Source organism: Impatiens glandulifera, chromosome 2 (assembly GCF_907164915.1).
Source record: "Impatiens glandulifera chromosome 2, dImpGla2.1, whole genome shotgun sequence".
In the NCBI taxonomy this organism is placed as follows: domain Eukaryota; kingdom Viridiplantae; phylum Streptophyta; class Magnoliopsida; order Ericales; family Balsaminaceae; genus Impatiens; species Impatiens glandulifera.
In genome coordinates this window covers 53,749,535-53,821,623 of record NC_061863.1, presented here as the reverse complement: position 1 = coordinate 53,821,623, position 72,089 = coordinate 53,749,535, and the positions used below count along the sequence as shown (strand labels likewise).

The following is a 72,089-nucleotide window of genomic DNA, read 5'->3' as shown; positions in this document are numbered from 1 at the left end:
ATTATTAATATGGATAGAAAATGAGAATACAATATTTAATTAAGATTAGCCTTAAATAATTCAAAATCAAACAAATATTAGAATCCCATATAATCTTACATCATGACTAGTTAAGCTTTCTTTTAAAAACAATTTGAATTTGACAATATAAAAAAATTAATTCAAATAAATTAATAATTTTGTATTGTTCAAACAGAGATCTTGGTATTTATATTATGTCACTGTTGTATTTGGTTGAAAATATAGTTATGTCTTAGTATGTGTTTGATGTATTATCTTGTTATAAAGAATTGTCATATTGCATTCCTCTAATCATCCTTATTATCATTATTATCATGTTAATATTCATTCTAGAATGTTTATAACATCGGTTGAGAAGCTCTTTAATCTTTTTAAAGATCTTCGTTCACGTTAATCTCTTTGTTTTCTCTTATTTGATGGTGTGTATGATTTTAATTTTTGTGATAGGCATGTTTTGTGTGTACTTAAAGGACTATTATTTTATAATAATTTATGGTTTCAAATATATATATATTTTTGTTACAAAATAAAATTTTATTTGAATGTGTTAAATACACAAATAATATTTGATTTGTTAATAGAAAGTCCAGTTCCTTATATATTTTTGTTTTTTCCACTTGAAAGAGAGAGTATGTGATGAACAGAGACTGTTACAGAGAAAGAGAGAGAAAATTAATGGAGCCTGGTGAACTTATGTACCCTTCTTCCATTGAAACTAAAATTAAAATTTCTGAGAAAAAAACATTACAAGTAATTGAAAATTTCACATATCCCAGGTTTGTTACCCCACTTCAGTGCACAGGAAAAAAGAAAAAAAAAAAAAAGACCTCACTTTGGATCTCCATGACTAAGCAAACCATTTCTTCTTCTTCTAATCATTTTTTCATCCCCATCATGCTTCATGATCCATACCACCTATTAATTGACAAACTTGAAGAGATTCAAAATATGTTCCATCGATTTACATTAATTTTGAATTTGATTATAAGAATCCATTTCAATGCTTAACTGGTTTTGCTGCATTTGAATTTGGTTCCCATTGGGGAGATGATATTGATAGTAACCCAGTTGTTGCTCTGCTTTTGAAGAAGATCTACCCTGCACCTGCAGAGAGAGATAATATTCTAATTTCTCTTAAATCCATGAAAATGGAATATTTATTTCAATCTAGCTAGAACAACTTACCTGGAAATGAGTTGCAGAGTACCCTTGTGAAAAATCATTATTATTATTATTATTATTCTCCACAGCTTGATTATTATGAATCATAGTTGAATTGTTCTGTCAAAATTAATACAATGTCCAATCCATGAGTTCAAGTTGAAGTTAAAATTAGAATAAAAGTGGAAAGATTGGTTAATTACTACCTGGGAAAAATGGAAGAAGACAGGAGAACTAGCAGTGTCATCCAAATGTAGGTCAGGTGTTGGACGGAATTTCTCCTTGTTTTTCTTCTTTTTACCTTTAATGGTCTTGCAATCAACTGGCTCTTGTTGAAAATGTGGTGGTCCTGAGGAGGCATCAGAAACCATGGACATATCTTCATCTTCTTCTTCATATTCACCATGATGATGATGATCATCTAGTTGTAGTTGTTTTCCCCTGGATATGTTTGAAGGGTAAGGAGAGAGACATGATTGTTCTAGGTAAACTGTCCAACCGGATTCACACCCACTGCTACATTCCGAATCCCACATCCCATTATTCATGATATGATCTTCGAGAAAAGAATACAAAAAAACAGAGGAATAGATTTGAAGCAAGAGAAAGAGAGAGACCTAGAGGCTTATGTATATAGAATAAGAAAAGAAATTGTGGTGTGGGTAATAAATAAATAATAATAATAAAAAGTAGGAAGAGATTTGATGTATCCTGACTCGTCACAAAATAGTTTTAAAGAAGATTTGGAATGAATATAAACAGTGGCCGCCAGTTGGGCTGGTGTGTTTTTGGGAGAGATGATAGTAGTAGTAGTAGTAGTACTTGGAGAGTGGAGCCATTGATTCACATGGGATGGGAAGACAGCGAGGCAGAGTGTACCTTCTTCTTTAAACCAAAAATGGATACACCTCCCATCTTCCTTCCAATCACACTAATTCAACTGCATGCATGCCATGCCATCCATTCAAAAAAAATATTTACTTTTTAAACTCGGGTTTAAACTTAGTACAACTCTCGTATAGATCCTTCAATCATCGTTGGATTGAAACGTCCAACTTAAAGCGAAAATGTTTGTGTAAGTGACTTGATATCAATGGATGTATTTGAAGGTAGATGGACAAATGTTTTGAGGGCAATATCAATAACCTTACAAGTTTTTGACAATTTGTATATATTAGTGAATATCCCACAAAAATAGAAAAATGCATTTGACTTGTAGATAAAATAACAAATACACCTACATAAATGATCTATAAATCCAGTTTACTCCTTTTTCATGTAAACAATTGAGATGTCTACAACAACAAAAATTCTAGATGATTTCTTTGAGGCAGAATTGCACTAAAAGGGGATATATATATTTTTAAATAGTCCGATTAAAAATATTCGAGCTAATATAAAAAGAAAGAAGAAAAAAAGAGTAACTTATAAAACTATTTCACCTCTTAGTAAGGTTCACAACCATCTAAATTTAAAACTTTCTATGAAATGTGACCTATGGCTGAAATAATAATAATTGACTTTATTAGTTTGAGTCCTAATCACAAAAGGACTGAGATAGAATAGATTGTTCCACCAACAATGATGTTATTGTCATAATTTAATGGAATAATTTGCAATGTCTCAATCTCCTAATTTCTAAGTTTAAATATCTTGTATAATTTTTAGGAAAAGAAAAACGGGACAACGAATTAAGTGTGTAACCCGCAAACATACTTAACAATTTAACCAGACGCAGAACTTGCCGTTTGGCAGATTCGAACTCAGGACCTTATAGTGAAAATATTCACCTCTTATTGTCGGGATAACTATCTTGTATGATTATAACTACTATAATAGCAAGAGTGAAAGAGTTTATATCTAAAAGACTATCATTAGTTTAATTCTTCACTTAAAATGTTTTATATTGAAATGAATGTTACTTACATTAGATCATACTAATTTCTTACATTGAAAAATCATACTACAAAAACTATTTTAACTTCCAAGCATAAAAAAGAAGACTAAATATTTAGCCTTTTGTTTTTTGTGATCCTTTTTTTTCTGCTTTGTTGGTTAGAGAATTATGAATGCTAATTAAATTTGAAACTTTTAGTCTTTAGATAAGATCTTAATTTAGATAAGACCATTGTCACCACTTGAAATTATTTACAATATATCTAGTTCTTGGGGTGAAATATATACAAGACATTATTAACAATATATTTAATTACTAGAGGCCGCAGGTATTATTGCAAATCATTGACCCTCTTCTATAAAGTTTAACAAAGTTATAATGTATATTTTTCCAAAACTTTTAACTATCTATTTGAATCAATTAATTAAATTTGAATATTAAACCAACAACTTTTTATATATAAAGCATTAAGAAAGATTGAGGAAAATGATTAAGAAGTTCATTTTGTTTTCCGAACTTGCATCAAGCAATATTTATTTTGTTTAGTGTACTTTGATCGGACTGGTTATATTTTTCAATTTTTTTATTGCAAATTAGAAAATGAAATGAGGTTGTTTTAAAAAATATATATATATCATAATAATAATAAATAAATAAAATTAGGAGATGTAACATAACTTAAGGTTTTGCACACACCAAGGGGCGTTGAATTAAGTTGGTGATTGGCTCCATAATTAAAATGTAGGTTATATATATTCTTCTTGGATTCTTGATATGTTGATATCCCATTTATGGGTCTTGAAAAGCAAAATAAGGGCCAGAGCACATGCACAATTTGTGTATTGCCTCACTTCTTTCACCATCAAAAGTACAAATAACCCACTCATTGGACCAGAAAGTTAACTTTTTTAGCCTAGTTGTATTTTTCTAGACATTTCATCCTACTTTTTGTTTTATTTGCCTTGTGCAAAACACATTTTTTTTATCATCATGGAATCAATCTTAAATTTATTATTTATTACTCACAAAAAATACCTATACTATGAGCCATGGAATCAATCTAAAATTTATTATTTATTAGTCACAAAAAAATATGACCCATAATTAAATTTATTGAAAATTAACCTCTTTATCATATTTATTGGGAAGAAAATGAGTTGTCACATTTTTTTTATTTTGTAACATATTAGAGGCAAAAATAATATGTGACATCTATTATATATTATTATTATTATTATTATTATAATGATCAACGGAAAGTTATTTTGAATATCGTGTAAAATAGATAACCCATAAGTCAATATAGAATCGATATAGATAACCCATAAGTCAATATAGAATCGACTAGTGGATTACAAAACAAAATAAAAAATAATAAAAAGTACTAATAATTAATATATATATATATATATATTATAAAGAACTCTCGATAATCATTTTATATCCGATCACAATAATTTTTGTGTCGTTATAGTATTTAAATTGTATTATTAATGTATTTTAACCCTACATAAACGTAAGAATGTGGTATTAGTTATAGTGTATAACTCTAATATAAAAATTACATTAGCTTTGAATGATCAGATCATAGATGCATAAAGTGGTTGCCTATTATTAAGACATTGATCAAATAAATGATGAGCAATACAAACAAAATAAGCATAATTTAATTATTAATAAGAAACGAAAAAATATCTTCAATTATTGATGTTATAATGCATGTAAAAGGGTTGGGGTACAGGTTCAATAAATGTTTTCTTCTAAGACAATTATACATCTTTTATTTAATGTTTTAGATCTTATTATTAACCGGAGAAGTTGTTAGAATTTACATTTAATTAATTGAAAAAAAGGATTTTAGGAGTTAAGAATTTTAGCAAAAAAAAACCTTAGGAGATGGGACATATATTATAATATTTGCTACACTGATGTGGCGTTTTGTTTGTGGTTGTACACTGCTGTTATTTAAAAATATAATATTTAAAACTAAATTGATCTTATTTAAAAATATTTTTGAAACTAAATATAGATTTAAATTTGTACAATTAAACATCAAAAAAGTTATGAGATATTTCACATTTTTTTAATTATTTTAAACATTATTAATTTAATTCTTATTATACATGGATGTCACAAGTATAACATAAATAAATGTTCTAAATTATAATCATTTTTATTTTAACTTTAAAAATATTACATACAAGTAAATTCTAATAAACAATAGTTTAGAAAATGGGATTTATATATATATATATATATATATATATATATATATATATATATATATATATATATATATATATATATATATATATATATATATATATATATATATATATATATATATATATAAAATCAAAATATCATTGATAAAACAAATGGCATATATAAAAATTATAGTATACAGATACAATCTCACTTTAACAAAAATAAAAAATTGCATAATTGAATCCTTCAAAACCAAGCAAAATAAAATCGAAAAAGCTATGAATCGTGTCTATCCTATGGAAGAATATAAGCTAAAGATTTAAAACTACATAAACCCTCAAAAATAAATAGGAGAGCTTTCAGAAATGAATGAGCGAGGAAATTACATGGCGCAATCTGATTTTCTAAAATATAACAAATTTTATATTTATTCTCCCTTCTCACCCTTTATTATTTTTTCAACTAGTGATGTGTTGACACATTATTCCATCCTCGTTCCCTATTTCAAATTCTCTCCCCTATCCCTCCTCTATTGAACTACACAAACAAATGATAGCGTTTGTTTGAGAAATTCTTAAACCATCTATTTTTGGTTTATATATTAGTAAGTGTGATTTTGTTAATTAAAAAAATCAAATATATACAAAAATTACATATAAATCGGATTAGCATAAATATATATTTTATAAAGATTCTACCACTATTATTATTATTCAAACAAAAACAAATATTTAAGTATTAACCCATTTGTTGTAATAAAATTGTGAATATTATTTTAAATTTAACCATGATCGGTTGGTTGTGGATTCGAATGCCATTAAACCGATAAAGCAGATCATTAGGTGCAGTTCAACTATTTCAAAAATAGCCGGTCATTTGATTCGATCAATTTTCGATTCAGTTTAGATAAATTTAATTCGATTTTGACGATATCAGTAAAGAGTAAAGTGACAAAAATAGATAAGTGTGAATGAGAATGTTAATTAGCTAGGCCATGAGGATGTCTTAACTTTTAAAACCCATTCGGTTAAAAGAAATTAACTGCTAAAGTCAAAACATATTTCGTTCTGATATACAAGGAATATCATAAAATAAAAGGCATTTGTGAGAAGAAAAAAAAAATCAAAGCTCTCCATGATCTTCTACAGTTTGGAATCACTGATTCTTTTTTTAATGTTAGAAAATAAGAATAATTAAAAAGGAATTGAGGCTACTAATAAATATAAGAAGTTCTGTTTATCGATGTTTGACCACACGTGATGCAATCTCTCATATTCTAAAAACAAACAAATAAATAAATATAGCCATTAGCTTATCCTCCATCGCTCTTGTTGTAATATAAAATATTAGAGTTTATATATATATTAGGTTAAAATTGACCTTTTTTTAAGCTCCTTTATATGTCCACGTGCTCATTTGATCTCTAATATAACACAAATTTAGGGTTTATATGTTCTTTTTATAACTTGACATAGTTAATTGTTTGATATGGGGTTGTTTAGATTTAATTTAAATAATTCATTTTTATCGTTGAATCATTTATATAAATTATCTATTGTTTTTTTAATTTTAAATAATTTAATTCGAATAATTTATTTGTTTCTATCACTTAATTATAAGTCTCCACTAATTCAAATCTCTATATATATAATGATGCTTAATTTTTAAAGTATCTGAATTATCGGGTCGAAAATTGTGGTTAATTTGGATATATATGTGAAAGTAAAGGGATACTTGGGTCGAATTGTGGGTTGACCCGCACATAAACTTAAAACGGTTAAAAATAAAATTAAAAATGTTATAGGTATGATTCAAAATTGCAACCTAATAAATTAAGTACAACATTTTAATCAACTAAGCTAATAACACTTTATATTTTAAATTCAAAACCAAATTTGATGAACTAGAAATATTTTAACAATATAAGTTCAACTTTTTAACTAACTAATATATATATATATATATATATATATATATATGATATTTCCCGCCCAGATCAAGAGCGATGAGCGAGTTAATTAGGTTACATAGCATAAAAAAATACCCTATACTAATGACGTAAAGGGTATTTTTACCCAGCGAGTTAACTATGGACCCTGATAAGGTGCCATGGAGCTCCCAGCCCTAATAAGAGAAGGGGGGAGCAAAGAGCAGAGCTACAATGCAAGGTGGCCTCAACAATTCCTTAAAAAAGAGAAATGTCATCTCTTTCACATATATATCCAAATTAACCACAACTCTCGACACGACAATCTGGACACTTTAAAAATTAAACATCATTATATATATATATAATATATAATGATGCTTAATTTTGAAAGTGTTTTAATTGTCGGGTCGAAAACCGTGGTTAATTTGGATATATATGTGAGAGTAAATGAATATTTGGGTCGGATTCTGAGTTGACCTGCCCATAAACTTAAAACTGTTAAAAATACAATTAAAAAGGCGATAGATATGTTTTGAACTCGCAACCTAACAAAACAAGTACAACTCTTTAATCAACTAGGTTAATAACACTTTATATTTTAAATTTAACACCAAATTTGATGAACGCGGGACGTTGTAACAATATAAGTTCAATTTTTTAACTAACTAATATATATATATATATATATATATATATATATATATGATGCTTAATTTTGAAAGTATCTGAATTGCTGGGTCGATAGCTATGGTTAATTTGAATATATATGTGAGAATAAATGGATACTTGGGTCGGATTCTGTGTTGACCCGCCCACAAACTTAAAACGTTTAAAAATTAAAAAAAATACTATAGGTATGATTCGAACTTGTAATCTAATAAAATAAGTCAATCATTTAACCAACTAGGCTAGTAACACTTTATATTTTAAATTCAATATCAATTTTGATGAACGCGCTGGTTCATCAATAGTTTTTAATGAGTCATAATTCTTTTTTAACTTCAAGTTATAGATTTCACTATTATTAGTGAGCAATAATGGAAGAATTATGTCATATTTATAGAGATATGGGACATAATTCATATGAATATAGCAAGTCTCATATGAGTTACTTTAATGGTAGTCTTTATATTTTCCATTCCACTCTTAGTAGGGGGAAGAAGTAGACTCTAGAGGTCAAACTAAATGAGTTGAGGAATCAAACTGTATTAATTGTTTTAGAGAACGTTCTGCAATGTGAGAGTAAATGGATACTTGAATCGGATTGTGGGTTGACCCGCCCATAAACTTAAAATTGTTAAAAATAAAATTAAAAATACTATCACATTTTTACCGTAATATTTTTTTCACAGTTTTTTATATTATTATTCGTACAAATACACGGGACACATGCTAGTAATTTATAATAATCCATTTTCTCATAAAACATCAATTTAAAATCCTAACCCAAATTGTGTTATAACCTCAGTTTCAAACAATCTCTAACTTCAAGTATATATAGGGATGTTTATTTTTACTAATTCAAAACTATAAATTATTATATATATTTGATATTTAAATTATATATATATATATATATAAAATGTATCATCATCTTATTAATAATAATAAAATAATTTTTATTATATTTTTGTTACCTTTCATATTTTATTTTATTTCAAATATAATATAAATTTATTTTATATTTTTTAATTTAAGAAGATAACATAATAACGTCAACTTAACGTATTCTAGTAAAAAATCGAACATGCATTCGAGAATATGCACTTGCTCTGGTAGATTCATATTGATTATCTAATTGACATAAAATTTATGTGACTAAACTTAAACAACTCATTTCATAAATAAAAACCCTAACAGAATTAGGGATGATTAAACTGCATTCAAAAATGCTTGACTAAATTAAAAATAGACAATCCTTTTATGCATGAGTTTGGTCTTAATGTTTGACCCGCAAAAGTCAACTATCACAAGATTGAAATTTTATGAATAGTTTTAAAAAAATAAAAATTACGAATTCAATTCTTACTAAGAACAAAGAACAAAGAACGATTTAAGATTTAAATAGAAGGATAAAGGATCATAATTGTGAGATATAAAAAATACATATTAGAAGGGGATTCAATAATAGTTTTAATTTAAAATAAAAAATATCCAAATTTAATTTAAGATTATTAAAATGTAAATTGAATAATTTTAATATTTTAAATAATTATTTTAATTAAGTTATATTAATACATAAAGATGCTATAAACCTTGCACACGTGTGTCCACGTGCGTGTACACACAAATCTAAGAAATGTTCTGTTCAAAAATCCAAATATGTAACCATATATATATTGAGATATTTTTAAATATTATTTTTTAAATTAAAATTAACATATTTACTTATAAACTAATGTAATTTATTCTTATATAAATTTAAAAGTTTTAATTATTATTATTATTTTTATAGACGTGAAGACTGAATTCATGGCCTTTAATTTTATCTAGTTTGGGTTTTCAATTATTTATGTCAACAAAATACATATTTAGTTAAATTAATTGTTTATTACATGAGGAGTAATTAATCCTTTACTATACTTTTTAAAGTAATTAAGCCTACATATTTTCCTTTACTTATATGCTTAAAGTTAATTAACTTATAAAAAGATTCAATATAATTTTTTTTATTAGTATCCAATGAAAGGCATTTTTTATATACTATTATTTGAACTTAATTTTTCTTACTATATAAGTTATCTTTCAAATAGCTAGTATATTATCTAAATAATTTATGATTTGTAATATTAATTATAATAATATAAATTAATAAATTAAAATACTCTAAAACCCATTGGGTCTAAAAATTAATCACCTTCATAAATGAGAAATTTGACGAAATGACCCTAAAAAAGGGAGTAAATGAGCTAGTGACCCTCGCATAATTTTAAATGCGCTGATGACCACTTCATATTTTTTGACGAAATTGCCCCTGTCACGAAACGGGCGGTTGCGAGACGCAACTGGATGTCATGTGAAAAGTCCACAATCAGATTGTCGGTTGCGTCTCGCGATTGGATTGCGTCTCACGATTGGATTGCGTCTCGCGAATTTCGGTTGCGTCTCGCAAATGCATTTTGCGATTGTCGGTTGCGTTTTGTGAATGTCGGTTGTTTCTCGCAACCGGGGGTGCGTCTCGCAGTTGTGGACTTTTCACATGACATCCGGTTACGTCTCGCGACAGAAACAATTTCGTAAAAAAAAAATATGAAGTGGTCACCGGCGCATTTAAAATTATGCGTTGATCACAGCTCATTTACCCCTATTACGAGGGTCATCTCGTCAAATTTCCGCATAAACCCAATCAACATAAATAACGCAATTTATTGAACTTTCTCTAATAAAAAATCGCATATATATATTATCCTCATAACACTTGGCATTTATTTATACATTATGTGGATCGACTTTGATAGACAATTGAATTACAAGCATGATGCATGTTGAGATGTCTATAAATTAAAAATCAAAGGAAAGAAACACGAGTCACATGAAGCACACTTAACAATGTTAATGTTTTATTAATAATTAGAAGCACAGTAAACATGATTAAAATCAAACTCATCTCATGATATTCATATTACTTTCATGCAGATGGTTTCTCTTAATTCGACCGCTGACCAGTCAAACAGTAATTAATTAATTAATTAATTAATGTAAGTATATATATTATATAGTACCACAGTCAGTCCTTCAAATTAACACTGCCCACCATGTGCCATTCTTTTGGATCCCTCATTTAATCAATGGCCCCACGTGTCCTTTTAAATAATTAATTACCAGTAATTGTATTGTTTTAATATATCATAATTAATTCCCTTGTTGTTAATTTACTATGTAACATTTCATTACAGAGTTATATATTGATGAATAATATATTGTCTATAACAGATAAAATAACTCATTTTTTGAAAGCGATCAAACGGGTAATTTAAGAAGAGCAAGAGAATGCAAATACTCATAAAGTTCATCGGTACACCACAAGAATAGGGTTTCCTATCTAGCTAACTATAATTAGACCTGAATTTACAAAGACATTTTCTTTATAAAATTTGGATTTAAAAAAAAGTAGCGAAAGAAGATTTTAAACAAATTCGATTTACCCGTTGATTTGATCTCATTTTTGGGATAACATATATTAATGACTTATAATTTTGCTTTTTGAGATTAAATAAATGCAAAAAGAAAAGAAAAATCAATTGAATTATAGTTGACATAGTGCGTATTAATTCATTGAATTCCAACATGCATGCATATGTATATGATGATTTGTCCTCAGCAATCTCATCCCAGTCTTATCACAATTATATATGATTCTAATGATTATTAATTGATAGCCTCATGTTTTATTTATTTAATATTAAAAGCTAACATAATAATCTATCAATTAACCTAATTCACAAGATAGCTCAGTGAGTTTCATTGTGTTTGTTTATTATAATTAATATGATCAATAATATATATTAGTCAATTTATGTTATTAGAGCTAGCTAGACTGAGGCAGGATGATATCGTGATAATTTGATAGTTGGTGTAATAATATTGAATTCAACCGAGGTCTTGATTGATTTAGGGTTATTTCGATAATCAAGTGGTTATAGTTTTTAAATTAGATTATATAATGCATTATATTAAGGACGAATTAATATGATGAGCATGCAAAAATGAATCTAAGTGAGTGTGTTATATATTTCAAAACATGATAAATTTGGGACAAATTGAAAACTTGAAGGAAGGAATTGAGTTTGTCTAAAAAAACACATTAATCAATCGATCTGTTGTGAATAATTTTCAATGTCCATATTTAATTTTGTGGAAAAATAATTCCGGGACATGCAATTGAATACCAATGAGTTTATAAAAAATTGCTTGTTTTATTTTCTTATGTGGGGGGTTTTATTTTGTGAATGAAAATTATCAATTAATTATGAAAATACCCAATTTTTGTAAGGTATAGAAACGTTAAGGAATGGAAACACGATTTTCATTATTCTCAAACTTCAAAATCAAATAATTTAAATAATTAATTAAAATATTAAAATATGTTTATTTTATTTTTATAAATTTTAAATATAAAAAGACATTATAGAAATTTAATCAATTAAAAAATTAAATAACTTACTTTCATTGACAATTATTTTATTTTATTTTTGATAAAAACTCGTTAAAACCTTTAAATAACCCATATCAAACCAACTCGTGAAATGTTTAATTATAAGGGTAATTAATATTTTCCCTTCAATTTTACATATACTATTGTATTGGGAAATTTGATGAAATGACACGCCATTTTTTGAAATGATTAGGGTCGGATAAAGTTTGCAAAAATGACTCTTTTAGACGAAAATACTCTTTCACGTCACGTGACGCGAGACGCGAAGGGATGACCTGATAATGTTTGCAAACATTATCGCGTCACACGAGGTCATTTTTGCAAACGTTATCAGGTCATTCCTTTGCGTCACGCGATGTGACGCGAAAATGTATTTTTGTCTTTAAAAAGGTCGAAAATGTCATTTTTACCAATTTTATCATGTCTAGGTCATTTTCCAAATTTATATAATTATTATGGTCATTTCGTCAAATTTCTCTTGTATTACTCCATAAATACATAGTATTTGATTTTGTTCTATATACTATTAAATAAAATATGAAATACACATCTCATTAACTTTAAAAATTTACAAATAAATTTTTAAGCCCGTTATAATTCTGTTATTAAGCTAAGTATAAATGAAAAAAAATAGTTGATATGGTATTTGTGTTTTTGTTATACCTTTTAATATTAATAAGAGTAAATAAAAATATTATATTATCAATATAATATTTATTTATCATATTTCATAAAATGTTTAAATTTATTTTATTAACATGACTAAGAATGTTTAGAATATTAAAATATATATACTATATAAAAATATTTTTAAAAAATAGTGTAAATAGTAAGCACACATTGTAAATATATATGCTCATTAAATTGAAAGGTACCATCGGTAACGCCACGTGTGTAGGACACGGTAGTTTTGGATATTAGGCTTTATTCTTGTATGAATAATAACTCACTATATTTTATATATTTTTAATTAATTAAAATATATATTTTTAGATTTAAAATATTTAAATTATTTTTCATCAATAACATAACTTTTCATAATTTTTATTAAACAAATTTATTTAAACATGCCTATGTGTGGGTCCATTCATTGTATACTTCAACAATTTGTCGATTTATTGCTTAAGCTTACCCCTTTTATATTGTACAACCGTACAGATCCGCATTCCAAAACTTTCAACATTTTATTATGGAATGATTTCTAGTTGCATTTTTAAACTATATAAAAAATAATAATAAATTACTCTATAAATAAAATATAAAATTTAACATCTTCTATTACATTAATGCAATCCTGGAATTTTTAACATACTCAAAAGAAATACATGTAATATCTATACATACCTCTATTTATAATTTTTTTATTTATTTAAACTCAGATCTAGAAACTTATTTTCAATAAGAAGACTACATGAAACTTTAAAATAAAAAAGGGTTTGAAGCTTGAACTGTTAGCCATTGTGGAACAGGACACTAAATCTGCCTCAACCGATGGTGTTGATGTCGTTCATAATTATATATCAAGAAGATATTAATAGGTGTGAAAGAACTCGTAAAATAGAACAATATTAAACTAAGTATTTCGCAACCATACATTATTAGAGAAAATGAAAATGCTTATAAAATTATTATAGATAAAATAATTTGAAGCAAAGACCTAGACACTTCTGGTAGGTTTTAATAATATATAATTTTATTGAGAAAGCAGGATTATTATAGAATCATTGAGGTGTTGATATTATTTGATTTAATTATTGTTTTCTCTTGAATTTATGTTTGGGTAATTATGAAATTGGAATTGTAATTTCAATATTTATTTACTTTTTTTTATAAATAAAATATCTTGGAATTTTCTTAATTACTACACAATGAACATGTTCAGCCGATAATTTTATTTTTTGAATTAAGAATGTTAAAACATAGAACCGATATTATATATATTTTTAATTTAGTAAGTTAACATTTTGTTCTGATATACACTAAACTCTTCTATCAAAATATATTTATGTGCATTCATTATCAACAAGAAACATGAAGGGTGACCCCAAATGCCTCCCTACTTATATTTATGTGCGATAGAATCGAAGAAATAACACATCTCAGTCAATTATCAAAAAAAAAACTTTGTAACAATTGAGGAAACCAAGTTGATTGTAAAATGGTATTTTCATTAACATTAGTTTATTTGATTTGAAAAAGGCAATATCAAAACGGTTGAGAAGGTTCTGAGCTTAAAATGGTTTACTGGAGTAAACTGTGCGACTGCAATGATTCTCATTCTCATGGTGATCTTATTTTTTTATTGGGCATAACTAATTAAACGTGACCACGGACAAATTAATGGTTAAATTCAATTTGCTTTACTCAATCTATGATAGAAAAATTAAGTAGATTAATTTTGGAACCGGCCAGACGAACTAAACAAAAGTTAATCTTCATGTGCAGGTACTTCTAAAACCGTATGAACAGGTTGGCGTTTTAAAACCGGCTGATACTACAATTCAAAGAAACCAGTTTCAAGTGATCAAGTTAAAGATCAGAGGAACCGGTTTTCACCTTCTCAAGCAACCGGTTAGCCAAGACAGAAACTTTCATTCCAACCGAATCATACTGCACAAGACACAAAAACCGGATGGTTCAGAACAAAAGTCAGAAGATTCAAACTTCAAGAGTGACGTACCATGACGGAAGAAACGTGTCTTGAAAGAATAAAAGAAGATCGGATCCGATCAGAAGAATGCGAGGAAAGCAATGATGCTTTATTGATCTCAAATTGACAACCGGAGGTGCATGCCCAACACGTGTCCAAACTTGAAAACCGGCTACGTCATCTTTTGCTCAGAGCTGCCTGCATGAATGCCAGGTGTTGAGGAAGGTGAAGCGTGCAAGCAACCCTTTCTGCATCAGGCGTGATGATGATCGACCAATCCGCAGGAGAGAGAAGAAAGTAACCGTTGGCCACTTTCAGCTATAAAAGGAAGATCAAACGTCTTCATTTAATGCAGTTGTGAGCATCATCAGTTCAAAAAGTTGTAGATTACGAATTACGAAGAGCATTAAGTTCTAGAGAGATAAAGTCCTATACTGTAAAACCGGTGTGTATAAAACCGGAAGCTCTTTGTGTGTTGTTGTGTTGAGTTGTTGTATTACATCAAAGTGTGAGTTTGGTGTAACCGGCGAGTAGCGAAGTTGGGCTCGACCGACAGTATTGTTGTAACTCTAAAGAGTTAGTGGAGATCCTTCTCATAACCTGAGAAGAAGGGGTGACGTAGGAGGGTTTGCTCCGAACATCCATAAACAAATTTTTGTCTCGTGTTCTTTCCTTTGCTTTTATTACTTAGCCTAACCTCAAACTAATCATACTCCTAAAACCGGTCACTCATATCCATAAAACCGACTCCTCCTAAAACATCATCTAAAGTCGCATAAGTTGCTTCAACCTGAAACAGACATTTCCGCCCTTGAACCTGGTTCAAGAGTCTGTGACAGTTTGTGCAGTGCTGAGAACGGTTTTAGTCTCTAACCGGACTATCACCAAAGAGTGTTGTGTGTTGTAAAGCGGCCACCCTTCCTAAAACCGGAAACATCCTGGTCCTCGAAGGGCGTCCCCGATCCTAACAAGTGGTATCAGAGCGAGGTTCTTAGCACTCAAGCAACCAAAGAAGATGGGAAGCATGACCCACAGCGACAAGCCGCCAATGCTAAACAGCGAAGCGTTTAGCAGTTGGAAGAAACAGATGTATCTACATCTGATTACGTTAGATGATGAGATGAGCCGAGTCCTGAAAGAGGGACCGATCAAGATCAACAAGGAGGAAAACCTATGGACGAGTGAAGATCGAAGACGGAGTAACCTGGACAACCATTGCATGAGGCATATTTATAAGGCTATAGATAATAACACTTTGAACAAAATATCAGAGTGTGAAAATGCAAAGGAAGCCTGGGAAACGATTATTCAGATCCACGAGGGAAATGAAAGAACCAAGGAGAACAAAATCTTGGTGGCTACACAAAAATATGAAAATATAAGGATGAAACCGGGAGAAAATATGAAGGAATTCAGCAACCGGTTCACCAGTGTAGTCAACGAGCTTCAAACACTCGGAAAGAAGTATGACAACCGAGAAGTGATCATCAAAGCTCTAAGTTCCTTGCCAAGCACGTGGGATATCAAGACCATGGTGATGAGGGAGTCAAGCACCCTTGGGCAGATGAAGTTGCATGATGTGTTCGAGGACTTGAAAGCCTACGAGTTCGAGATCAAGTCTCGGATCGAAGATGAAGCATCCACATCAACCGCAACTAGAGCTTTGGTCACATCGGTGGAACCGGCGGCTCAAGTATCAACCGCACCGGCTCCAGTCAAAAACACCGATCAAATTACCGAAGATGTGATGGCAATGCTAGCTCAAAAATTCGGGAAATTCATGAAGAAGAGCCAGCCACCATCTAATAATGATTTTAATTATAACTATGTAGATAAATCAAACAAGAGATGTTATAACTGTGATGGTTTTGGACATTTCAGGTCAGAGTGTAGAAAACCAAGAAGAGACGATAGAAAACCGGAAGGAAACTATCAAGGAAACAATTATCAAGGGAATAACTATCAAGGCAACCGGTATCAGGGAAACAACTATCAAGGGAACAACTATCGGGGAAACAACAACAACCAACGAAATGACTACCGAAGAAACGATGATCAACATGCTGATGAAAGAAAGGAGATTCAGAAGGCGCTCATTGCATCTGACGGTGGAAGCGAGTGGGCATACTCCGATAATGAAGATGGTGAAGAGAAAGTAACCTGTTTCATGGCAAACGACGAAGAGGTATTTGATTTCTCTTCTGATGAGTTTACTAAAGAAGATCTGGTTTTTGCACTCAACCAAATGGTTGCTGAGTTCAGAAACATATCTGCGTACATACCAACTCCTGTAGAACCTAAAACCGAACAAACAGATTATGTATATGATAAAACATGTGAAATCGAAACGTATGAACCGGATGAACTATTCTCCGATAATGAGAAGACAGTTCAACCGGTAACCGAAACCGATGAACGAGCAATGTATGTCACGGCTGCGTGGGAGAGATCACGTCAAGCAGTGAAACAAATGTGTAACTACAAAAGACATCCGAAGTGTAGGTATGGTATCGGTTATGAACCAAATAATAAAAATGAAATAAAACAATCCAACGTGATGAAACTCACGAAAAACAACCTTCCATTTATAAAATTTGTCAAAAGTTCACAAACCGAAAATGACTTAAAACCGGAAGAAACGCTTAAGTATGTAGGTCCTAACGAATTTGAAAAATGGCTTCATCCTGAAAGAAGGAAAGTCAACCGGAAACCGAGTAAAACTAATAAAAACCGACATCAAAGAAGCCCATCACCACATAAGGCATTCTTGAGCAACAGCCAAGAAGTTAAGCCAAATATTATCAAAACAATAACCGGGAAAGTGATCCGACTCATTCAAGTCTGGATCCCAAAGGGACTAATCAACCATGGACCCAACTAAATGTGGGTACCAAAAAGGTGTAAATAATTGTTTGTTACAGGTTAGGAAGAGCAACCGGCTAAAGAATTCAGAATGGTACTTGGACAGTGGATGCTCAAGGCATATGACCGGAAACAAGGAGCTACTTACAGACATCAAGTACGAAACCGGAGCAGTCATCACATTCGGGGATAACTCAAAAGGTAAAACCGTGGGCAAGGGTAAGATTGTCCATGGTGAATTATCCATAAGTAATGTATTATTGGTAGAAAAACTAAGCTTTAACCTGTTAAGCATAAGCCAAATGTGTGATGTGGGATACAAAGTTGAATTTCATAAAAACTCATGCTTAGTTAAAAACCAAAACAACGATATTCTTCTAACCGGTAACCGGATAGGAAACATTTACAAAGTAAATTGGAAAACTGATTTCGAAAAACCTGTGTGTATGATAGCCGGAAATGATCCAAACTGGCTTTGGCATAAACGGTTAAATCACTTGAATTTCAAAACGATTAACTTTATCTGTTCCAAGGAACTAGTTCACGGTTTTCCAAACGTTAAGTTTTCAAAAGATAAAGTATGTGCTGCATGTCAAATGGGGAAACAAGTAAAATCATCTTTCAAAAGTAAAGGAAATTATCAATCTGAAAGATGTTTGGAACTCTTACATATGGATCTGTTTGGACCGGTTAAAGTAACTAGTTTAGGAGGCATGCATTATACAATGGTAGTTATTGATGATTACTCCAAATTTACTTGGGTTACTTTTCTAGCTTCTAAAAATCAAGCAACTCCAAACTTGATTAAACTGATTTTGAGAATACAAAATGAAAAATCTATTCGAGTGAATAAAATCAAAAGTGATAGAGGAACTGAGTTTATAAATAGCAATTTAACAACTTTTCTTGATGATTCCGGTATTAGACACGAGTTGTCTAGTGCCAGAACTCTTCAATAAAATGGCCTGGCTGAGAGAAGAAACCGAACTCTCAAGGAAGCCGCAAGGTCAATGATAGCCGATTCGGGTATCGCTCAAAAGTTTTGGGCTGAAGCTATCAACACCGCTTGCTATACACAAAATCGATCTTTAGTAACTAAACGGTTTTCTAAAACTCCTTTTGAAATTTACTTTGATCAAGTTCCAAGTGTACGATATTTTCGAATTTTTGGTAGTAAATGTTTTGTTCACAATAACGGCAAGAATTATTTGACCGCCTTTGATGCTAAATCCGATGAGGGAATAATGTTGGGATATTCAGCTGTGAGTAAAGTCTACAGAGTATACAATACTAGGACTTTAACAGTTGAAGAAACTGCACACGTTGTTCTCGATGAATCGGTTGAACGAAACACTACATTACCCTTCGACCTTCACAACAGAATGGAAATTTTAATATCTATTCTGATGATAAAGACGAGGTTCCGGTTTTTAGACGCTTTGTCAAGGACCAAGCGGTTGATGCTGAATTTCAGCCTGATCAAGCTGCTTTACCGCAGAAAGTTGACGCTTCAGCTTCTACTGAAGAAATCGGTCGGTCTGAATCTGTTCAGCCTACCGATCAGTCTAACCTTGATCAGCCAACCGAAAGCTTGGTAGACACGTCTCGGATTAATCTCAGAAGGAACAAAAATCATCCTCTTGAACTAGTAATAGGTAACATATCCTCACCCGTCCGAACTAGGCAACAAAATTTGGATCACTATGGAAACTCTGCTTTCATATCACAAATTGAGCCGAAAAAGGTGGATGAAGCGTTGTCAGATCCAGATTGAATCTTGGCAATGCAAGAGGAATTAAACGAGTTTGAGAGAAATAAAGTCTGGTACCTAGTCCCTAGACCGAAAAACAAACCGGTTATAGGTACACGATGGGTATTCAGAAATAAACTCAATGAAGACAGTTTAGTTACGAGGAACAAAGCCCGGTTAGTGGCTCAAGGCTATAAACAGGAAGAAGGCGTTGATTTTGAAGAATCATTTGCCCCTGTAGCTAGACTTGAGGCCATTAGAATATTTTTAGCATATGCAGCTTTCAAAAACTTCAAAGTTTATCAAATGGATGTTAAGAGTGCTTTTCTAAACGGTAAAGTAAATGAAGAGGTGTATGTTAACCAACCTCCAGGTTTTAAAAATCCAGAACATGAAAATCACGTTTACCGGCTGAATAAAGCCCTTTACGGTTTGAAACAAGCTCCAAGAGCTTGGTATGATACTTTGACACAATTTCTATCTGATCACAAATTTACAATAGGTTCGGTAGACAAAACACTTTTCAAATTTGAAAGAAATGAACAAATTTTACTTGTTCAGATTTATGTTGATGATATCATATTCAGATCAACCGATCCAAAATTATGTGACAAATTTTCGAAAATGATGACTGATAGATTTCAAATGAGTATGATGGGAGAAATGAGCTTCTTTCTAGGACTTCAGGTTAAGCAGATTGAAGCCGGAACTTTTATAAGCCAACCGAAGTACACAGCCGAGCTGTTGAAGAAGTTTGGGATGGATACATGTGCCGAAGCGGCTATGCCAATGAGTCCCTCCGTGAAGCTGGACAAAGATGATGATGGTCAAGCCGTTGACATCACAGCATATCGAGGAATGATCGGATCGCTACTATATCTAACAGCTAGTCGACCTGATATTCTGTTTGCATTTGGAGTGTGCGGGAGGTTCCAAGCAAATCCAAAGCAGTCTCATTATACGGCGGCCAAAAGAATCCTAAAATATCTAAAGGGAACTCAAGAAGTGGGACTTTGGTATCCAAAAGACTCAAGCTTCAATCTCATAAGCTACTCAGATGCCGATTACGCAGGATGCAAAATCGATCGAAAGAGTACAAGTGGAACCTGTCAATTCCTGGGTGACCGGTTAGTCACTTGGAGCAGCAAGAAACAAACATCCGTTGCAACCTCAACCGCAGAGGCGGAGTACCTAGCGGCTGGAAGCTGCTGTGCACAACTTCTCTGGATCCAACAGCAACTGAGGGACTTTGGAATAGAAGCCAAGGAGTCTCCAATCTTTTGTGACAACACCAGCGCCATAGCGATTACATACAATCCGGTGTTGCACTCAAGAACAAAGCATATCGACATCCGACACCATTTCATCCGGGAGCATGTTCAGGAGAAACACATCCGGCTGGAATATGTCTCGACCGAGCAACAAGTAGCGGATATATTTACAAAACCGCTACAGGAAGCTAAGTTCTCTCACTTTCGAAATATCTTGGGACTTACTAATCTTAATCAATTGATATAATAATCATGTATGCATGTAAGAAACCGGGATATGTGTTCAGGGAGAAGCTAAAGCTTCTCAAACCATATTCAAATAGGCCATTAATAAATCAAATATGCTAACCGGGAGAAAGTCTCCGGTTATGCCCGATCACTTCAGAATTTCGAATCAAATGCATGTTTACTATAAGGTCGAAATAACCGGGTTGAAGTGGATAAGACAAATCCAAAGTTGAACAACTGTTGACATTAAGCATATTTGGCTATTGACCGTCATCGCCCGGTCAATCCAAGGAATGGGAGGTAACTTCGACAATCTCACAAAACTGAAACTTAGAATGTTATTGGCTATTGTCCGAGGTGACAAGGTGGACTGGGGATACGTTATTTACGAAGAATTCTGCCAAATGGTGATAAAGAAAGATGGCCGGGTGCAGGCGTTTGCTATGCAAATCGTTAAACTCCTTGAGTTCCTCAATATGGAACTAGGTGAAGGCAAACCGCTTCCGATCTCCACCATTCTTGACTCCGAGTCTATGATCGAAAAACCGGAGAAGACGATAAAACCCAAATCCTCAAGGACAAAGTCGTCCAAAGGAGCCAGTTCCTCGGTTCCGGTTGAAGAAGAAGAAACCAGACAGAAGAAACCGGCAAGAAAAGCTGTCGAAGCCGAAGTTCCACCAGAACCGAAGAGGAGGAAGAAGGTAGCTGCAAAGAAGAGCTCAAAGAAACCGGCGGACTCCGAGAAAACGCTTTCCTCGGACAATCCACCGGAAAGAACCGCAGACGTATTTCAACCCATTCCCATCAACACAGTTATCCCCGTCCCCATCCCATCTCATTCTCCAAGGCAAACTGAATCTTCGGGGAGCCAAGTAAACAAGTCAGTTTCCAAGGAGGGAGCAGAGGTAAGCATTCACTCTGAAACCTCCAAGTCACCAAGTAAACGAGTTGAAGAGGTACTAGTCGATGTGGACTTGAATACATTAGAAGCAATTAATAATGTGGTCCAAGAGATCACAAAGGAAACCGAAGAGGACGATGTGTCAAGTCGTCGCAGGCCAGTTGATCAGGTTGAAATACCTGATCAGACAGAAGTTCAACCGGTCGAAGAGGCGGCCAATACAACAGAGGTTACACCTCCGGCTCAGGAGGGAAATTTTGAAGAACATGAACCTTCCGGTTCCGCAAGAGGGAAGACAGCCTCAGAAATCCAACCAGCCACTACACTTGAAGGTTCCACTCAGGTAAACAAAGGCAAAGGGATCCTTATTGAAGATACAACGGTAACCGGAACGGGCACACTGCAAACCGATCCTCAACATGAAGCCATAATCGGGGACGAGGTTCCATACACCGCAAAGCAAGAAAATGAGATCTTCGAGGAACTCATTCAAGACATGAACAAAGGTGCAAGTGATGTGTTAGCTCCATACATCTTGTGGGTGAAGCTCAGATGCGAAACCAAGTTATCCGACATGGTTCCAGGTTTAAGTGGCAACAAACAGTGGGACAGGCTCATCAAGTTGGAAGAGAAGGCACTTCAACTAGCTAACACAAACCTAATTCAACCGGCTTTTAGCAAAGCACCAGTTATCCTTGAAAACGCACGGCTACAGGCAGTGGAGAATGCCTTTTAAGAAACCCAAGGATCGACGCTAAACCCGATTGAAATGAGGATGGCCGAACGATTTATTGCGGTACGAGAACAGCTTGTGCGAAATCTTGATCGTCTTGACAAGCAGTGGAGGAAAGGTTGCCAACGCCAACTCAACAATGTCGAATCATATCAAAGCAAACCATTCTTTATGAGTGGTGAGACATCCGGAACCTCTGAAAATTTGGAACAAGAAACCTCTCAAACGGTCAAAGCTCCAGAAATTGATCAGATTAAGCAAGCGATGGCTGAAACAGTAGACTCATGCCTTGGAAATTTTAAAACCATAACCGACGAAAGAATTGCAGTGGCTGAAGATAAACTGTCAAACTCTCTAAGGACCATGATGGACACGGCCATGCAGACAACAGTAAAAGCCTTGATCGCCGAATCCGTCCAAACTGCAACCGCTCCACTAGTGGATATGCTGCAAGCAATGGCCATTCAAATCGGGGAAATGTCCAAGGTTCAAGTCAGCACAACTCAAACGCAAATCGAAAAGGATGCTGAAACCGCAAAGAAATTGCAAGAGGAAGAGATAGAAAGGGAACGGTTACAGAAGGAGACTGAAGAAAGAGATTTTGAACTCGCTCAAAAGTTTACCGAGGAAGAGCAGGCCAACATCCAAGAACTTCCACTGGTTCAATCGTCCCACTCAATGGATACAAGGAACAAGAAGAAACGAAGTGCAATTAAGAAAGTGATGAAGCGGGCAGAACAGAAAACAGCTTTACCGGTCGTGATAAATGCACAACCGCTTGACGAAGAAGAAGAAGAAGACCCGGAGGAACTTAACCGGCGAAAGAGAAGGACAACCGGAGAATCCACCGCAACTCCAAGCTTCAAACCTTCGAATGCTCCACCGCCTCCACCACCAAAACCAGTTTGTGCCAACTTCGGGTTCAAGAATAAGGGTACCGGCCACTCAAGTGTATGGGCCGGAGTGCTGATTGATGCCGAAAGACGTGATAGAGAGTGGAGAGCAAGAAAAGAAGAAGAGAGAAGACAGTTGGAGAAGGAGCTGGAAAAGGAGCCACACAAGTGGGGACCATCCAAGCCCTAAATCTCTTTCTTTATTTACCTCAAACAATTATGTTTTACTATGTTTCAGAACTTGGTTACTTTGCTTTTTTCTGATAGGCTCTAACATATTTGCTAAAACAATCAAACTCATGCTTTTGAAACTTTTTCTTCAAACAAATCAAAACACATGATTTCTAAAAACCGGCCATACATTACATGTTTTGAATATTTATTCTAAATAATCAAAAGGGGAGAAATTGATAGAAAAATTAAGTAGATTAATTTTGGAACCGGCCATACATTACAATTTTTGAATATTTATTCTAAATAATCAAAAAGGGAGAAATTGATAGAAAAATTAAGTAGATTAATTTTGGAACCGGCCATACATTACAATTTTTGAATATTTATTCTAAATAATTAAAAAAGGAGAAATTGATAGAAAATTAAGTAGATTAATTTTGGAACCGGCCAGACGAACTAAACAGAAGTTAATCTTCATGTGCAGGTACTTCTAAAACCGTATGAACAGGTTGGCGTTTTAAAACCGGCTGATACTACAATTCAAAGAAACCAGTTTCAAGTGATCAAGTTAAAGATCAGAGGAACCGGTTTTCACCTTCTCAAGTAACCGGTTAGCCAAGACAGAAACTTTCATTCCAACCGAATCATACTGCACAAGACACAAAAACCGGATGGTTCAGAACAAAAGTCAGAAGATTCAAACTTCAAAAGTGACGTACCATGACGGAAGAAACGTGTCTTGAAAGAATAAAAGAAGATCGGATCCGATCAGAAGCATGCGAGGAAAGCAATGATGCTTTATTGATCTCAAATTGACAACCGGAGGTGCATGCCCAACATGTGTCCAAACTTGAAAACCGGCTACGTCATCTTTTGCTCAGAGCTGCCTGCATGAATGTCAGGTGTTGAGGAAGGTGAAGCGTGCAAGCAACCCTTTCTGCATCAGGCGTGATGATGATCGACCAATCCGCAGGAGAGAGAAGAAAGTAACCGTTGGCCACTTTCAGCTATAAAAGGAAGATCAAACGTCTTCATTTAATGCAGTTGTGAGCATCATCAGTTCAAAAAGTTGTAGATTATGAATTACGAAGAGCATTAAGTTCTAGAGAGATAAAGTCCTATACTGTAAAACCGGTGTGTATAAAACCGGAAGCTCTTTGTGTGTTGTTGTGTTGAGTTGTTGTATTACATCAAAGTGTGAGTTTGGTGTAACCGGCGAGTAGCGAAGAGGGGGGCTCGACCGACAGTATTGTTGTAACTCTAAAGAGTTAGTGGAGATCCTTCTCATAGCTTGAGAAGAAGGGGTGACGTAGGAGGGTTTGCTCCGAACATCCATAAACAAATCTTTGTCTCGTGTTCTTTCCTTTGCTTTTATTACTTAGCCTAACCTCAAACTAATCATACTCCTAAAACCGGTCACTCATATCCATAAAACCGACTCCTCCTAAAACATCATCTAAAGTCGCATAAGTTGCTTCAACCTGAAACAGACATTTCCGCCCTTGAACCCGGTTCAAGAGTCTGTGACAGTTTGTGCAGTGCTGAGAACGGTTTTAGTCTCTAACCGGACTATCACCAAAGAGTGTTGTGTGTTGTAAAGCGGTCACCCTTCTTAAAACCGGCCACCCTTCTTAAAACCGGAAACACCCCGGTCCTCGAAAGGCGTCCCCGATCCTAACAATCTATATTAAATTTAAATTATATAAATTAAATTCGTAATATTGATTAATACGAATTGGATTTGGATAGGTATAATTTGGATGATCCATTTTAATTTTTTTAATATAATTGTTTAATAAGTTTATTTAGTTTACTTTATTTTTATTTTGTTAATTAATGTTTAATATATATATTTTATAAATCACTTCCTTATAAAAAAAAATTCCCTAAATTATGCGAAAAAATAAAAGAAATAAAATATTTAAAAAACTGGAAAATGTTAGGTAAAATTAAAAAAAAATAATAATAATATATTGTGATGAAATAAGTAAAAAATATGAAAAATATTTCTTATTTATATAATTATAGTATAATTCGTATTTAATCTAATATGAACTTAGTCCAATAATGCAAAATATCCTATTCGAATTCAAATTCAATAAGATTTATTATGACTCATTGGATGTTCAATTCTTTGAAGGTTTGGACAAATTGTCTCTCTAGTTTGATATTATAATGTGTAAGCGCATAAAAATTTAAGTACTATTTTTTAATAATAATTTATTATTTATTAAACATTTCTTTATTCAATTTTTTTTTTTATAATATATAATATATTAGACCATTTCTAACTAAAAAAATTATTCTTAAACTCAAAAGGCAATAAATACCATGTTAATAATAATTCATCTCCAACCTAAAAACCTATTTTTAAACTCAAAAGAATATTTAAAAAATATTATTTTATATAAACTTTTAATATTTTCAATAACTACCTATATATTTATTAATTTTACAAATAAAATCTTAATATTTTTTTAAACTCACCCCATTACAAATTTTTTGATAAAATTAATTATAAATCAATTATTTATACACATAAAAAACAAATTGAACATCATTAAATAAATGTAATATTAATAATTTAAATATTTTTAAGAAATGTAATTATTGTATTTTTTTTTAGTTTTTAGTTTTTTTTATCAATATTATTTATTATTATAAATTTATGATATGTAAAAAATATTAATAAAAATATATAAGATAAAAGAAAATTAAACATATAAATAAATTATATACAAAATTAAATATAAAATTTTAATTAAATTAAAAGTTGAAGGACCAAAATTAAAATTTTGAAATAAATTATATAAAATGTTACCTATCTAAATCAAAATATTTATAAACTTGAAGGACCTGTGTTATTATTTTGTTAAAGTTTGGGTTTAAGAAACTGCAACAACGCAAATATACATTGTTTGGAGAAAAAAAAAATATTCGCATTTTGAGTTTGAGTATGTAGTAAAGACTGGAGCTGAAAAAAAAGTTAAGTAGCTTTTAGTATTCTAATGGTTTAAGAACAAAATTGTATATTATATTATTTTGATTTTTGATTTTTTTTTTTTTTTTTTTATATTTAGACAAAGCTCCTCAATTTTTTTACAAATTATTATTTAAAGTTTGAACTTGAATCGTTTTTACCAAATGAGATTCCAACTTTATATTGTGCCATATAAGACTTGGACTTTTTAGTCCTTTAAGATTTTTTCACAAATGAATATATGTCTATCTTCTTACCATAACATATTAATCTCATTTTCTTAAGTAATTTTTTTACCACATTTGTATCAACAAAATAATATAAATTTTTTCTTTTCTTTTCAATTTTTTAATATATTTTTACATTTTACACATTTTTTAAGGCATTCAAATCATATTTAATAGTTTTAAACGCATATATCTCGAAAATAATACTTAATTTAAAACACAAATATGCCCAAATTGATAGACTATACACAATGGTATGTCATTATGAAGTTATTTAAAAAATAAATACAAAATTTATCTTTCTTCAAAATTTCTCAAACCTTTCTTTACACTATACATTTTTTAGTCACCCAAACCAATTTTTAACAAATTAGAATACGTAAATCTAAAAAATAATATGAAAATAATATTTAATTTTAAAACATACGTCTTTAAATATCATTTCATTTAAAACCGTGACAAATTAATTGAAAAATATAAAAATAATACTTTAAACTAAGACACGTTTTTGTTTATTTGAAAAAAAAGGCTTCAAATAGCTAAAATTTTGATAATTTAAATCCCGAACAATTTAAAGTTCGATGCCCATATAATAAAAACGACTTCAGCTCAAGTCTCAATGATCCATTTTTATTTTTTCTTATATTATATTTTTAATAATTTTCAATGGTTATTACTAATTTATTACATTAAGCAAATATTTTTATTACAATTAAATTGTCTAAAACAATATTTGTTTTTTTACTGTAAAACCACAAGACCAAATCTCATTGCATTAGAAAGCCTACCTTGATATTCAATTCTATAAAAATGTAAATATGAGTTGCTTTAATCCACATATAAAAGACATTAAATGGCAAATTAGAATTCTTTTAGGACTACAATTTTGACCCCACAATAAGATCAGGCTTAATGGAATACATGCTTCTTATTTTTGTTACAATTAGTTAAAATATTGGTTATTATAAATAAATTATATTAATTTTTTTATAGTTTAAATGATTGCGAAACTATAAGTATGGACACCTAATCATTTTTGTGGTAACCACTTAAAATTTGAAAAAAAATATATAAAAAATTAACATAGAAGATTAGCGGTAATCAAGAAAGGTGTTTATAACATAGTTATCCAAGATTTATAATGAAAATGGTTATTTATAGCATATTTCACGACAATTAATTCTAAACGTTTATTTAATTTGTGATTTTAATGTTAATTCCCAGTTAGTTAAAGTTAAAGCCTCTTTAATTACACTTTTCTTTGCATCATTATTATCGTATTAATATTTTCGGATCATTTTCAGTGATTGACTCCATTTGGTTTCGCATTTTCAACAAAATCGAATAAATATGAATTGTGAAACTAAATATTTTAAGACCTCAACTTTTTTCAAATTTTCTTTTTTTTTTATGTCAAATACTTAAGTTTTGTTGGCTCAAAATATAACTTCACTTTTAAATTTTGTTTTCTTGAATTAATTAATTAAACCTTATTAGAAAAAAATTAAAATCGGAAGAGGCCATTACGTGAATTGTTAGGTTAGACTCCTAAAAAATAAATTTCTACAAAGGAAGTGAGATATTTAACCTATAAAATTCTCCGCAGAATGGAACTTATCGGCCTCAAAATTCGCAGGATCCTGTGAGGTATTCCAAATCCCCTGTTCTCTCTATAATCACAGTGTGTAATTTTGTGATCACCTATCTGTGTTGAGCTTAAATCTACTCTCGCCGTTTTGATTGAGGTGTTTGTCTAGGGTTTCATTATATATATATTAAAGTTCCTGTTTTTTCTTTTCTCGTTTGTATGGGGGCAATGGAGATTTTGTATTGTCTGACAGTAGAATTATGGAAAGCTTGGAGGTTACTTAGGTATTCAGTGTCACCAAAACCCAAGAACAACCACTTCTTGTAAATCATTTCCTTCTGAATCTGCTATTTCAAATAACCTACTGTAATGAATATAATGATTCGTGTTTGTATTCATCTATTTCTTATAAAGTTTGGGTTGAGTTTGAATGCTAAGATCAAATACCCCGAGTTTCATTTGTTGGAACAAACATTTCTGGGGAATATTATAATTAATTAATAAACTGGTTAGGATAATCTGTACCAGCCATTGTTACAAAACAAGAAAGTTAAGTTGTTTTTTCTTGACATATCGACCTTGGTATATATAGCTTTTTTATATGAACTATATATATATATAGTTGTAGTGACTACTGTTACAAAATCTAACTCCAATTTTATCTTTTTCAATAAAATTGCAATATACTGACCCACATTTAGACCATTTGTTTTAGTTTGACGTGTCTTCTGTGGCGAGAAGTGGTTCCTCTAATTTGTTCTATCTATTTCCCTACCCTATGCATCATATGTTTCTGAAACGCGTGCTTGATACTCATTTGTCCTTGTGTGTGTTTATTATCAAATATTGAATCCTTAAATTATGTGCAGCTCAGGTACTCATCAGATTTTGTTTCTTCAATGGGTGTTCCTAAGCAAAAATGGACACATGAAGAAGAATCAGCCCTCAAAGCTGGTGTAGCAAAGCATGGGGCTGGAAAATGGCGCACCATACTCAAAGATCCAGAATTTAGTGGTGTTCTATATTTGCGTTCAAATGTAGATCTCAAGGTAATAATTGAACTTAATCAAATTGTTGTGTGACTCATTTCAATTTTAATGAAGGTGAACATCATGATGTTTGCTTGCCAAAGTGTTTTAAATTGCTTGGTTCACTAAGAACGTAGTAATGCTGGTATATATCAGGACAAATGGAGGAACATGAGTGTTATGGCACATGGCTGGGGTTCAAGAGACAAGGCTAGATTAGCCCTCAAAAGATTGCATTCAGCCTCTAAACAAGATGAGAACTCCTTGGTGCTGACTGTAGTAGGTCAAAATAATGAAGATATTCTTGATACTGAGCCTCTTGCAATTTCTAAGGAATATCCACAGATTAGTGGACCTAAAAGGTCATTTGCGAGGTGAATGTTGTTCTTTGCCTGTATTCTTACAGTACTAGTGTTTCTATTTGGTGTTCATAATATGCTTCCAATTTCTGACTTTTTGCATACCATATAAGAACATATGTTTGCTTTTAGCATATGCTTAGAAGAACAGTTCCTTACTATTAGCTGTTGACAATTCTATTTCCTTGGTTGTTCATCTGTTATGTTTATTTTTTGAGTAAACTAGGATGATGTCAGTAAACTGAGGAGTTCCATTTTATTAACCTATGACAATTCTATTTCCTTGTTTGTTCATCTGTTAACTGTAATGGCTGTTGTACATTTTCTTTTTTGTGTTTTTAATAGCATTCATCTTGAGTCATGGTAAGTATGAAGGCTTGAACGCTTCCCGGTAGAGTTATCAGCTTTTGGAATCTGTGGCAAAACTAAACTTCTGAAGATTTATGGCTGTTTTGCGCTTTATACTTTTACATAGACTACCACCATACCATACATAATGTCACATGTTTTATATCCTAGTCAATTTACCAGTTCCCAGTTTCCAGTTTCAGACATTAGTATTATCTTCTTGCAGGCTTGATAACCGAATAATGAAGGCTATAAGCAGCCTGAAGGAGCAAGGTGGTTCTAATAAGACTACAATAGCAACTTTCATAGAGGTACAGTACATGAAGGTTTTATTACGAAGAATTCCTCTTTATTCTTATAATAGATGGACATGAGAAACGCTTTTCTTTGGGGGGTTGGGTTTTCGAAGTAATGAGTTTGTCACAACACATTATTCATGACTTTATTTGATATGTCACTGTTTCATGTGCAAGTACATGTATGATGCAGCAATATTGTTTGAAAAATTATTTGGATAGGTAGAATAATGTGCAAGTATTCACAAACTAATGTACATATGCAAACAGATACTAAGCATAGAAAGGCAGTAGTCTGAATACTTAAAAAAGTGTGGAATTGATTGGCTGACCTTCAGCTTATTCTCAATGACTTGATTCCCTAAATAGGTAAAATGTTTTTGACTCAATGCATATTCTGTATAGTTGGCGGACAGGCTGCATTTAATATATTGACAGACAGGTCTTGAACCCCCCAGATTACTAGTTTCTTAAGTAAGAAATTCTCCACCATTCTGATGAACTCAGCCACTGAAACTCTATGACATCCTCCTACATCCCTATTTCGTATTTTGTTTTTTGCTTTATTATGTGCAAACGGGTATTGCTTTTTCCTTATTCTTGCTTCCAAAATCTTGAATTCTAGTTCTTTGTTCATTCAAGTTGTTGGATAATATTCAGCAATTGTTTTGCCGGTGATCTTGCAACCACCTTACATCAAGATTAGAGCTTGGTTGATGGAAAAGTGGATTATTTGAGTTAAATGGCTCAAATATCCTTCGTATTTAATTTTTTAAATTATATAATAAATAAAGGGTGTTTTGGTTGATGAAGTGATTACCGATGGGATAATAAAGTGTTATTTAGATTAAATCCGATAACCCTTCATCGAACAAGTCCCAAGTGTTTGATCTTTTTTTCATTTGGTCTTCAAAGTGTCTTTTTGTTGGGAGAATATTTTTCCATTATTTTTTCTGCCTGTTTCATCAGGAGCAATATTGGTCACCTCCAAACTTTAAACGGTTGTTATCAGCAAAATTGAAGTATTTGACTGCAATTGGGAAACTGATAAAGGTAAGCCTCAAATGAAGAAGATAACCTTGTTAGGATAAATGGGAATTGCTAGTTTCTTTGATGATAATTGTCTTGCAGATGAAACGCAAGTACAGAATTGCGCCATCCTTTGACAGCAGCAGAAGAAGCTCATCACCACCACCACCATCACAAACCATGGTGGTCCATGAAGGATGTTCAAAATTGGACAAAGATGAAATGATCCTACTTGAACTCCCTAGGGATCAAGTAGATCTACAGTTAGCGAAGATGAGAAAAATGACACCACAAGAGGCTGCAACAGCCGCAGCCGTAGCAGTTGCGGAGGCAGAATCTGCTGTTGCAGAAGCTGAAGAGGCTGCAAGGGAAGCAGAAGAAGCTGAGGCTGATGCTGAAGCGGCTCAATCTTTTGCCAAAGCAGCCATGAAGACTCTGAAAGGAAGAAACAACTGTCCAACAACAATGGTAATCTTAAATGGCCTCTTATATTTTGCTATATTTCTTGTTTCTTACTTACTAGTCAATGTCTTAAAAAACTCTGCAGATGATCCCTGCTTGATTAACCACTTGTGGATGATGATCAATGTGACTCCTTATCAGACTGTAAATAGTTTTGTCTTCTCAAAATTTAGTGAAAAGGAACTTTCTGCATTTTGGTTTGGATTTTGATTTTGATTTTTGTAAGGTTGTTTGGTTGTACTAAGATATACAGATTTCGTAACTGTAACAATTGTTGTCTTATAAGAGGAGCAGGTCTCGTAACTGTAACAATTGTTGTCTTTGAGATGATGATGATGGGTTCTGTTCGTTTGCAGCCAGCCATAGCTAGCTTGGTTCTCTCATGGAAGCTATATTAATTGCTCAATCTTGTTGCACTCTAGTAACTTAGGCCATCCATAAAAAAATTTTATTTTGTAAAACTAAAGTAAATATTTTAAATATATCTTTGCCTGCATCTCCTAAGAAATTAATATATTTAAGGAACGTTTGGTATTTGTACTCAATAATGGAAAAGAGAATAAAATGAATGGTTTCAGGTTTGGTTATGAGTTTCATTTGAGAACATTTGATTTGATTCTCTAAATTTAGGAATCATTCATCCATCTCTAAATTGGGATGAATTGGGAGAATATTCAGGAATCATTGATTCCTCTCTAAATACATTTTTTTTTCTCATAATTATAATTCTAATAATATATATATTTTTCTTTAATAATTATATTAAACATTCTTTTATAATTAAAATAATAATAAAATTTATAATTTATTTAAATAAATTATTTCATTTATTTAAAAAATATCAAGAAATTATTAAAAATAAAAAATAATTAATAAAACAAAATTTTAATAATAATTATAATAACTAATAATAATAATTTTTTTTAAAATAATTAATTTAAATATTATATATTAACAATAAAATTATAATAAATTAATTAAAATATAAAAATTTACAAATAAAATAACAATTTTATATAAAATAAATATTAGAAAAGTTAAATATGAAATATTTTAATAAAAAATGTTATTAAAAAATATTATATAATATAATAATATATGTTATTAAGTAAAATATTATATTTAATTTGATCGATTATTAATATATAATATTTTAAAGAATTGATTTTATATTTTTTATGTTTAATAAATAACTTTTTATTTATAAATATAATTTTTTTTTAATCATTCAACTATTTATTTTAAGTATTTATATATATAATTAGTATGATAAGATATTAAATATTTATATTTTATTAAATTAGGACACACTCCAATTTTTTATATTTTTATTTAAATAAAATATAATAAAATAAAAATATTAATCTAATTTATTTATAAAATAATATTAATAATTTCTCTTGAATAAAACCAAGCATCATCAATGGAATGAATATATCCAAATGTTATTAATGAGATTGAGAATAATTAATACTCATAACCAAACATTACACTTCTATCAGTCATACCTATTCTCATTCCACACATCTATTAATTCCATTCCTATTCTTATTCTTTTATTTGAACCAAACGTCCCCTTATAACTTAATATCACATTTTAACTTTGTAATGCATCCTTATAACCAAGGGTTCACATCGGATATCCGCCTTTATTTTAAAAAAAAATTGTGATACATATCCGACCCGGTATCTGAACAGGGGATCAGCCAACCGAATATCGGCCGATTTGATTTTTTTTCATATTTTTAATTTTTTGTTTGATAATTAATTATTTAATAATATTTTTATTTAGATAAACATAAAATTATTTTAATTGATGTTGTTGGTTAAAAATTACCAAAATATTATTTCGCACCAATAATAAAAATAAACTAACTATTGTTTAGACTCTTAAGGTTTCTACTTTTTATCGATATGTTATTTTATTTTTAAATTTTAAAACTCACTTGATCGGCTTCGGGTATTCGAATATTTTTTTACCTGATCCGTATCTGATCCGAAAATTCAATAAAAATATCGAATCGATATCCGAATCCGATCCATCATATTCGGATTTTTTCGGATCGGATCGACCAAATCAACGAGTTGGATCTTTCTGATCGTATTTTTTTTTCCAAACCCCACTTATAACATATTAATATTAATATATATATATATATATATATATATAATTATAAACCTATATGGTTTATAATTTATATTATATTTTAAATCAAACATATTATATTTTAAATCAAACATTAATACTTTAGTTATCTCATTTTTTGTTTGTAGGATTTCTTTGCACATTAATTTTATTATCATTTTGTTTTTGGATTTTATCATGCATGTTTAAACGTGCTTAAACAACTTTTTTTTTTATATTGCACTATCATTTAAAAATAAATAAACTTTATGATACTCAAACAATTTAAACCTTTTTTTAACTCAATTTAAATTTATAAAATAATTTAAATAATATTAATTAATTGTATAATTTTTAAGAAAATATATTATAGTTGGATTATTCAATCATAGGTCACCCCTTGAAAAATTACATCTAATGACTAGGGGAGGTTCAAATTATATTATAGTTTTCTTCAAGAATATTAGAGCCGGTTAATGTTCATATTAGTTTATTCGAACTTAATATAGAATATTATCTTGACTGATGTTTGTATATCATGTTCATTAATGTTTGTATATGCGTATGTTTGGATTATCTTTTGTCGTATTTGTGATATATGCCTATATTTGGATAATTTTTTGTCGTAACTATATTATTATATGCATATATTAGGATTTTTTGTGTCGTATTTGTGTTATATGTTTATATTTAGATAATTGTTTTTGTCGTATCGGTGCTATATGCATATATTGGGATCATCTTTTGTCGTGTTGTGTTGCAGTTTTGTGGCATCTGTGATTTTTCCTTTTCATTTCTTTTCCCTTCTCATTCTTCTATGACTATATTTTCTTTTAGATGGATTGACAACTCCAATTACTTAGAATATTGAATTCTATAACTTAAATAAAGTAAAAACCATAACAAAATATATATATATATGCAATTGTTGTACTTTGCATACATGCAATAAACTTTTTAGATAATATCATTTAAATAATAATAAAATTATTAAAGTGATGAGAAGTAATAATTTATATATATATAAATTAAAATTTTCAATTTAATATATATATATATATATATTAAATTGAAATTATTTTTATTACTTTTTTTATAATCAAATAAAAATAATTACATTACATTCACCTTTTAATTGAAATATAATTTTATCAATTTATTTTACTAAATCAAAATCTCCTTAATTATTTTAAATATTTTAATTAAGAATACTATAAATAATAACACAAAGATGTTATATAGTAATGAAAAAAAATTAAAAATGATATAAAAAATTAAATAACAAAATGAGAATAATAAATAAATAAATAGTTTAGAGTTTGTATTATCATTTTAATTAAAATGACAAAATAATATTTATCATTATATTATATTCTTTTTACATAAAAAATTATAATATAAATATAGTTCATTATTTATCTTATATGTTAAACCAAATTGCAAATTAATCTATGTAATTTCAATTGACTATTCTCTCCTCATAATTTAGATCTTTTACACAATATAAGTTAGAAAATTTGAGCACTTAACACATTCTAAATCTTATAATGTAATACACCTATTAAATTAATTGCATAACTCTAAAAAACATCTTGTAGGTATGGTTTTAAAAAATATCTAGTAATTCATAATAATTAACGTGATAATGATAAATATTTATCTCATTTAAATTTTAAATGCGGAGGTAAAATAGATAAAACTATTACATTATTGTCGTTTTACAATTTCTCCAATTTAAAACTGAGTAAAAGTAAAAATATAATACATATTCATCAAATTATACACTAAATGAAAATAATCTTTTTAAGTAACATCTTTAATATTTATTTAATCTTAAACAAGTTATGGAAAGAAAATATTATTAAGATTTTCGTAATAAAAATAGACAACATAGGTAAAAACTTTTGCAATATAAGAAAAAAAATATGCAAAAGAAAGTAAAAAATTTAATACATAGATTTTGTAAAATAAAAAGATTTAAAAAAATAGCTGGTTCATGTGGAGCATTTTACATCCACTAGATTAGAAATTTTTGATTGGCATAGGAGCCCGCCAATCTTTAATTTAATTGTATAAATTGGCCCTCTCTAATCCATGCATACACACATCTCCTCTTTTCATATTTCATCTAAACTCTCGAGATTAATTTGTAATTAACTAACTCTAGCTATGGTGAGGATTAGCAAGGGACGTCAAAGAATCACCATGGCTAAAATGCAGAACGAGAGTAACCTTCAAGTAACCTTCTCTAAGAGAAGGACTGGATTGTTTAAGAAATCCAGCGAACTTACCACACTATGTGGTGCTGAGATGCTGATGATTGTCTTCTCTCCGGGGAAGAAGGTATTCTCGTTTGGTCACCCGAGCGTCGAGGAATTGATTGCTCGATTTATGGGGACTGATGGTCCATCCTCCTCCTCGATGGGACTTTCCCACGAGACTCAACAGCTTGTGGAGGCTCACAGGCATACTAACATCCGGGACCTGAATGCTCGACTAATGGAGGTTCAGGAACAGTTGGAGGCTGAGAAAAGGCGTGGGGAGGCCATCACCCAAGCCTTGCGTGCTGGAAGGGAGCAAAGATGGTGGGAACGTTCTATAGAGGAGATGAGCTATGCTCAACTCGAGCAGCTCAAGGGTTCTCTTGAGAACGTGAAGGCCATGGTTGCCCAACACATGTCTGAGGCTTCCAACCCTCTTCACTTGCTAGCGGCAACTAGCTCCGTTAATAATAATGGTGGCGAAGGTAGCTCCAATGGGGGCTTCAATTTCAACCGCGGTCCTCAGCCACCTACTTTTGGTGGTCCTCATCCTGCTATGGGGAGGAACTCCAGTTACTTCCGTGGTGGCCCTAGTGGGTATTTTTGAAGACTTTGATCATTCTGGGTTGATCGGGTCAAAAATCATATTTCATGTAATTTTTTTGTTTTTTTGTTTTTATTGTTTTTTGTGTGTGTGTGTGTTGTGTTGTGTTGTGTTTTGAATTTAGGGTTGGTTCTAATGGTAGTTTGGTACCATTTATTTTTATGTTTGCTTGTTTTTCTTTTGTTGTTTTTTTATTTGTATGGACTGATGAAAGTTTTTAATATATTTTTAAGGATTTTGAATTGTGTTTTAGTTAGATGTATTGTCATATTAATTTCTATGTTTTGAATTGTTTTGTATTTTTAAACTTGAATCTAAATACAAATTCACAAATAATAAATAAAGAAATCTTAATTAATTTTAGAAAATATGAACAATGCATCAGGATTCAGGACTAAGGAGTTGATAATAATTCTTGGTTTTAATTAATTAAACCGTTCATACAAATAAATTTTGTTTTAAGAAGTCATGATATTTCTCTTATAAGTTTATTAAAATAAAATATTATTTCAATATAGAGAAATGGAAAAAAGATATTAAGGTTGTTTTTATTTTTATTTTTTAAGTTACTTACATATTTTTTTTAAAGATTATTTAAGAAATTGGGTTATATAATAGTTGGTGATATTTGAACATTGTTTTCACGATATTTGAGAAATTTGTGTAATTGAATTTTGGGTTATTTAATAATTAGATTTATTTTTGGTTTGGAATTATTTAAAGAATTTCAAATTATATCAATTGAATCAATCTCAATTATTTTCAACAAATAAAAGAAATAAACTTAACTTTTAATTTCAAGTTATAGAAACAAATTGAAATTCGGGCAATAGCATTAGATTTCTTTGTCTTGAATTTAGTTACTTAATTAAGAGATTTTAAAAATGTTTTGTTCTAAATATTCAAAGATTTTGACAATATAAATGAGAATATATATAAATGTTTAATAATTGTAGTGTCTAGATTAAGTATTTAAATCTAATTCTAAATATGTGTGAATTTTCCAAAGAAAATTAATTAGGATTGGAAAGTAAAAAATCTTCATAATATATTATACTATTCCCAGTAATTTTTATGCTTTCAAATGCTTAATTATTTACATTTTTACCATTTTTATTATTTTTTAAGGAATGACAAAAATAGTAAACAAATTATTGTCATTAATTAAATTAATTTATTTATAAAATTATAATCTAAGTGAAATAATCAAGTATTATTATTAAACCAAGTGTGTAAAGGGTTATTTAATTTCAAGAATGTGTGGCCAATGTTTGATGTGTTTATTTTTATTTTTTTGATGTTGTACAAGATCATTTTTACAAAGGTTGCCGTGACTTGATTGCTTATAAAAATGACAAATAATCTAATTTATGTGTATTTTTAACAAAAATTTATGTAAAGAATAGTTTGAGTAAATTATGATAAGATCATAAGGAAAAAGAATACAAAACAATTAAAAATAAAAAGAAGAGGCAAAATCCTTACCAAGACTCCATATTGATATCTTGATGTGTTTGGAGAGCAATCAATGTGAAAAATAACTTCAATTCAGAGCATGAATTACCTTATAACATGATCTCAAAAAGTGCACGATATCTTCTGCGTGGGAGCTAATCAAACACTTGGCTTCTTGATATCCAATTAAATGACGCTTCCTCGGATTAATATGAGAATCGATCAATAAAAGATGAAGATGATAAAGAAACCACTATGTGGAGGCGGTCTAGGGGTTTAATTTTGGGGTTCTTACTATGACTCAAAACGCGTTTTACATTCCGAAGCCGACCTATTTATACGACTCATTTTACACGTATACATGAATTAATAACATCGCTAACTAATATGACGTGTTTAAATATGCCCTTAACAAATGAACATACTAATGCATCTTCCAACTTAATTTTTAGACAAAATTATGTACAAACTTTACATCACTTATAAAGATGAAAATTTCTCGTTCAACTTGACAAGTAGATTTTGAAACTAAATGTATTCAAGGGCCATTTTGAATATATTTGCTAGTTATTTTTTTATTAGACATGTATGAATTTGTATGGGACACTAACCATCTATATTCAAATATTTTGTTTGCTCATGAAAGGCTATTTTGTAAGTAATTTAAATTACAATTTTATTGTCTCATCATAATTAAATATGAAAAGTTAGTTTAACTCTTAAATCTTGAGTAGATATACAATCCATCTAAACTCCACATAATCAATGTCAAGATCTTATATTTAGTGTAAAGGGTATTGTTTGCATTTTATCTTATAATATATAAAAGGGTTACTCCATTTTGATGCAATAATAAGTAAGCAATCTTCTAGACTTCATCAAATTTTTTTCCACGTTCCCTTCTTAATGTTTAAACGTAATTTTGTATATTCTTAATAAAAGGTTTATGTTTTAAATTTTAACAAAATTAATAATTTTATTTTTTATATATAATTTGTTTATAATTATTAAACTCAATCATAATTTAGAATAAAATATTTTTAAATAAAGCTTTTACTTTTCTATTTTTATTTTAAAACTAAAATTCTAATATATATTTATATATACAGTACATTTTATTTAAAATAACTATTAAATAAGAAACAAAGTAATAATGTTTTAGAATAAAATATTTTAATTTTTTTAATAAGATTAAAATTGTTAATTGTTATATATAATTTTATGTATAAAATATTATTATTTAAAAATACATAAATTTGACTTCAAACTTTTGAGTCTTGTCATATATATATACACTTGTAAGGAAAATAAATTACAAATAGCTTCATTTTGTTTTTTCATCATATTAGGCAGTAAGCTTGTTCTGATATTTGGAATGGAAAACTCACCACAGGTAGAAGAAGGGCTCAGAAAGTTGATTCCAAGAGTGAGAAACATCTGAATTTGGTATCTATGGAGTCAAGTGTCTTAAGTAAGACTCTGTATGAATCCAATATAGAACCATATAGTACTGGAGTTCTGAAGGTCTATGATGTTCATACTATCTATTGGGAACGTATGGGAATCCAGATGGTCATGTGAGTAGCTCTAACCATGTTTGAACCAACACCCACTTCGCCAATGTCTATTGAGAAGTTTATGCATGTGATGTAACAAAGAGAGAAGTTAGGGTTTCTTATTAACAAACCTAAATAAACTAAATATAATAAAGAGTTTATACAGTTAATGATTAACTGTATACTGAAATATCATTAAGTGTTAATAAACTAAAATATCCTTGAATGCTAATAAAGATAATAAAATAATATATCTAACACACCCTCTCAAACTCACGATGCAACAACAATAAGCATAGAGAGTTTGTCAGTTAGAAAATGAAAGCACGAAGCCGAGTGTGCTTTTGTAAATATATCAACAATCTGCAAAGAGGAAGGAACAAATGACAAAGTGATGGTGTGAGTCTGTAGATGATGACGAGTGACATGACAATCAATCTCGATATGTTTGGTTCGCTCATGAAAAACGGAATTCCGTGCAATCTGAATAGCACTTTGATTATCGCAATGTAGCGGAGTAGGTTGAGAAAGTGAAATACCCATATCAGCAAGTAATCAACGTAATCAAACAATTTCACAGGTAGTCGAGGCCATGGCACGTAACTCAGCTTCTGTAGAAGATCGAGAGATGACATCTTGTTTTTTGCTCTTCCACGAAATAAGCAAATCACCGAGGAAAATACAATATCCAGTGGTCGACTTGCGGTCCGTAGGATAACCAGCACAATCCGCATCAGAGTAGACGCGCAACTCTAATGAAGACGTGGAAGGAAACATGAGACTGTGAAATTGAGTGCCCCGAAGATACTTGAGAATACGAAGTACAACAAACCAATGAACTGTAGTAGGGGCAGTGGCAAACTAACTAACTACATGAACTACATGTGCAATGTCTGGGTGAGTTACAGTAAGATATACCAAACTTCCAACAATGGTACGATAAAGACCAGAATCCTCCAAAGGAGTGCCATTAGACGTAGAATATCTAGCATTGGTCTCAAGGGGTGTATCAACAGTTCGATTGTCGGTTAGTTGAGTGCGCTCAAACAAGTCAGCAATGTACTTTGATTAAGATAAGAGATAACCTTTAGGAGAATAGGCTATCTCAATTATAAAAAAATAACGTAGCATGCCCAAATCTTTCATAGCAAAAAAATGTGCCAACTCAGACTTTAATATTTCAATACCATCATGATCATCACCTGTAATAATCATATCATCAACATATAGGGATAAAAGAATACGTCCTGTTGGTGTACGCTTAACAAATAAAGCCGAATCATGGTGACTAGGAAGAAAGCCAAGTGAAGTGATCACAATAGAGAACTTTTCAAACCAGGCACGTGGTGCTTGTTTGAGACCATAAAGAGCTTTGCGAAGCTTACAAACTTCACCAAGCTGATGAGGAACACCTGGGGGAGGCGTCATATAAACCTCTTCATGAAGGTCACCATTCAAGAAAGCATTTTCACATCCATTTGAGAGATTTTCCATTGGAAAACCGAAGCAACAACAATCAAAATATGAACGGTCTTCATTTTCGCAACAGGAGCAAATGTTTCCTCATAATCCATGCCATACTCTTGAGAATAGCCTTTAGCAACAAGTCGAGCTTTGTATCGCTCAACGAAACCATCTGATTTTGTTTTAATCTTGTAGACCCAATGAGAAGCAATAACATGTTTTCCAGATGGTAGTGAAACCAAATCCCATGTATGAGCCTGATATAAAGCAGTAAGTTCCTCAACCATAACAACCTGCTAAAGGGATCACGAACTGCTTCTCTATAGGATGAAGACTTAGAAAAACGATGAACAAAAGTGACAAAGGAATAAAAAGAATTAGAATAAGAGGAGTACTCAAAATCTAGAAGTTTAGTAGACTTACGAATGCGATAGGAGTGATGACGAGGAGGATCTACAGTCTCATCCGACAATTGAGTGGTTGTAGGAGTAAGAATATGGGAGGTGGGTGTATCGTGAACCAAAGTATCAGATAGATCTTCATCGGGTTCAATGTCAAAGGGATCAATGCGAACTAGATCTGTTTGGGTCATATGATGTGAACTAGTAGGAATAGAGAAAAATGGAATGTGCTATGAAAACACAACATGACGCGAGACATATAACTTTTGACTAACTGGATCAAAACAACAATATCCCTTTTGACCAATGCCGTAACCCAAAAAAACACATAAGACAGACCGGGAAGACAACTTATTACGCTCAACATGTGGTCGAAGGACAAAACAATTACAACCAAAAACACATAATGAGTAATAATCAGGTGAATGACCATACAATTTTTCAAAAGGGGACAAACCAGAATTATGAGATATTGGGATTTTATTGATCACATGAGCAACAATAAGAATTACTTCTCCCCAAAACACACTAGGAACTTCGACTAATAGCATGAAAGAACGAGCTGTTTCAACAAGATGACGATATTTTCTTTCAGCTACGTCATTTTGTTGAGGAGTGTCGGTACATGAGGTTTGGTGAATGATACCATCAGAGGCAAATAACTGAGAGAAATCATTAGAGGTGTATTCACCCCCTAAATCACATATAAAATATTTAATGACTCAAGAATGTTGACTAAAAAACACATAAGGCAGACCGGGAAGACAACTTATTACGCTCAACACGTGGTCGAAGGACAAAACAATTACAACCAAAAACACATAATGAGGAATAATCAGGTGAATGAACATATAATTTTTCAAAAGGGGACAAACCAGAATTATGAGATATTGGGATTTTATTGATCACATGAGCAACAGTAAAACTACTTCTCCCCAAATCACACTAGGAACTTCGACTGATAGCATGAAAGAACGAGTTGTTTCAACAAGATGACGATGTTTTCTTTCAGCCACGCCATTTTGTTGAGGAGTGTCGGTACATGAGGTTTGGTGAATGGTACCATCAGAGGCAAGTAATTAAGAGAAATCATTAGAGGTGTATTCACCCCCTAAATCACACATAAAATATTTAATGACTGAAGAATGTTTAGTTCTCACAAGAGCTCGAAAATTGGTGACTATAGTGAGAAATTCAGACATACGTTTCATAAGATAAACCCAAGTATAACGAGTAAAGTCATCAATAAACAAAATATAATATCGAAAATCTCCTTTAGAGGAAATAGGAGAAGGTCCCCACACATCAGAATGCACGAGATCAAATGGAGCAATGGAAAAAGAAATACTTTTATAAAAAGGTAATGCTGAAAATTTAGCCAATTTGCAACCACTACAATCTAAAATGTCATGAATTTCTAAACAACTCAAAGTTCTAGTAGACACTAAAAACATTAAACGAGATCCAGAAACATGACCCAAACGGGAATCCCAAAGGTAAAATTATGAGGATGAATGATTCAACGAAATGATGACAAGTTTATGCTGGAGGAAACAACATCTGATACTTTGAGTTCATCCAAAATATAAAGTCCTCCTTTTCTACGGCCTATCCCAATCACCTTCTGTGACCGTGGGTCCTTAACACAACAATTAGAAGAGGTAAACAAAATTGTGAGACCATAATCACACAATTGACTAACAGATATAAGATTTAAAGAAAGATTGGGAATATAGTAAACATGTGGGAGAGATAAAAATAGGTGTATGCACAAAACCAATTCATGCCAATAGAATTGAAGTACCATCGACAGTCATGACAGAAAATGATGGAACATAATTAACTGAAACAAATGAGTTAATGTTAGGAGACATATGATGAGATGCGCCTGAATCTAATATTCATAAGGCAGACGATATACCTGAATTATCAGACGATGATAAACCTTTATGAGAAGAGGCGGACATAGCATGAGGCTGTGAGGTGAAGAACTGTTGAAACTGCTCAAACATATATGTATCCAAGGTTGAAGCAGCAGTCGTATTACCGATATGTGGTGGGCGATAAGTTGGGAACTTGGTGGCGAACGTTGTTGTTGAGGTGATTGTAATTGCTGTTTATTCTTATCCACTAACTTCGGACATTGAGCATTCCAATGACCATTCTTTTTGCAGAATGCACATTCATTTATAGAGGCTTTAGAAGCAGGCCGATTTTGATTGCTAGCAAAAAAAACATATGGATTTGTAGGCGTAACAAATTCCTTGTCTATTTCAGACCTAAGTCGAATTTCCTCCGCTAGCAATTCATTGACAATAGAGTCAACAGTAGGAAGAGGGGAGCGATGTAAAATTGTTCCATGCAGTCCCTCAAAGTCATTTGGAAGGGCCATTAAAAACTGTACTAAACGTTGCTCTTCTCGACGACCTATGTCGGGTTCAAATTTTTGCAATTATGCAGACTCAATGAGGGCTAATTGATCCTAAAGATCAGACATGACAGAATAAAATTCTTGTATACTCTTATCATTCTGATGAAGTGAGCGAATGTCCGCTCTAGGCTAGCTGATATTGTTTAGCAAAATTCGACGTCGTATATAGCCTGGCCAGATGATCCCAAACTTCCTTAGATGTATCATATTTAGCCAACTGAATGCCAATAAAGTGGATAACAGAATTGTTAATCCACGTAATAACTTTCGAGTTATCTGTCTCCCAAGTTTTAACCAAAGCCTCACAATTACTCAAATTAACATATGTAGGTTTGATCTGCAATCCTGTTACATAACTCCACATAGATTTTCCTCGCTGAAAAATTTTCATAACATAATTCCAATATGAGTAATTTTTCCCGTCTAACTGAACACTAATAGACTGGAGCGAATCATCTCTACGATTACACATGGTGAAAAACAACAACAACAAATACAAATTCCAAAATACAACGACACCACAAATACAGAAGCATGAATATAGCACAAAACGACACAAAACGGCACGATAGTGAAAACAACAGCAACAAATACAATATAACGACACCACAAATACAGAAACATGAATATACCACTAAAAGGCACGAAACGACACGATGCGGCACGATGCGGCACAACGCGACACGAATACAAATCTTCAAACAATCTAACTAATAAAAAGGAAACGAAATCAAAAGAATACCATTGACGATTGCAGACTTCAACACTAAATCCAGATCGGAAGCTATAGATTGAAGTTTTAGGTTGAGCAAAGAGAATCCATAAATGGAGGCTCTGATACCATGATGAAACAAAGAGAGAAGCTAGGATTTCTTATTAAAAAACCTAAATAAACTAAATTTAATAAAGAGTTTATATAGTTAATGATTACAATAGACTGAAATACCCTTAAGTGCTAATAGACTAAAATACCCTTGAATGCTAATAAAGATAATAAAATATTATATCTCACAGTATGCATGCTTGATTTCCACTTTAGTAAATATGATTGATGGAGATTCTCAAAGGTCTAGCTGCACAATTCCTCAATTTCATCCATGTGGATACTATAAAGGTCCATCATTTAGTACTATCAGCTGATTTCTCTTTCGATGGCAGATTAATACGCATTTTTTGATCATTTCTTGCACGATCGCATATTCATTTGAATACCTGATTTCCATTAATTAAGAGTTAATAGAAGTTCTCAGACAACTCTCATGATTTGTTTTATGAGGGTGGAGCTGCTTGCTATATTTCTTGATGGTGTGTTTAGTGTTCTCATCTCTCCTACCTGTTGGCTTGTTATGATAACTACATATTTGATTTCATTTTTCATAGCTAGTCAACTAAGAAGCAAAATCAATTTAAGTCATTGCTAGCTTATTTAAATAGTTTTTTATGTGAACTAAAATTATAATATTCGCACATCAAATTTGAAATTTATATAGTTATCCTCACTAGCCCTGAACAACAGCATCTTCTATGCATAAGCTAGCTGCAACGCCTAAGTAGTATACTTTTTTTGTTTTTTGTATTTCACTTGTATAGTTTGCGTACTAAAAAATACTACTACGTTGATGTTATGAATGGTGCAAAAAATCGTGAATGGAATGAAGAAAAGGAAATCTGAGTAATGAAACAAAACCCATGTTAGAGTTGTGTGAAATATTAGTATCTCAAATGTCCTTGAGAAAATTCTAGTGAATGATCTTTCTCTATCTCGAAGCAGCTTGAGAGCCCTTTAGAGACCACATCCCAGAAAATGAAAGGGGGAGTTCATTAATGCCTACTGGAAAAGATTAAACTCTAAGAACAAGGAAACACAAGTAAGAATTTATGACAGATTAATGAAGGTATGAGCTGGTCTCTAAAAAAGATTCTTAAACAAAGAAGCGATATTGCAGATCTTTATGACATCCGGCTAGGGGACGGGAAAGACACTCTATTCTGGCACGACCCCTGGTTCGAAAACCAACCTATCATCCACAAGGAGGAGTTTCAAAATACCCATATCAGAAGGGACTGCGCAAAAGCGAAAATCAGAGACATTAAAGACAGAATTGGGACTCACTCCTGAGAAGAAATCCAGAAGGACAAAGGATACTTGATCATATAAGTAACATACAACTACACGACAGACCGGATATTCATAAATGGAAAGCTGAGGACAATGGGAAGCTGGTATTGAAGAAAATATGAGAGGCGGGAAAAAACGCAGAAAGTAGAATGGGCTTCTCTTGTATGGTCAACGAAGATTATCCCTCAACACCAGTTCATCCTATGGCTCGCCTTCTAGGAAAGACTCAACACTCGTGATTGTATCAACACGTATATGAGCATCCCGAATGCGAGCTTTCTTATATACAGAGGAAATAAAGAAACCATAGATCACATATTTGGGAGCTGCTGTATTGCTTCGGAGCTTTGTGACAGATTCTATAAAAGTCTAGAGCTGATCAGTTTCCCGAGCGAATGAAATGAAATTAAAGAAGCGACACTACTCAAAATCAAGAGAAATATATTTGCAACAAGCGTGTTCAAGTGCGGCTTTGGAGTAGTGGTGTCTAACATTTGACAAAAACGAAATGCAAGGGTATATGGCAGAACCCGCAAGAGCGTTGAAGAGTTATGGAAAAATATTGTATTGGAATGCAGCGCCCTCGCGGGAACGTGGAGAAGAATTCCAAGCACAAAGCAAAACTGGAATATCTGCAGGAACTGGAATTTACCATTTTTGAACTAACTAGAATTGAAAGCATTGTAATCAGATAATTCATTTACATTTTTAGCTTTTTAACTTTTATTCAGAATGTTACGACTTCAAAATTATTTTAGGCCTGTCTAGAATAATCTCTTAAACTCGTGGTTTTTTTTCCTGTTTTTGGGAATTTTTAATGAAATGACACTAAGTTGTTTTTTCAAAAAAAAAAAAAAGTAAGAATTTCTTAAATTATGTTGTTCTTACTCTGTCAAATGCTGACTGATGGTAATGTTGTGTTGCAAATTCATGTTGTATGAGGTATTTACTGATGTGCACTTGTTCTTAGAATAATAGGAATAAACCAAAGTTGCATGAGATTTTACTTATTTAAAGCAGTTAACAAGCATATCTAGTGAATTCATAATAAAAAATGCAGGTTTTGATACCATATTAATTCACATTTAACTATATTTCCTTTTCAGTTTGGAACTGCCAAAGAATGGACAAAGTGGGAAATGATGAATGCTCATCTCCTTCCCAATGAAGAGAATATTAAGAGAGGAGATGATGATGAATTTTCCCGGGTCAGTTGTATTTGATATGCAGTCACTCAATCACCCCCTTTTACTTTTAATCGACCCGAACTTTTCATGCAATCTTTGCAGGCATTTGCAAGAATTGAAAACCATTACTTTGTGAACAAGGGATTCTTTCCTTGTGATTCACATCTGCTGGATAATATTGATAAGATAAAGACATATTCATACAATAATTGTACATGTATGTATGTATATATGCACTTCTTTCTTTTTTTCAAAATTTGTATAGTTTACCCAAGAAATCTAGCTGACCTGATTAATGAATGATCTCATTTCATTTTCTTTTCTTTTTTTCTAGGGAAGGTACGATGTGTGTTGTCCCATGATGTCAGCATGGGATCTTCACAAGGCTTGGCCAGAGTCTGAACTTAGGGTAAGTTTTTTGATTAACCGCATTACTACTAATTCTTCTACATTTTTATACTGGACAAGTTTGAGCAATCAATTCATATGTAGATGACAAAATAATATTTATTATATATTATATTTTATTACATACAAAATTATAATATAAATATAGTTTCATTATTTATCTTATATGTTAAACCAAATTATAAATTAATCTATATAATTTCAATTGACTATTCTCTCCTCACAATTTAGATCTTTTACACAACATAAGTTAAAAAATTTGAGCACTAAACACAAACTAAATCTTATAATATAATTAATACACCTATTAAATTAATTGCATAACTCTAAAAAAATTTCTTGTAGGTCTGGTTTTAAAAAATATCTAGTAATTCTTAATATTTAACATGATAATGATAAATATTTATTTAATTTAAATATGGAGGTAAAATAGATAAAACTATTACATTATTATAGTTTTACCAATTCTCTAATTTAAAACTGAGTAAAAGTAAAAATATAATACATATTCAACAAATTATTCACTAAATGAAAATGATATTTTTTAAGTAACATCTTTAATATTTATTTAATCTTAAACAAGTGATGGAAAGAAAATATTATTAAGATTTTCGTAATAAAAATAGACAATATAAGTAAAAATTTTTGCAATATAAGAAAAAAATATGCAAAAAGAAAGTAAAAAATTTAATACATAGATTTTGTAAAATAAAAAGATTTAAAAAAATAGCTGGTCCATGTGGAGCATTTTACATCCACTAGATTAGATATTTTTGATTGGCATAGGAGCGCGCCAATCTTTAATTTAATTGTATAAATAGGCCCTCTCTAATCCATGCATACACACATCTACACTTTTCATATTTCATCTAAACTCTCGAGATTAATTTGTAATTAACTAGCTCTAGCTATGGTGAGGACTAGCAAGGGACGCCAAAGAATCACCATGGCTAAAATGCAGAACGAGAGTAACCTTCAAGTGACCTTCTCCAAGAGAAGGACTGGATTGTTTAAGAAATCCAGCGAACTTACCACACTATGTGGTGCTGAGATGTTGGTGATTGTCTTCTCTCCGGGGAAGAAGGTATTCTCTTTTGGTCACCCGAGCGTCGAGGAATTGGTTGCTCGATTTATGGGGACTCATGGTCCATCCTCCTCCTCGATGGGACTTTCCCACGAGACTCAACAGCTTGTGGAGGCTCACAGGCAGACTAACATCCGGGACCTGAATGCTCGACTAATGGAGGTTCAGGAACAGCTGGAGGCAGAGAAAAGGCGTGGGGAGGCCATTACCCAAGCCTTGCGTGCTGGAAGGGAGCAAAGATGGTGGGAGCGTTCCATTGAGGAGATGAGCTATGCTCAACTCGAGCAGCTCAAGGGTTCTCTTGAGAATGTGAAGGCCATGATTGCCCAACACATGTCCGAGGCTTCCAACCCGCTACACTTGCTAGCGGCAACTAGCTCCATTAATAATAATGGTGGCGAAGGTAGCTCCAATGGGGGCTTCAATTTCAACCGTGGTCCTCAGCCACCTACTTTTGGTGGTCCGAATCCTGCTATGGGGAGGAACTCCGGTTATTTCCGTGGTGGCCCTAGTGGGTATTTTTGAAGACAGTTTCGGGTCATTTTTTTATGTTTTTTTTTTTTTTTTGTATTGATTGATGAATGTTTTTTAATATAATTTTAAAGATTTTGAATTGTGTTTTAGTTACATGTATTGTCTTACTAATTTCTATGTTTTGAATTGTTTTGTATTTTGAACTTGAATCTAAATACAAATTCACAAATGATAAACAAGTTTTTTTTAATTAATTTTAGAAAATATGAACAATGGATAAAGACTAAGGAGTTGATAATAATTCTTGGTTTTAATTAAACATGTTCATGATAAATTTTGTTTTAAGAAGTGATATTTCTCTTATAAGTTTATTCAAATATAATATTATTTCAATATAGAGAAATGGAAAGAAGATATTAAGGTTTTTATTTTTATTTTCTAAATTACTTACATATTTTTTAAAGATTATTTAGGAAATTGGGTTATATAATAGTTGGTGGTATTTGAACGTTGGTTTCATGATATTTGAGAAATTTGTGTAGAATTGAATTTTGGGTTATTTAATAATTAGATTTATTTTTGGTTTGTAATTAGTTAAAGAATTTTAAATTGTATCAATTGAATCAATCTCAATTATTTTCAATAAATAAAAGAATTAAACTTAATTTTTAAATCAAGTTATAGAAACAAATTAAAATTCAGGCAATAGCAGTAGGTTTCTTTGTCTTGAATTTAGTTACTTAATTAAGAGACTTTAAAAATGTTTTGTTCTAAATATTCAAAGATTTTGACAATATAAATGTGAATATATATAAATGTTTAATAATTATAGTGTATAGATTAAGTATTTAAATCTAATTCTAAATATGTGTTGAATTTTCAAAAGAAAATTAATTAGGACTGGAAAGTAAAATATCTTTATAATATATTATACCATTCCCAGTAAATTTTCTGCTTTCAAATTCTTAATTATTTACATTTTTACCATTTTTATTATTTTTTAAGAAATGACAAAAATAGTAAACAAATTATTGTTATTAATTAAAATAATTTCTTTATAAAATTATAATCTAAGTGAAATAATAAAGTATTATAAAACCAAGTGTGTAAATGATAATTTAATTTGAAGAATGTTTGGCCAATGTTTGATGTGTTTATTTTAATTTATTTGATGTTGTACAAGATCATTTTTATAAAGGTTGCCGTGACTTGATTGCTTATAAAAAATTATAAATAATCTAAAATGAATGTATTTTTTTTTTTTAAAAAAAAGTTTATGTAAAGGATAGTTTGTGTAAATTATGATAAAATCATAGGAAAAAAGAATACAAAACAATTAAAAATAAAAAGAAGAGGCAAAATCCTTATCAAGACTCCATATTGATAATTTGAAGTGTTTGGAGAACAATCAATGTGAAAAATAACTTCAATTCTGAGCATGAATTACCTTATAGCATGACCTCACTGATCACTTCCCAAATGTGCACATATCTTCTGAATGTGAGTTAATCATACACTTGGTTTCTTGATATCCATTCAAACGTTGTTTTAAAATCATTTTGATTCCTCGGGTTAATATGAGAATCGATCAACAAAAGATGAAGATGATGAAGAACCCGATATGTGGAGGTGGTCTAGGGTTTAATTTTGGGGTTCTCACTATGACTCGGAACGCGTTTTACATTTCGAAGGTGACTTATTTATACGACTCATTTTACGCGTATACACGAATTAATAACATCGCTAACTAATATGACGTGTTTAAATATGCCCTCAACAAATGGACATACAAATGCATCTTCCAACTTAATTTCTAGACAAAATTATGTACAAACTCTACATTACAAGATGAAAATTTCTCAAGTTCACTTTGACAAGTAGATTTTGAAACTAAATGTATTCAAGTGCCATTTTGAATATATTTGCTAGTTAATTTTTTTAATAGACATGTATGAATTTGTATTGGACACTATAACAATCTATATTCAAATATTTTGTTTGCTAAGTAATTTAAATTGCAATTTTATTGTCTTATCATAATGAAATCTGAAAACTTAGTTTTAACTCTTAAATCTTGAGTAGATATACAATCCATCTAAACTCCACACAATCAATGCCAAGATTTTATATTTTTTAGTGTTAAAAGATGTTGTTTGTTTGAACGTATCTTGTATTTTTTTAATAAAATGTTTATGTTTTAAATTTTAACAAAATTAATAATTTTAATTTTTATATATAATTTATTTATAATTTAAAATAAAATATTTTTAAATAAAGATTTTACTTTTTTATTTTTATTTTAAAATTAAAATTCTAATATATATACACTGCAATATAACACTGTACAGTCAAATTCATTAATTGTTTGGTTGGATAACTTCGTATCTACAGTAACTTATGAGGTATAATTTATCCTGTAAATAAAGTATAAAATTGTAATTGGTTTAACCAGTTACAAACCTTTATTAAAATTACATTCCATTATTATCCTTGTATATTTTTTTTATATTTATGTTTTTATAAAACTCATTTCTTCTTTATCCTTTTTCTTCATTTCTTTCGTCTTCTATTCATCTTCTCCCACCTCTTCTAAAAAAAAAATATTACCTATTATTTTACTTGTTTATATACCGTAGATAATATTATTCATTTATAAATATTTATATTATTATAAAGGTTAAATTACAAGAAATTATATATAAAATAATGTAAATCATATAATAATATCTATTATTTAAAAAATACATTTATTTAATAATTATATATTTTTTGTATTAATTTCAATATAATTAATAATATAAACTACCTATAAAATAAATATATTAATTTTAATATGATTAATAATACAAACTACCTATAAGATAAATAATAATTAAAAATAATTTATATAAATATAAAAATAAAATATTCTTTTACACTTCTTATTACATTTTTATACCATTAACCAAACACAAAATAATAAAAAAATTATATAATTTATACTTATTTTATACTCTCAACCAAACACTAACAACCTATATAATTTATAGGTTATAATACCTTCTTACAATTTATACCCTTTACAATTTAATATCTACTTAAATAGTACCGCATACCAAACACTACCATATAGTACATTTGATTTAAAATAACTATTAAATAAGAAACAAAGTAATAATGTTTTAAAATAAAATATTTTAATTTTTAAATAAGATTAAAAATTTTAATAGTTATATATAATTTTATTTATAAAATACATAAAATTCTACTTTTCTTCTTTATTAAAATAATTTTATTATATTGTGAAGAGTTGTAATTACTTAATTAAAGTCAGTGTCCAAATCCTCTATGCATTTCTTTAACCATATTAGTCGGTAAGCTTGTTCATACTTGTATGAAGTCTCACGAACTGATATTTGAAATGGAAAATTCACCACAGGTAGAAGAAGTTTACAGCTTGACATTGCGGGCTCAGAAAGTTGATTCCAAGAATGAGAAACATCTGGATTTGGTATCTATGGAGTCAAGTGTCTTAAGTAAGAGTCTGTATCCAGATATAGAACCATATAGTACTGGAGTTTTGAAGGTCTCTGATGTACATTCATACTATCTATTGGGAACAGTCTGGGAATCCAGATCTGGTCATGTGAGTAGCTCTAACAATGTTTGAACCAACACCCACTTCGCCAATGTCTATTGAGAAGTTTATGTATGCATGCTTGATTTCCACTTTAGTAAATACATATGATTGATGGAGATTCTCAAAGGTCTAGCTGCACAATTCCTCAATTTCATCCATGTGGATACTATAAATAGGTCCATCATTTAGTACTATCAGCTGATTTCTCTTTCGATGGCAGATTAATACGCATTTTTTGATCGCATAATCTTTTGAAATTGTACCTGATTTCCATTAATTAAGAGTTAGTAGAAGTTATCAGACAGCTCTCATGATTGGTTTTATGAGGGTGGAGCTGCTTGCTATATTTCCTGATGGTGTGTTCAGTGTTCTCATCTCTCCTACCTGTAGCTACATATTTGATTTCATTTTTCATAGCTAGTCAGTCAACTAAGAAGCAAAATCAATTTGAGTCATTGCTAGCTTATTTAAATAGTTTTCTATGTTAACTGAAATAGTAATATTTGCCCATCAAATTTGAAATTTATTTAGTTATCCTCATTAGCCCTGAACAACAGCATCTTCTATGCATAAGCTAGCTGCAGCGCCTGAGTAGTATATTTTTTGTTTTTTGTATTTCATTTGTATAGTTTGCGTAATCAAAAATATTGTTAAGTTCATGTTATGGATGGTGCAAAAAATTGTAAATGGAATGAAGAAAAGGAAATCTGAGTCAATGAAACAAAACCCATATTTGAGTTGTGTGAAATATTAGTACTGTATCTCAAATTTTCCTGAGAAAATTCTAGTGAATGATCTTTCTCTATATCAATGCAGCTTGGGAGCCCTTTAGAGACCACATCCCAGAAAATGAAAGGGGGAGTTTCATTAATGCCTACTGGAAAAGATTAAACTCTGAGAACAAGGAAACACAAGTAAGAATTTCTTATTAAGTTCATTAGTGACGAAAGAGCTTTTATTTATCTATGAAGATATGTGCACTAATTGAGATTCCCAAGAATCCATGGCATGAATATATTTGGGTTTGTCACCAACTAATACATTATATTAGTTTTGGGTTTAAACTCTAAAGATGGATGTTAGGGTATTGGGAGAGATGGAATATTATATATGTAATTATCTGGCTATATGGAATCTGATATTATATTAGTAATTAATCAGTTACATGGATTTTAGTTAATAAGGAAGTTCTTCAATTCTGTTGTTTTTGCTCTGTCCAATCTTTACTTATTTTAAGCAGTTAACAAGTATACCTAGTGAATTCATAATAAAAAAAAAAATGCAGGTTCACATTTAACTATATTGCCTTTTCAGTATGGAGCTGCCAGAGAATGGACAAAGTGGGAGATGTTGACTGCTCATCTCCTTCCCAATGAAGAGACTATTAAGAGAGGAGATGATGATGAATTTTCCCTGGTCAGTTGTATTTGATATGCAGTCTCTCAGTCACCCCCTTTACTTTTAATCGACTCAAACTTTTCATGCAATCTTTGCAGGCATTTGCAAGAATTGAAAACCATTACTTTGTGAACAAGGGATTCTTTCACCAATATAAATGTTAGTTAGTTATTAATAAATGTATGTTTGAGAGGATTTTGAGTTGTTTATAGACATTGCAAATTTATGGGTTTGGGCCCAGTAGGTACTGCCATGCATAGTTGTTGATTCTAAGATATTGAATGACGAACTAAAGAACAAAAAGTGATGAGAGTAGTAAACAAACAAGTTGATATTATATATATATATGGAAATGGAAATACTAATAAGAATATTCAACTGTTACATTAGTTTATGATTACTAAGAATATTTTCCAAGTGTTACATTAAGTGGAATTAGTTTTATGATTCTTCTCTCTTTTGGCGACGGCGATTCTTCTTCTTCTCGATCGGCCATGCAGGAAGAGCGTGTGGAGGTGCTCTGTGGAGGACACCAAAGCAGAGTCTGCGATTGTTTTGGTCAAAATAGAGCCCAATCTCATCACGATGAAGCAATCCCCTGCGCTTGACAAAATCCTTCCGCCAGTTGCTGGTGAAAACGAAGCTTCCCGTCTTCCACTTCTTCAAAGTGAGGGTAAAGCCTTGCTGTTTTTGCACATCGAGTATTCCGATCCTTATCCCCTCAGGAGACCCGAACATTAAAGACTTTACCTCTTCTTCTTTCAAGTAGGGGATAACGTGACTTTCGATCTCCTTCTTCTTAAGAAGCAGGCGAGACGAACTGTCCACATCGCTCTTGTAAAGCTTCTTGGTAATTGTCCATGGATGATGATGATTACCATCTACATTCTCTTCTTCTTTGGTAATTGTGTCGCTACTGAAGCTAGTTGATAACTTGAGCAATGTCGAGACTTCCTCCTCCTCCAGATGAGGGTCTTGTTGTTGTTGTTCATGAAGAATCCCCATGGCCATGGTTTGTGACATCTTGTCTAACAGGGGAAGTAACTGAATTGATGATTTGATAGTAGATGTTTGCTCCTCCCAACAGACAAGACTGAGTATTTTCGCCTTTTTCATTGGCCTTTGATCATTAGTACTGTCGTCTCTGGGCATGTTCAAGTCGTCGTCTTCTCCTCCGATCAAACGTTTCTTCTTCTTCATGACATCTCCGGCTTCTTCGGGAAAGAGAGACAGCGTGGAAAGTTGGAAGAGATGAGAAGACATCATCATTCACCTGAGTAAGTAATTTTTGATTGATCGAGGGAACTTGGAATTCAAGAATACTGTGTTTAATTGTTAATTATTAGAAATTACCATATATATATATATATAGCGACGAATAGGAATATCTATTGTTTTATATATTCCTAAAATATAATCATATATATATAATATTCTACTTGAGCGTTCATTCAAAAAAAATAAATGTTATTAAAAAATTATATTATATTTATTTTAAAAAACACAATTATATAAAGTTTTTTTTTAATAAATATAAAATATTAACAAAGTGATTTTAATAAAAAGAAAATCAAAATTTATATTTAATACATATAAATTATAAACTGATTTTGAACATTGTTAATTAAATAATTTTTAATTTATTTTTTTTTTGTGTTAATATGAATAAATTATATTTTATTATATAATGAAAAAAATATATTTTTTAAATATATTTTATATAATTAATTTTATATTTAATTATAAAATAAATATTTTTTGTATGATGTATTTTAATATATATATAATAAATAAGTTTATATTTATTTATAGTTTAATTTTTGTATACTTTTTTCACTTTTTTTTACTTCACGGGATAAATAAATTTAATTTATAGATTTTAATATTATGAATTTATTTAAATAAATAAGAAAAAATTAATTGAAATTATTAATATGAGAGATTTTTTTATAAAAAATTATATGAATAAGATTGTTGATTTGACTGAAGTGAAAGTGAAAGTGAGGTGAAGAAATAAGAAATCGATTGAATTGGTGAAAAAATATGATAAAATTATTGGTTGACCAAACTTGGGCCATAAAATCTCTATATATATATAATGATGCTTAATTTTTAAAGTGTCCGGATTGCCGGGTCGAGAGCTGTGGTTAATTTGGATACTTGGGTCGGATTGTGGGTTGACCCGTTTTTAAATTTAAAACGGTTAAAAATAAAATTAAAAATGCTAGAGGTATGTTTCGAACTTGCAACCTAACAAAACAAGTACAACTCTTTAACCAACTAGGCTACAAAGACTTTATATTTTAAATTCAACACCAAATTTGATAAACGCGGGACGTTTTAATATTAATATAAGTTCAACTTTTTAACTAACTAATATATAATGATGTTGAGTAAATGAATACTTGTGTCGGATTGTGGATTGACTCACCCATAAACTTAAAACGGTTAAAAATAAAATAAAAAATGTTATCCGTAATTTTTTTTCACGGTTTTTATATTATTACTCGTGCAAATGCACGGGCTAAATGCTAGTTAATAATAAAATTTCTATGGGAGAACCAAAGATATTAGTAGTTAAGAATATATGAATTAAATGGTTCATCGACCGAAGTGAGGATAAACTTCGTTCAATGAGACGAGATTGTTGATTTTCAGTGAAAATAAAAAATGTTAGTAGTGTTGATAGATGGTTGGTTGAAAAATGTTTCGAAATGAGGTTAACATATTAATAAAAATGAGAGGCTAAATTGAGAAAAAATGTTATTGGTGGTTAAATTTCTGTTAATGAGATGTTTTTATTTTGCTGAAATGAAAATAATTTCCGCCAAGAGGAAAGGTTCATCGGTTCGGTTTTCGGGTTATTCGAGTTTTCGGTTCGGGTTCTTCGAATTTTTATTTTTTTAAGCAAAATCGAAAACCAAACCGATTTGAATAAATTCGAATTCGGTTTATTCGAATTCGGTGAATTCAAATTCGGTTCGAATTGAGTCGGATATTCGTTTTAGATCAAATATACATCACCTACCCCATAAGATAATTTTTTTTAAAAGAGTTAACAAAATAAATAAGTTGTTAAAGAGATCTTATCTACTTAAATTATAAAAAATTAGAAAATGCAAACTTAGCTTAGTGACTAACACCAATATATATTCGACAATTGAACGACAAAAAAAACAGTATCGACGACGACAATATATGGCGGTTGAGAGGTGTGAACAACTAGAGAAAGGGGAAAATGAACGAGGGATTATGGATTTAATGTAGGGATTTAATAGAAGGCTCATAATAATTTATTATATAATATATATGTAATAAGTTATATAATATATAATAAAAATAAATAATAAAAATGAATTCGGTTTTCGGTTTGGTTTTCTAGTTGAAACATAAATTCGAAAAGCAAACCGAAAACCGTATTTGAATTCGAATCGGTTTAAAATTTGATTCGAAAACCGAAAATATAATTCGAATTCGGTTTATTCGATTTTGGTGAATTCGAATTCGGTCGGATATTCGGTTCAGACCAAATATTGAACACCCCTATCTAGTAGAAGTGATAAGAATGTTAGGTAAAAGAATGTTCTAAACTATTTTCTTTTTTTTTTTGAAAAAAAAGGTTCAATATTAATATTTAAAAGAATTAATATTAATATTTAATTTTTTTATATTTTTTTTAATATTATTAATATTATTATTTTATAAATAGATATTTTTTAATAAAAATTATTAAGTAAAATCATATTTTTAAATTAATTATTTAATAAATATTTAAAATAAAATACTAATATATTAAACTTTTTTTTTCATTTGGTACTAATATTTTAAAACTATTACTATTATATATATTAAATTTATAAAATATAATAAATATATAAAATAATAAAAATATGTATTTAAATTTTTTAAAATTTTCAATGAGAAAATTTTAGTGGTGGATTCTGTGAAGTTTGGATTGGAGAGTCGGAGTTGTGAATGATCCTTGCCTTCATTTTGCCCGAGGAGAATTATTTATAGCAAACCAAGGTCGACAGGATGATGAGTGGATCGAACTTCAAACAAAATGTCATTAATGACTTTTGTCTATATTCGATCGTTCTCATCCAATTAGGGCATCATCTCCCCTATGATTGTAGGCAAAATTATCATTATATTAGGGTGTTAGGGTGATCATTTCAGCCTTTGAATCATCGGATTTTGTTGAGTATCGGTCGTGTTCTACTTTTGAAAAATCAAAAGTTTCGGTCGATGTTCATCATGTTCTTTGTGAGGAAGATGACAATCCGACGCTGAAACGTCGTCATTTTGAGCCAAAGTGTGAACACGCGTCTGGGCGCATCGTTCCATCAACGGTCCGTTGTGTTTGGGAGTTTTGTCCGCGTTCGAGCTAACAACATTGATGCACGTGTTAGTTGATCATGTGTTGCGTGTAAGCGTCTTCCTTTTGTTGTAGTGGGCGACGCAACTTGTTGTCGTGCGTTGAATGAAATTTAGGCGCTCATACTATGTGGTTTGCTGTAGCTGTTTCTCTTATTATCGATTGTACTAGATCAAGACCCTTTTCCAACCTTGGAGCTTGTTTAAAATTAAATTTTCTTTACTCCATCCATTTCACTTTATTTTTAACGTACAAAATATACACAATATTTAAATGGACACAAATATTTATTTTTTCTATTTATTTTAATTTTTTAAGTATATTTTTAGGGCTTTATAAATAATTAATTTGATATTTAAATTGATATAGCATTTATTTAATTTATTTGAGTCCTTAAAATTAATTTTGGATAAAATGAATACAAAATCTATCTCAAATTATTTTATGTTATTTTTCTTAGATTTTGTTTTAATTAATTAAAATTTAATTAATCCAATTAATTGTTAAAATTTGGGTTGGCCTTAATTTTGATTATTTTGAATTTATTTATTTAAAATAATTATTTTAATATTCATAAATTTGTGAAATTTTAATTTGTACATCTCTAACCGAATTTGATTATAATAAACTGTTTTAAAAATGTGGGTTCGAGTATGACATATGAACACTATATTTTACTATCCAACAAACTTTTAATGAAAACAAAGGTACAAATCTTACACGACCTGTCACATGTGTATGAGAGAAAAAATAAGAAAATAATAATAATAATAATAATAATATATGTCTAAATTCAATTTATGCGCTCATTGTCCTGAAATCATTTATCTTTTAACTGGTGAAAATCTTCTCAAAAGTAAAAACCCAAGATTTATTCATTTTATTTATACAAAACAAAATAAATCGCCGAAATGGTATTTTTTAAACTTTAGTTATATAAAACATTTATTTTATATTGTATAGTGAACCAAGTTCATATTTATTATTGCCACAGTTAAGGATGATAATTTGAAACCGTCCTGCAGTAACCGAACGGAATTACATCGTTTAGGACGGATTTCCCCCGAAATAGAACGGGAATGGGGCGAAAATGATATTTGTGTCCCCGCCCTAATTTTACCCCGATTTTATCTCGAACATTATAAACACTATTAAATATATAAAAGTATTAATATATATATATATTTATTATATTTTATAAAAATTGTAAGTTTATTTTTTTATAATAATATAAAATTTTAATATATTATAATATATATTATATTAAAAATTGATTTATATAATTTTTTTATTTTTTAAAAATATTTTATAGACGTTGTCCGTGATGATTCCCCTAAATTGAACGAGGACGAGAATTGTATTAAAACAATTCTTTAAAATAAAAACGGACCGAAAATAATAAATAAATTCTCCTTATACTTGGCAAACATGACTATATATATATATATATATATATGTATATATATATATATATATATATATATATATATATATGGAGAACACTAACCACTATATTAGTTTTTCTAAAAATTATTATTTATATATATATATTTATATTTTCACTTAATAATTTTATTTAAAATAATAAATAATAAAATATTTTGATGATTTTATTTTAAATTTAAATAAAATTAATATATATAATTTATTTATAATGATTAAACTCAATCATAATTTAGAATAATTTTTTTAAATAAAGATTTTACTTTTTTATTTTATTTTTAAATTAAAAATTATATATATATAATACATTTTATTTAATTTACTATTACATAAATAAGAAACAAATTACTAATATTTTAGAATAAAATATATATTTTTTTAAATAAGATTAATAATTTTAATTGTTATATATAATTTTATTTATAATATATTATTATTTAAAAATATATATAATTCTATTTTTTTTTATTAAAATAATTTCATAATATTACTAAGACTAGTAGTTTAGTGATAGAGCACGTAAACTAATGTGTTTTAGAGTTAAGTTAATTATGTCGTGTTAATAATTAATACATTATTACTTAAAATATATATAATTTTTTAAAGTAAAATAAGTTCATAATATATACTTCCCCATAATTTACATATCCAACTCCAAAATATTTTTAAATATCTATTTCAACACACTCCACATAATTTATAAACTTTATGTTACTTCAATTAGGGCTCTAGTAGCTCATGAGCTACTATGGTGAGCCGCTCGATCAAAACTCGACTTGAGCTTGACTTTAATCGAGTTTGAACCGAGTTCGAGCCGACTAGTTTAATATTCGAGCCGAACTCGAGCTCATATAATGTTTGCTCGATGGTTTGTCGAACTTTTTCGAACCTAATAATATAATATATTTTATTTATTTATTTAATATTAATATTTAAAATAATTAATTTTCTTTTCTCTCACTTTTCTAAGCCCATATAATAATAGCATATAATAGGCCCAATCCATATTCTTATATTATATTATCTAAAGCAAAAACCCTAATTTCTAGTGTATTAATCAATCTACATGACTCTTACTTCTTAGTCTCTTTTTCTTCTTTCTCACAATTTTTTCTTCTCTTTTTCTTCTTTCTCTTCTGTCTTCACAATTTCTTATTCTTCATCGCACTTTCATCTTCTTGTTTATCACTTCATCTTCTTCTTATTTTTCTTCACCATTTCATTTTATTCTTCTTTTTCGTCTTCACTATTTCTTTAACTCATTGATAATATGTTATTCAATTTTTTATATTATCTTCCATCTAAAATATTTCTCTCATTCATTTACAAGGCATACAGGTAAATTAAAATCTATCCATTTTCATTTTTATTTAACTTTGATTTCCATAAATATAAAGAAACACTATTATATATATATTTAAGCGTGAAATTATATTAGAGAAACATTATTATTATATATATATATTAATTTTTAATTTATATTAGGGTTAATATATAATGATTTTTAATTTATATTAGGGTTGGATTAATGATAGAAAAAAAATGAGTAGATAAGAATATAATAATTAATATATTATATAATATTGAAGGAGATAAAAAAGGTTAATATATTATATATAATATTGAAATAGATAAAAAAATTGTTAATATATTATATATAATAAAAAGTAAAAAAAAATATTAGTATATATTTTATATATAATATGAAGGAATAAAAATGATACTATATATATTATATATAATATATTGAGAAGAAAAATAATTTTATAAAATTAATAATATATTATAATAAAAAAAATTAATAAATTCTCGCTATAAATAAGTTAATAAATTATTGTTATACTTTCACCCAAATAATTTAAATATATATAATAATAATATCTAATATAAAACATGTCTAATATTTTTTTTTGGAGTATCTAGCTACTTCTTAATGCATAAGTTAAATTTAAGATATTCTTTTAACATATATTTTTATATTAATTATTTTTAAATTTAAATATTTCATACAAATAAGTACATAAGTTATGTTTGAAAAACAAACTTAAAAAAATTAATATATTTAATGTTCAAACAATTTATATTATTTTGTACCTTAATTTTGAAATTTTATATTTTAGAATTTTGATTAATATTTTTGGAGTTTGGACTATATTTTTGAAATTTTGAATATTTATAATCGTTTCATATTTTTATTTGGAAATATCATTTTTAAATAATCATAAAAGCAAGATCTTCATAATTATTATTTAATAATTGCACTATAGAAGCTTTTCAGCACCAACATAAAGCAGATCTGACTGAACAAATTAATTTGTCGGCCTCTTGTAAAGAGATGGGAATCATTGTTCAAAAATCCTCTTGTATAGCTGAGGATTGCTTGTTGAGCTCCTGTCTCTATCCTATTCTATTGTCTCTTTGTGTTTGTCTAAATCAATAATTTGGAATAACAAGGCCCTTAATAATTTAGTACTTCTATGATGACAAAAAAAAAAGTCATCTTTTTATGCAGCCAATTGCAATTCTTTCAATCAAACAATGGAAAACCATGATCAACATGAGGAGCTCATGAGAACTCCACTCATTCCAACTGATCAAACTACTGGTTCCTCAAGCTTCCTCAAAGCCTGCTTCAATGCTACTAATGCCCTTTTGGGTATTTAATTTCCATCTTTTATTTCTCTCTAGCTAGTACTTATCATCATTTTACTAAAGTATATATAATTGATCAGGAATTGGTCTCCTGACAGTTCCATATGCTCTGTCAAGTGGAGGATGGCTAAGCCTATTCCTGTTTCTGGCTGTGGGTGGAATGACCCTTTACACTGCCCTTCTTCTCAATGAGTGTTTGAACTCGGATCCCTCTGTCCGGACCTATCTTGACATTGCAGAGCGGGCTTTGGGTATTGTTAATTTGGTTTGATAAATACTAGCTATTACTATTAGGATACTAGAGTTAAACCTTGTTCAATTTGTCAGGTACAAAAGGTAGAACCTTTGTTTCCATTGTCATGAATTCGGAGCTCTACATGGTGGCTATAGGGCTCTTGATATTGGAAGGGGACAATTTGCACAAGCTATTCCCCAACTTCACTATCAAGATTGGGACACTTATACTTATGGAAGGAGGAGGAATGCAATCATTTGTAGTGATGACTGGTTTAATCATTCTCCCATCCATGCTTTTGACTGATCACTTGAGTATTCTTTCTTATGTATCTGCCACGGGGGTATTTTCTTGCCTCATTATTCTCTTCTCCGTAGTTTGCGTTGGTTTGGTTGATGGTATTGGCTTCAACGCTGAAGGGTCATCAATAATGTTGAAGGCGGATGGAATCCCAACTGCTTTGAGTCTTTACATTGTTTGTTTTGCTGGTCATCCTGTCATCCCATCCATATACTCATCAATGGCTAATCCTCGACAGTTGAGGAAGGTGTTGGTGATTGGTTTTACGGTTACAGCTGTTGTGTACATGTTAATGGCAACAGCAGGGTATCTAATGTATGGAAATGAGGTGGAATCTCAGATTACCTTAAATCTTCCGACAAAGTCAGTGAGCGGAGAGATTGCAATTTACACGACATTGATGATTCCAGTAAGCCGATATGCATTGATGATGAGCCCAGTTGCAGAGGGTATAGAGAAGAGGGTGTTATCGGAGGAGGATTACTATTACAAGAAGAAGAAAGGAGTGAGGTGGCTGATAAGACTGGCTTTGTTGATGAGCACTGTGATTGTGGCGTGCCTATTTCCGCATTTTGAGTCGTTGATGGCCATTGTTGGATCAATCTTTGTGGTTTTAGCTTCATTTCTACTGCCTTGCCTATTTTACTTGAGGATGTTTTCTTATTTTTCTTACTTGGACAAGTTGGCCATTTGGGGGATAATTGTGTTTGGTTTGTTAGCCGGGGTGGTGGGAACTTATGCATCCATTGCTAATCTAATTGTATGATTAATTAGATTATGTTCATTGAATATCAGCAACTTAATTAAGCAGCATGCCTTTCTCTTCATATCATTCTGTTCTTTTTATCTATAGTTATCTATAGTTTGTATGATTATGATATAATTGAAATGATTATAATATAAAGTTGGAATTAGAATATTCTAATTCCATAATTTTAATGTTTACTCATAATACCAAATGATCAATAACGTCTATAATCAATGTATAGCACTTTTGTCTAAAAAAAACATTATCCGGTTTATAGTTAGAATCATAATCGATCCTATTTTATTTTATAATTTTGTTTTCATTATCATCTCTTACCTGTTAGGAATTTCAAGTTGAATAATACTTTCCTATTGAAATCAATTGATCTGATTAATTTCACAAGTCAACAAAATCATACTAGCAAATCAGCAAAGTAATAAAGAACACCAGATTTACGTGGAAAACCCTTTCAACACGGAGGGTAAAAACCACGGGGCAAAACCAACAGATTTCACTAATCAGTAACAAACTGATACAATTGTTCTTCTCAACTTTAAACCTAAAGTTGATGTATACATACAGAGAAACTAATTTCATTCAAACCCAAACAAATCTAGCTTTGAGAAATCATGAAATTCCCTTTACAAATAAGAGAGAAATGAACATGAGGGTAATCAAGACAAAAAATGTGATACTCTGTTCTCCTTCTCTTCTTCTTCCTCTATATCTTCTTCTTCCTCTGTATCTTCTTCTTTTCTTCTTCTTCTGTATTTTCTTCACTCTGTTTCTCTTGATCTCTTCACAGAACTCTCACTGAAAATTGTGGTAGAGAGAGAAACAAAATTAGGGTTTATTTGGTTTTTATATTGACTAATTGGGCTGGACCCATAAGGCCCAACATTACCATCTCCGTCTTAATTTTTTTTTATGTATTATTTATAGTATAATATATTAAAAATTTAAATAGTATATTAGTGAGGTTAAATATTTATTTGTGTTTATTAATATTTGATACGAAATTGGGACTATATACCAATATTGTTCTCAACACAACTCAATCCCGGTCAAACAGGAAAGAAAAGCCTAAAATTGAATAATTTAGATAGAAAATGAAGAGAATTATAATTTAATTTTTATGTGTTTTTATAAATTATGACTTTAACAGTGATTAATAGAATTGGTTTTCATGAATATTTTTTAAAATTCTCATTAACATAAATTCCTAATTTGAGAAATATAGACTATTTATTAATAAATAAATTTTAATTCTTATTATGATTAGTAGTGGATTTGTAAATGGGTTTGTTCGATATCAAATAAAAATGTTATTTTACAAAAGAACAATCATATAGAAAAGAGAATCTATTATATTATTATTAGGAGGATAGGGAAAGGAATTTAAAAGATGAAATGTTTAAGGAATGACGTAGCATTTTTTTTTTCAGCGCAAATTATTATTTTTTCAAAACTATCTCAGTAATCATTTCTGTTATATTATATAATCTCACAAGATGTGACCTTTTTTTATTTTTTTATTTATTTTGATCCCTTAACTTTCATTTCTCTTTTAATTTTACCGGAACTTAATAGACCAATTTCTTCTATTAAAGATTTTTCCATATAAAGGTACGACCACCAATATGAAAAACCCAACAAATTTCTAACTCAAATTCAAACATTTTCTTGCAATTGCATTTTTTTCTTTCAACTATTTGAAAACTTCTTTTAAAAAAAATCGATTTAGGTAACTTAACGAATGCAATTTTTTGGGGAAAACAGTTTATTGTCATTTCATTGAAAAAAAAAATGTATGTATTTATGTGTCTTATTTAATATTTTAAATTAGTGTTTAAGAATATTAAATAAAGTTTGGGAAGGATGTCTAAATTTCGAAATAACTCAAGGGCTTAATTATGGGTTTCTTTAGCATCTACGTATGAGAGAAAATTTATATAATATATGGATTAATCATCAAGTTAATTATATTAAGAATAATTAGTTGTTTTATATGAATTTTATGTAAATTATGAAAAAATACATTATATATGTTTGTAAAAAGTACAATAATCTTGAAAATAATATAGATAATTAATGGTTGCTTTAGAGACATACTAACAAAATAAAAACATTTTTAACATATAGATTATACTAAATTTTCTTGAATTATTTTTCAAGAAAATTAAGATTTGGATTTTTATAGTTAAAAATCAATTTGTCTAATATTAAAATAATGAAAAAAGATAATAACACTTGAATTTGTAAAAAAAAGTTTTTAATCTCATTCACATTGATGTATGAAGCCTTATGAAAAACGATTATTCACTAATACATTTTTTTATGTTAACTATGATTACTTAATAGAATAGATGATTACTTAAAAGATATATATGAACTTTCTCCTAAAAACAAAACAAATGTCTTTTATAAAATTAAAAACAATTCTTATAATAGTTAAAATTCTAAAACATAATTTGTTAATTTTAAGTATACACATATTTTTAATGAATTGAGAATTAAGAACATGTGTTTACGTTCCCACGACAACACGTGGCTGTGGAGAGAAAACAGTTAACCAAGCAAGTAAATGTTTTTTAAACCATTCAAATTTACCAATAAAATTTCGATCATTATCATTATTACTTCCTGCTACAACATTTTTAATCAACTAATTAAGTTTTAAACTAGAAAATTCCATATTTTATATTGAAAAAGTGGGAAGCTAATTATAAAATCCGTTTTTTAATATTTATGTTACATGGCTAAAAATAATTCTCAAAAAGAGAAATTTGAACATAGAAGAATAGAATGAATATTTGTAGGATATTTTTAAATAAAAAATATACACATATTTTTTTTATATCAAATTGATTCAAATAAAATAGTAAAATCAAACTGTTTTCTAAAAACAAATAGTCAAATCGAGATATGTGACATTTCATAAAAATATTTTGCCTGAAAAAAAAAAATAAAAACTGAAATTCCTCAAAAGAGTGATAATATAAAAACAAATAGTATACTAAAGAGTCGCTTACTGATATAGTGATTGAGTTACACATTAATGAAAATTAGAACACAATCATTGTCATTGTCTATATTAGACATAATAATTAGATATATGATATATGATGGCTGAAATGTACATTATCATTTATTCTAAACAAAATTTTCCATTGATTCTAAATCAAAAACTAAGGAATTGCAAAATTAATTCTTGGTCTCAAAATTGAACATGATGCCGATTCTAATTGTCCACTTCTGGCGGTCTTTCCCTAATTTGATCGGTAGTTGATCAGGAATGGGGCGGGTGGTATTTGTCTCCCCGCCCCGATCTCACCCTGATTCTGCCCCGAATACTATAAACATAATTAAATATATAAAATAATTAATATATTTATTTATTAATTATATTTTATAAGAGTGTTAAGTTTATTTCTTTATAATAATATAAATTTTCAATATATTACAATATATATTATATTAAAAAAAATTATTTATATAATTTTTTTTAATGAATATGGTATAAATGGTACTCCGCGGGGATTCTCTAAAACCAAATAGGTTGGAGATGGTAGTAAAAAAATCTCCAAAATAAAAACGAGATGGGGATGGTAAATATATTCCCCGTCCCGAACCGCCTCATTGTCGTCCCTACTTATAAGAGACGTTGATTTTTAGGGGTGAGTAAACGAGTAAATTCAATCCGTATTATCCAACCCATATTCAACCAAAATTAAATTTAGTCAACTCATTAACCAACCCATATTCTTTTTTGGAAAACAATTAAAACCATTTCGTTAAAATTTCAAAAGTGGGAAGGTCAAGAATCAGAGCTAGACAAACCTTAACTATGATTAAAAAATGAAAATCAAACAATCCTAAAGAACCTAATTAGTAGCAATCAAATATACAAACAGAAATTACAAAAAAAGATTATAAACTATATCAAATCCTAACTATTCCAATTATGATTTTTATTTCTATACCAACTTGTTGTATCAACATGTTGTCTTCTTCTTCCCTTTCCTCTTTTAATGAAAGGGGATGAACTAAAGACATTGATGAATACTTTATATTCTCATATTGATTTCTTTCTTTATATGACATGTTCTCATTTTGAAATAATTATTCTTCAGGATTTCCGGTCTTTTCACCTTGTTGTTCTCAAATTAAATTTTTAGATCATTGTCTTCATTTCCTTCAACTTTAGCTTTAGAATCCTCTGTAAATTTGGATTTCTCTATATCAACCTTGGAATTCTCTTATTTCTCTTAATTAACATGAGTATCTTCCTTTTTGTTTTCATCAACAACCACTACAACTTGATTTGATTGCGATTCCTCAACTAATCCCAACCCATATGATTTATCAATATGGGTTGGGGTATAGTTTGGATAACCAAAGTTAAATTTTGGTTTTTAACACATTTATTACATTTTTGACTCGTTTAAGATATTTTTGGCTTATTTAATACATTTTTTTTACCGTTCAACAATTGTTTGATTTATTTTCCCCGTTTAATACGTTTTTGACTTGATCAACACATTTTTAACTCGTTTAACCATCGTTTTGACCCGTTTAACAATTATTTAATTTGTTTTGATCCGTTTAATACGTTGTTGACCCGTTTAATAAGTTTTTGGCTCGTTTAACACACTTTTGACATATTGATCATGTTTTGGTTCATTTAACACATTTATGAAATGTTTAATATATTTTTATTTGTTTGCTATTTTAATTAATAAATTAGTCGATGAAATATTAGGTGAAATGACTAAATAAGGCCTTGATTATGGTATATTTTATTTATTTTTAAAACTAAACTAGATATTAAAGATATGTGTTATTATTGTTTATGTGCTCTAGCAATTGTGATATATTTTTTCTATTGTTTCTGTTTCTAAGTAATGAGGAAGTCAAATAAGAATATAGTAAGTAAGAAAATCGTGAATTTAGTAGACTAATTAAATAAAAATAATTAAATTGATTTAATTTGGGAACCCTAACACAATCTAAATTAAACCCAACTTAAACTCAACCCAACCCAACCAAATTAATTCACCCAAATTAATATTATTGGTTAGGGTTAGGGTTAGGGTTTGGGTCAACCAAAGATATGGTCACCCCTATTGATTTTAAATCAAAATCAAGGAACTTGAAGTTATAAAATTCTTTCTTGGTTTTGAAATTTTATATAATACCGATTGTATTGTATTGTAAATATGCCAAAACACTTATGGTTATGAATATTAAACTGTATTAAAAATTGCATAAATCTATTTAAAAACCCATGGTTAAACTGAATGAAAAATTACAAAAATGTACCAATAAATCGAGCAGACTTATTAAAAGACGGTTATATCTAAATTAGAGTAAGTATAATATTACATATATGGTATAACAATAATCTCAATTCACAAATAAACCATATATAACTAATTGGAAAGTTACACTCTATATTGTCAACCACTCTATAGATGATCAATCTCAAGATTTACCAATTATTTATAGAAGTTGTTGTGGAACAAATAATTAGTAGAAATCTTAACTTAATTCGAATGAAATGTAACACGTTTTGTTTAGCGATCAAGGACATATGGTAGAAAAAAAACGTGATCGGACTGTCCTCTGTATTTATATGGAGAGTCAATTGTTCTCACATCAACGATTTTTACTCGACTAAACAACTTTGAATGCAGTACTAGAATTCAAGTGGAAAAACTTCAAGAAAAAAAGAATTCAGATGATGACACAAATCAATAAGAATGTAGTATGTGGACATTGCAAATTGAAATGACACAACAGAGATCAATGTTTTAAAAGAATCCTAATAAAAGTAATGCATTATTTTACACGATGAAGATGCACTAACAGAGATAACTAAATAAGAGTATAAAATAATTCAAATGTTGCTCAAATGAATGGTAGAAGAATCATAATAAAAGGAATGCATCAATTTATACAACTAATACTTTATTTTACACGATGAAGATGCACTAACAGAGATAACTAAAGGAAAATATAAATTATAAAATAATTCAAATGTTGCAAAAAGAATGATGGATTAGAGAGACAAAATTTATGAAAATTCATTTGAAACAAGGAACTTCAAAGGAATGAACATCAACTTATATTTTGTAAAGCTCTTGAATATCTCTGATCTAAACTTGTTCTTTAAGATATCTATGAGAGAGGATATTGAGACATTTAGAAAATATTTTATTTTAAGTTTTATCACCTAATTGAACAATTATATAAAATATTATGATGATTTTATATTTTTACTAATTAGGGTTTCTCCTAAATTCATGTATATAATGGATTGGTCATTAGTTTCTAAATCCACCAAATCAAGAATAACATAAACTATTATTTTGTATCTTACTTTTTCTCCTAAGTCTCTTTGTTTGTAATTGATCTTGACTAAGGTACGTTTCATCCTCCTTAAAAAAATCTTAACATATATACATTAAAATTTCAAAAATTATTATTGGCATAACGATCTCAACTCTTTGTGATCCAACAGCTCATGGAGGCTCACCGACGGTCTAACATCAGGGATATGAATACTCGACTCAGGGAGGTTCAGGAACAGTTGGAGGCCGAGATAAGGCGTGGGGAGGCAGTTACTCAAGCCTTGCGTGCTAGAAGGGAGCGTTCTATCGAGGAGATGAACTATGATCAACTCGGGAAGCTCAAAGGGTCTCTCGAGATTGTGAAGGCCACAATTGCCCAAAACATGTCGGAGACTTCCAACCCGCTTGATTTGTTTGCGGCTACTAACTCCTTTAATAATAATGGCGGTGAAGTTAACTTGATTGGGAGCTTCACTGTCAACCGTGCTCCTTCGCCACCTACTTTTAGTGGTCCAAAATTCAATGGCCCCTAATCATGCTATGGAGAGGAACCCCGGTTACTTTTGTGGTGGCCCTGGTAGGTATTCTTGAAGACAAATTTATTGATCATTCTGGGTTGACTGGATTAAAATCATATTTCATGTCACTTCTCTGTTTTTTTGTTTTGAATTTTAGGGGTTCTAATTGGTACCATTTTTTTTTTTATGTTTGCTTGTTCTTTTGTTGTTTTTTATTTGTATTGAATCATGAAGGTTTTTAATATTATTTAATGAATTTTGAATTATGTTTTTAATAAATATATAATCTTACTAATTTTTATGTTTTGAATTGTTTTATATTTTGAACTTGGATCTAAATACAAATTCATAAATTAAATTTTTTTAATTTATTTTAGAAAATTTGAACAATGCATAAGTATTAAGGAATCAACAATCATTATTGGTTTTAATTAAACTCGTTCATACAAATAAATTTTGTTTTAAAAAATTGATATTCCTTTATAAGTTTATTGAAATATAATATTATCTCAATATAGAAAAATAGAAAGAAAATATTAAGTTTTTTATTTTTATTTTTTAAGTTACTTAGATATTTTTTAAAGATGATTTAGGAAATTGGATTACATATTAGCTGGTGATATATATTTGTCAATGTTTTCATGATATTTGAAAATTTTGTAGAATTGAAATTTTGGTCTATTTAATAATTAGATTTATTTTTGGCCTGAAATTAATTAAGGATT

The 72,089-nt window shown here is 30.1% G+C and overlaps 6 protein-coding genes across 8 annotated transcripts; 5 read left to right on the top strand and 1 right to left on the bottom strand.

Moving 5' to 3' along the window:
• Positions 1–725: 725 nt before the first annotated feature.
• LOC124923677 (protein SOB FIVE-LIKE 5-like) lies at positions 726–1,754 on the bottom strand. Its single transcript, XM_047463643.1, has 4 exons — positions 1,389–1,754; positions 1,207–1,302; positions 1,031–1,125; positions 726–936 (listed from the first exon to the last, which is right to left on the bottom strand). Exons 1-4 carry the CDS (start codon positions 1,728–1,730, stop codon positions 921–923), a joined length of 549 nt encoding a protein of 182 aa, XP_047319599.1. The 5' UTR covers positions 1,731–1,754; the 3' UTR covers positions 726–920.
• Positions 1,755–28,586: 26,832 nt separating this feature from the next.
• On the top strand, positions 28,587–32,506 carry LOC124927737 (telomere repeat-binding factor 1-like). Of its 2 annotated transcripts, none has more exons than XM_047468199.1 (7): positions 28,587–28,688; positions 29,504–29,678; positions 29,814–30,031; positions 30,591–30,675; positions 31,630–31,713; positions 31,792–32,157; positions 32,237–32,506. In XM_047468199.1, the coding sequence occupies exons 2-7, from the start codon at positions 29,529–29,531 to the stop codon at positions 32,249–32,251; spliced, it is 918 nt and encodes a 305-aa protein (XP_047324155.1). In that variant the 5' UTR covers positions 28,587–28,688; positions 29,504–29,528; the 3' UTR covers positions 32,252–32,506. The 2 variants fall into 2 exon arrangements, with proteins under 2 accessions (XP_047324155.1, XP_047324154.1); XM_047468198.1 differs by having other exon boundaries at positions 29,499–29,678.
• Positions 32,507–36,445: 3,939 nt separating this feature from the next.
• LOC124924951 (agamous-like MADS-box protein AGL62) lies at positions 36,446–40,177 on the top strand. Its single transcript, XM_047464932.1, has 2 exons — positions 36,446–37,130; positions 39,990–40,177. Exons 1-2 carry the CDS (start codon positions 36,446–36,448, stop codon positions 40,175–40,177), a joined length of 873 nt encoding a protein of 290 aa, XP_047320888.1.
• An 8,895-nt stretch (positions 40,178–49,072) lies between these two features.
• On the top strand, positions 49,073–49,771 carry LOC124924950 (agamous-like MADS-box protein AGL62). Its single transcript, XM_047464931.1, has one exon. It carries the CDS (start codon positions 49,073–49,075, stop codon positions 49,769–49,771), a length of 699 nt encoding a protein of 232 aa, XP_047320887.1.
• A 13,304-nt stretch (positions 49,772–63,075) lies between these two features.
• On the top strand, positions 63,076–64,570 carry LOC124927562 (amino acid transporter AVT1I-like). Of its 2 annotated transcripts, none has more exons than XM_047468002.1 (3): positions 63,076–63,214; positions 63,309–63,461; positions 63,538–64,570. In XM_047468002.1, the coding sequence occupies exons 1-3, from the start codon at positions 63,097–63,099 to the stop codon at positions 64,509–64,511; spliced, it is 1,245 nt and encodes a 414-aa protein (XP_047323958.1). In that variant the 5' UTR covers positions 63,076–63,096; the 3' UTR covers positions 64,512–64,570. The 2 variants fall into 2 exon arrangements, with proteins under 2 accessions (XP_047323958.1, XP_047323957.1); XM_047468001.1 differs by having other exon boundaries at positions 63,291–63,461.
• Positions 64,571–71,019: 6,449 nt separating this feature from the next.
• Positions 71,020–71,379, top strand: LOC124924949. Its single transcript, XM_047464930.1, has one exon. The coding sequence runs from the start codon at positions 71,020–71,022 to the stop codon at positions 71,377–71,379; it is 360 nt and encodes a 119-aa protein (XP_047320886.1).
• The last annotated feature ends 710 nt before the right edge of the window (positions 71,380–72,089 follow it).

Excerpts from the sequence above, each read along its gene's own strand:
- LOC124923677 (XM_047463643.1), bottom strand. The coding sequence starts at position 1,730 with ATGAATAATGGGATGTGGGATTCGGAATGTAGCAGTGGGTGTGAATCC. Across the intron at positions 1,303-1,388 it reads TCTTCTTCCATTTTTCCCAG|AACAATTCAACTATGATTCA; the intron begins GTAGTAATTAAC and ends TAATTTTGACAG. Across the intron at positions 1,126-1,206 it reads ACTCTGCAACTCATTTCCAG|GTGCAGGGTAGATCTTCTTC; the intron begins GTAAGTTGTTCT and ends CTCTCTCTGCAG.
- LOC124927737 (XM_047468199.1), top strand. The coding sequence starts at position 29,529 with ATGGGTGTTCCTAAGCAAAAATGGACACATGAAGAAGAATCAGCCCTC. Across the intron at positions 30,032-30,590 it reads CCTAAAAGGTCATTTGCGAG|GCTTGATAACCGAATAATGA; the intron begins GTGAATGTTGTT and ends ATCTTCTTGCAG. Across the intron at positions 31,714-31,791 it reads CAATTGGGAAACTGATAAAG|ATGAAACGCAAGTACAGAAT; the intron begins GTAAGCCTCAAA and ends ATTGTCTTGCAG.
- LOC124924951 (XM_047464932.1), top strand. The coding sequence starts at position 36,446 with ATGGTGAGGATTAGCAAGGGACGTCAAAGAATCACCATGGCTAAAATG. Across the intron at positions 37,131-39,989 it reads TTACTTCCGTGGTGGCCCTA|GTAGAAGAAGGGCTCAGAAA; the intron begins GTGGGTATTTTT and ends AACTCACCACAG.
- LOC124924950 (XM_047464931.1), top strand. The coding sequence starts at position 49,073 with ATGGTGAGGACTAGCAAGGGACGCCAAAGAATCACCATGGCTAAAATG.
- LOC124927562 (XM_047468001.1), top strand. The coding sequence starts at position 63,097 with ATGGAAAACCATGATCAACATGAGGAGCTCATGAGAACTCCACTCATT. Across the intron at positions 63,215-63,290 it reads TGCTACTAATGCCCTTTTGG|GAATTGGTCTCCTGACAGTT; the intron begins GTATTTAATTTC and ends ATAATTGATCAG. Across the intron at positions 63,462-63,537 it reads CATTGCAGAGCGGGCTTTGG|GTACAAAAGGTAGAACCTTT; the intron begins GTATTGTTAATT and ends TCAATTTGTCAG.
- LOC124924949 (XM_047464930.1), top strand. The coding sequence starts at position 71,020 with ATGGAGGCTCACCGACGGTCTAACATCAGGGATATGAATACTCGACTC.